This window comes from Microchirus variegatus, assembly GCF_963457635.1.
Source record: "Microchirus variegatus genome assembly, chromosome: 17".
NCBI classification, from domain to species: domain Eukaryota; kingdom Metazoa; phylum Chordata; class Actinopteri; order Pleuronectiformes; family Soleidae; genus Microchirus; species Microchirus variegatus.
This window is the reverse complement of record NC_139818.1, coordinates 9,557,471-9,629,559: the sequence shown is the minus strand read 5'-3', so window position 1 is coordinate 9,629,559 and position 72,089 is coordinate 9,557,471. Positions and strand designations below refer to the sequence as shown.

The window sequence follows — 72,089 nt, the reverse complement described above, 5'->3', positions numbered from 1 at the left end:
ATACATCAGTTTTTTAAAGAAAGTTTAATACATGCTTTTACATTGAAGCCAAGACAATAAAATACCAATTTTATACAGTACTGTACACATGTTTCAGCTCTATTATTTTTCCTGTCTATCAAATTCTGTGATCATTGGAATTTGGAATGAGTTTAACTCATGCAACATGTGTATGTAATACTCAAGCATGTCTTGAATAAACCTGGCATAATAGATGTTTTTTACAGCAGATACAGCAGACAAACACAGGATTTCACAGGATCACGCTAAATACTTGACACCTGTAGAGGATGTTTTTTTGTTGTTTTTTTTCTTTTTTTTAAAGCAACAAAAAACTGCATAGATATTTTCTGGATTTGTTCCGGTAAAGTGAAATAAAAATAATTATCCTCTATTGTGCATTGGTAAAACAACAACTCTTAAGCCCAATTTATACTCCTGCGTAAAGTGCTCTGCGTAGGTTATGGAGAGCCTGAGTCTCTGCGTCATGTCCGACTGCACGAAATATTTTTTAAGTTTCCGTCACTCCGTCGTGGGACAACGGAGACTGCAAGAGCTGCGATTGGTCCTCAGGACAGGCCGAGCGAAGCTGCTCTGTGCCGGCTCACAGTGCGCACCGATCGTCCACAGAGGCTGAGCTGGTCACCGCCGACAACGTCGCTGTCAAACTATAAATATGTCATATCCTAATACACAAACCACATGTTTAGACTCTAAATGGCCAATTTCTCGCCTCAAATTATTTTAAAACTGCGTTCCGTGACACAGAAAAGTGAGAAATGGCCACTATGCATCGACCCCTACTGATCGGGCGGGAAATTGCAGTGCGTATCCGTCCACGACGCAGACGTATGAAGGCTCGAGTGGTCTCCGTGGTGACGCAGTCGGATAACGCATTACGCAGTCAGAGAAGTATAATGTGGCCTTAATGGTGGCCTAAGACTTTCTGCATAGAACTGTACTGAACAATAACGAAGCAGATGCTTCAAAAATGGCAGAGACAATGAAAGGAAGGACAGAAAATGTTTTTATGTGTTATAAAACGTAAGCAGAACTAGAATGAATATTTATCCATATGAGTTTAGTCCATTCTTGTGAATTCAGAAGCATTAGAGGCCTTTTTTATTGTGACTTGTATTATTACTATGCATCTTGTATGTGTATTTAATATAAATATCCTGATATCCGTCTAACTGTGAGCTCTTCTTTCCCCCCAGATTGCCTTCTCCCAACACAACAGCATCATGGACCTTGTCCAGTTCTTTGTGACATTTTTCAGGTAAGTGAGTGAAACCGTTAATGCAGCTGACGAGCAAACAGTCATTTGAGTCATTTGTTTCAGCCGAGCAGCCAAACAATCATTATCCAGAATCTGACCCCCATCACCCCATCACCCCTTCACCCCCCTTGTCTCTCGGGGCTTATTGAGTTACTCGAGCCTGTTGAACTAGTTCTGTTATCTTGTGAACATGCAAATGCTTCTTGTGTCTTCAATGCAGTGTCAAGTGGCAAATTAACTGCCAGTAACCAATTAAATATGTGCATCTTACTCTGCAAGCAGCGTCTTAAGAGAAGGTGTGAGCAATTGAGAATGTGATGGCTCTTAATGATTTTTCATCCTCAGTGAAGAGATGGAAAGCTTTTTCTTCTTCCTTGAAAATGTTAAAATGAGTCAATTGAGCCGTCTAAAAAGCACAGCAAGCTCGAGTAAATTAGGGGGGGATTTGAGTGTAATTGCTAAATGTATGCTTTGACTTTGAAGGAGTCATTGACTCCAACCTCCTGAAAGGAGTCCTCTCACAATACCTGCTGTGCTGTTGTACGTGTCTATTGCCACAAAGTGTCTCAGATTGTTGAAGTTGAATTTTAAGATTGTGTGTCATCTTTCTTTTTATTTTATATAGTATTGAAAGAAAATTGGACTTACAAAATGTGTTCCTGGTTATTTTGCCGATGAAATAACACATCAGTATCGTATGCTGGTTAAAATTTTGATGTTTTAATCAATTATAAAAATGTAGTGATATCAGTATAGTTCACAAACTTGAAAAGGGCTGTCTTATGGGCTAATGAAACACTAACTATATTCTTAAGATAGTGTGAACTTGTTTTTCTCTGTCATAATATGCAGCATTTTGCATGAAGAACTATTTGAAGCAGATCTTTATTTTAGAATACTCGTATCATCATGACTTTAATTGAAGGAAATCATGAATCCAGTGTCAGTTGAGAAGAGAATCATTTTAATATTTAACATTGGAATAAGCCACAGTGCAGTGTTTGCTTTAAATCTGTGTATCTGTGTGGGGGTTCATTTCATTTTAAGGTGAGCTGTGCTCATGGACTAACATATAATCTGTGTAGGTGTCAGGGAAGGAATTGAAGACAGTCTGTGCCTAAGGCACCTGCCCATCATTGCCCAGTCTACAATAACTTTCCCAAAAAGCTGTCAGTTATCATCTGCCTCCATCTGATCGAATTACAATTGAATAGCCAAAATCAGGAATTCTTGCAGGGAAAGGAACTGAGGGCAGTGGAAACTTAATCTAAAATGTGTCTGACAGCTGCTTGCATCTGTTGCACAGCAAGCTATTTTGCATAGGGGCGTAACCCACAAAGGTTTTGTTTTTCCGCTTAGAAATTGTTTTCTACCACTTAAATCATGTTTCTGAGATCTGAGTTTGATTCTTGTATTTTCGAAAAAAAACCAAAGGAAATGAATTCCATCTTCCCTGAACACAGGACATGTTCTTCTTCTCTGTATTTCCCTTGTTTCTGTTAATATTAGTATGCGTTGCATCTTTTTGGTCCCTTTGTATTTTACCTTTGTCGTGCAGGTTATTTTAATTTTCCGTGGTCTTTGTCTGTTGTCCTTGTTGTCCAGTTCTCACTGACCCATAAACTCAGGATAAAGGCAGTGATGCAGTCACAGGCAATGTGTACATGTTTGTGTGCCTGTGTGTGTGAGGGACAAACCTGCAGGAAACATAATCAGCCTGATGACAAAATGTCAAATCACCCCACAGGGTTTCTTGCTTGTATAAGAAATGACGGCATGTCTGAGAGCAAAGCTTTGTTTTCTCTTCTGACTTGATTCAAATACATCCTCACCTTTTTTCTCGCCTGTCAGACACGGAATAGTTTTCTTCATTGCGTCTTTGTCTTAGTGACTTCATCAACATTTTTACTTGTACAGCGCTGCCTTTTAATATTGTAATCTAGTTCGATAAGGATTGTTTCATGCATTCTGATTAGATGCTGCAGAAACAGTCAAACAGGATGCTGTGTTATACAGTCAAGAACCACAGGCTGTAATTTAAACTAATGAACAACATCAGCTTCATCCCACACACATTACAAGCTGTTTAAGCTTGCATGTGTATGTGTTTACACCATGTATGTGCTTTATACTCAAAGACCATACATACAAATTTGGACTTAGTCTTCTAGTTTGTCAGTTGAGGTTAACCAGGAAGTAAGAATACACTGAAAAGCCACCAAGGGGGTAACTCTGCTGGTTGCAAAAAGAACTCTTATCTGCTGCTTTTCCACTACATGGTCCCAGCACGACTTGACTTGCTTCGGCACGGCACATTTTTTTTTTGCTTTTCCATTAGTGATAGTACCTGGTACCTGGTAATTTTTTGAATACTCTGGCGAGTTTCCAAGCAAGATGAGCCAATACTATGCTTAAAAATCCTTAAAACTTGCACTAATCTCCAACATTTAGCATGGAGTTGTCTAAAATCTCAATATTTAACTTAGGAGTATGGTGTATTTCACAACAGCACTGCTGATCGCGAGTGATCCCTGCCGCTGTATTTCAGTGCAATGACTGCTGTGTCAGACAGAGTCTGTGCTCCAGTCATGCAGGAAGTACTGAACAAATCTTTTTTTTATTAACTGATTCTAATGATTCATTACATTGCAAAATAACTCCTTTACAAATCACGAGTCACTAGTTTGTTTGTGTCACGTATAAAACAAAGTCACGGCAGCTTCATGCAGCCATGCTTTGATGCCCCCGCCCATGTTGAGGAGATATTGTAATGGAAAAATCAACCAAACCATATAGAGTCGAGTCGTGCCAGAACCATGTTGTGGAAAAGCGTGACAGTCGTGGTTGCAGGTGACATCTGAGAATTTCTAATTGTAATACCTCAACATGGAGCTGATCAAATCACGAAAATCTGGGAAAAAAAAGTGGATTCCTTCTTGGTGACAACACTACTGACTGCCACTCAATTAAAAGTAGTAACTTTTAAGAATCAAAAATTGTATTCTATAAATTGACAGATAAGGTCAAAAGAGATGCTTCAAAACTAAATGATGTAACATTTCTGCATTAAAATATCTCAAAATGACATGACTAATGCTATGTATTTCATTGAGTAGTGTAATTCAATTAGAGTAAATGTTTCCAAGATTTTACATACATATTTATCTGTATTTCTATTTTAGATTTGTTTCAATTTGTCTGCCGTCTCTGCTACTTCCATGGCAAACCCTTTGTAAAATATAAAATATTGTAATTATTCTGTACTACTAATTAGCCAATGAGCTTTTTCATTTCATTGTGCATGTTTGTTACTAATGGATCATGATGATTCATTGCCGTTTGCTGGGAACGACACTAGATGACGAGACAAAAATTCCCATGATCCCATGCTGCTTCCCGACATCATCCAGCTATGTCTATTTTTTCTTGATTTGATTGAGACCCCTAGCAGTAGAAATAATAAAAATAATAGAGTTCACATTTCTCCTTAATCCAAGAGCTCTTGAAGTCCACTTTGTTCTGTGCTGCCTGAAAAGCATGCAGAAGGCAGATATAGATATTATTGATTGTTTCCCTGGTGGTAACTGAAGCCTTGTGGTTACAGAAATGGCCATGTAATTAAAAGAAACCAACACAGAGTTTGATTTGCTTTCTGTCAAATACCAGGACCACTACAGTGCACAATTGTATCTTATTAAAAATGCAAAACAACAATAATAAAAGGCCATAGTAAGAACTCCAGGATCAGGGAATAAATGTGAGAAATCTGATATTTGTAACCATAATGAGAAACCTTTTGAGTTTCTTTTGGTACATTTATATTTCTCCTTCTTTCATCTTTGAACCATAGTAGACTTAAGCTCCTTTATTTACCATTATACACAAAATGAAAGTACATCTGACTGAGGATTTTTATACCTCACAGAATGAAAGGGTTTCCCACTTCTACTGAGGTAATGCAAAGTTAACTATCATTAAGTGCTTTAATCCCACACCTCTTTTTCAAGCCTTGCCACTTCCTCTTTCTGTCAATCATGCATATAAAAGAATCTTTCTTTCCTTCGTGTTATCACACAAGCCTTATCGTCTTCTTCAAAGATCCAAGCTAAAGGAAGCTAGAAGGTGCGGGGGGCAAACTCAAATATATCACATGAAACAGGCCTGTGGAATCAGAGCTGGTCACGTGTCTCTTCTTAGACCAGAATCCTCATTTTAGAACTCGGCATGTCCCCAAAGACAAGGGCTCGTGGGTCATGTTACTGTGTTGGTTTCACATCCAGTTAGAATTGTTCCTGGGCATCAGGAGTCATATTCTCCATTATCCTCCACTAAAAAGGAGATGACTTCACAGCTAATGATAAAACAAAGCAGAACATTCTACTTTCCTTTTTAAATCCTGTTTCATGATTTCTTTTCATTATGATTTATTTATTCTCTCAAACTGACTGAATTAAAATATACATGACATATTTAGTGTTGAACTTAAGAATCTCCATAAGAATCTTTACATTCTCATCCGTCAATAAGATAACGAAGTGGAAGCTCTCAATAAGTCATCATTTTCTGTCCAGAAGTGTTTGCTCCTTGTTGAATTTTCCTTTGACTAATGATATTACTGTTGGGTTATTAATTGAAGTAATCGGCCAAAATAGTCAGTCAACTGAGAAATGGATGTGTTACATCTTAATGTCTCTTCTCCATGTTCAGTTAAAAGGAACTGGAAGTATTTCATTTTGCAATTATTTCATAATATATAGAGAAATTAAAGGGGAGACTACCCAAAATGTAAAAATTGACTGTAAAGAAATGCCTGATTAAAAATCATATAACTTCCCAAATATGTTTTTATTCTGTTGTTAAATGTTTTCTCTCCTTGCTACATGAATCACCTGTGTTTGTGACGGTCGGCTTTAAAGAATAATTGTTTTCAGTGACAGTTTACCATCTTCTTTTTCAGTTGTTTTCTGTCGCTCCTGCTCGTGGCAGCAGTTGTGTGGAAGATCAAACAGACCTGTTGGGCTTCACGGCGGAGAGAAGTAAGTCCAATATACTGTAAATGTTGTGTTTGCATTTGAGGCTCAAGAAATGTCTCCTTTTTCCTCCACACTGTGGAGGAAAAATTTACGAACTTAAACTTTACACAAGCTATGCAGAAAGGTGATTTCGTAATGTTGCACAGTCCAGTCTAGTCTGTGATGTCATGTTCATTTCTAATTGGTTGGCTTACAGACAAGGGTCGTAGCTGCATGTTAGAGTAGGCTCGTAAATTTCTGACATTGCTGGAATTATGCTGCAGACTGTCTTTGGTCGCCAATCCTCTAAATCATCACTCATGGCCGACATGTCTCTCAGTGTGATCGATGACTTCTGGTTTTGATTGACAACCGAATATTTTTTTCACATAGGGCCTTAAAGGAAACACATACAAAATGTGCCAAATAGATCACATTAGTGAAAAACAAATTGTGTGTAAATATGTACGGGAGCGAGGTTGGGTTGGGTCGGACTGGTTTAGTTGAGTCAATCTCTTGTGCCTCTCTGATTATGATTTGCTGGAAAATATAGAGATAACTGGCGTGTTAACAGACTCCTATCATCCTCACGTCTGTCTGCTATTTTCAAGTCTTTGACTGAACTCGTCAGGTTTCCAAATCATGCAGAGATCCCACAGTGGCACAGAAGCTTTCAATCAAACAGTGTTTTAGTTTTACCCTAAAAGCAGGAACAGGATGTTATTGGAAAACGCTTTTTGCATTTCCATTAGGAATAGTACCAAAATACTCTGCCCCAAACTTTACATTTTTGGCACTCGTACCAGAGTAAAATGGTATGGTACAGTACAGGTGGAGCTAGACCGAGCTAGATCATGCAGGTAAACAGAGTAGGAAAAAAAAAAAAACGAGCTGCTGGATGTCCTCCATTGTTTTCTGCTCTTGCGTGCAATGTAGCCGCTCATTGTTCACTCGTTGCATTTGAACGATGTCATGCTAAATACTATCTCACTAACACAGCCCACACCCTGCCTACCAAGTAAAGGTACTCTTCTCAGGCCAAACAACCCAGGGCTTTACCAATGCAAACTGTTTGTATAGCTTTTCAATCATGTTGTTTCTGTATCCTTAGATTTAGACTTTTATGTGTACTTTAGGAAGGCTACCATCTTGCGCCACCATGATTCTACAGCAGCCCCTGATGAACGATCTTGAACATGTGCTGTGAAGCAGAAGCTCACTTTGTTAATGAAGAAGAAAGGCAGGCATCCCTGCAGGTGACTGTAGTTCCCTGGTGTGATAGGGAAAGAAAGATGTCATTAGATGTCACTTATTCTTCCACACAGGACCTGTGAATGTGTACAGTATGTAGGGAGCAGGTTGTGATACTGAGAATTATTTCAGGAAAAGGGGGATGGAGTGAAACATTAATATTCTGTGATCGTTTGACAGTTGAGAATAAAAGTGGAGAATGATGAGATGATTGGCACTAGAAATTAAAGAAGTGACAAAAAAAAATAAAAAATACAATGCAGGGAACTGAGGAGGAGAGAGAATGTATGCACATTCACATGACTGCACCTTAAACCCAAAGTGATCAGAGTGGGAGCTGATTTCTGTAAGAGCAGCCATCATTTCCATCTCTTCATGATCACTCCTATATTCTAGTGTGATATAAGGCAGGAAGTTTGATTTGGTGCACATCCAGCCTAATGACTTGCAGTTTCCTAATACAGCTCCCAGAATTTATTTCCCCTTTGGGGATGACATTGGTAATCATTGGAAGTGGGTTTTATATCCTCTAATTGATATGTGAAAATAAACAAAAATGATAGGTACCATGAGTTCGACTCGTGCCTATCCAAAGCATTAAAGTCAATAAAAATTAATGCAGACAGATGGGCTTGCATCATTTAAATTCTGCTCACTATTTTGTGTGTGCTCTTGGCACTTCTGTCATCTGTTTGTCTCTGCCCTTCACATGAAAATATATAAACAGTTAAATGAAAAGGTGGGGGGAAAAAAATCACTTTTTCGTTTTATCCTCTTTGAGAATACACTACATCTTTGTTTATGTGAATTACTAGGTTAATATCAGTAACTCACCACTCCTTCCAGCTACTGTATTTATGTATTTAAGGAGTGGTGAGTTACTGATCTTTATCTTTTACTGTAGGGTTTATGTCCATTGTAAAGTTGTTTGAAATTGTAGCTTACTTCCCTTCAAGTGTTATTATGCCACCTGATATCTACGTGTGAAATTGAGATTAAATATTTTTCACTTAACGCAGTTAAATCCTGTTGACACAAAGGATAATTGCCCACCCTGTATCGTTATCATCTTAATATTATTTTACATAAGCTCCATCAATTTAAATGAAAGATTATACCTTAAGGTCCCTGCTGTGGCATTTGCAGGTGCTCTTCTTTATAAGAAGCATCATAAAAAAGAAGCAGTGTGTTGTAACCTTTTGTGGAAAGCTGTTGCAGCCTACAGGCGATTCACTGCTGTGGGTTCTTTCAGCTTTACAAGTAGTCTTTCAGTAGAGTTATTGGTACAAGTGTTACAAAACTAGTAATCGTTTCTAGTTCGCTTGTAACCATATCAGTAACTGTCTTGGTTAACCCTTTTATGACCATCAAGGCAATCAGGCTGCCTGGATTTATATTGATTTTATGGCTGTAGTATTGTCAAAAAATGTTCAGTGAGTGAGAGCTTCTGCCCCTTTCTGCTTCTTTTTCCAAGATAACTTTCACTTTCGATATCTGGCAGATATTCAACCATTTAGGAATAAGCTGATGTCACAATCGTATGACGAGCTGTTGAATCTTGTCTGTGATTGGATGGTCGTTCTGCGGAAGTTCTGAGGGCTACCGTAATGACAAGTATATGGGCGCACATCTCTAATTCTCTGCTTTCCGGTATCCATCCGTCTGTCTTCTACCGTTTTATCCTCCACATGAGGGGTCACGCGGGGTGCTGTGCCATTCTTAGCTGACATAGGGCGAAAGGCGGGGTCACACCCTGGACAGATTGCCAGTCCATAGAAGTCCATTTGCATTTTCTAGATAAAACAAACGGTCTAGAAGTTGCAGTAATGAGAAGTTTGAACTGATGTATTGAGGGAAATCCATTGCATTGCATTGTGTTTCCATTGAATGGAGTGGTTTGGTTTGGAACAGTGCGGTGTGTATTTTTTTGCATTTCCATTAGGAATAGTACCAGAATAAGCAGCCTCTACCGTTCTATTTTTGGCACCTTTTCCCTTGGGGTAGCAGAGTAAAATGGTACAGTAAGGTCAGGGATGAACTTGAATGCCTCCACCCATGACAGTCGGCTGATTGGACGACAGAAAAATGTCACTCCCTTGCGACCGGTGTAAATATCTGGCAATTTTAACAGCACTCTACCATAAAGAAGAAGAAAAAAGAATTTGTTGTTGTCGTCTGTGTCGCTTTGAATGTTAACCTAGGGCTTCATACATTCCAGACCACACTGTGCTGTAACAAACCGAACCGTACCATGATGGAAACCAGCAGCTTAAGAGTGCATTTCCTAATGTGAAAACCTCATCACATGGGCAAACTTTCCAGCCTCTGTGGGTCCACAGAGGTTTGCTATTGCCCACCCATGTCTGCAACCTGTTCTTGCCTTATGCACGCAAACTGTACGATATTGTGGACCGAAACCAACAATATTGTAATAGTTTAATAATAAAAATTATGAATGAAATGTCTAAATGGTAAATTTACATTTAGAGGGTCAGTTGAGTTTGTGATTGCTCCCTTGTGTCGAGGCAGTACCCACATGTTTCCACTAGATGAATGGTCCATGTCTCATTGGTGAATTGATGGGGTCTTTACTGAACATTGTGTCCATTTAGTTTAAAAGCGCTTGTCAATAGCCCTTGCACTTATGAAACTTGTCCAAATAAGTGATGGATGGATGGATTTGGGCTTGGGGCCATTTAATGCTCACAAGCCCCCATCTGACATAAGGACATGAGATGAATGAGTCTTAATGAGGTTTATAATTATGAGACACTTATATGGCCAAGTGGCATATGGATACTGATGATCCTTAGATAATGTTTTTTTTCTATTGGCATTATGATGGGAAATCAGCGCTGGTGCTTTTGAGCTGTCCTAGATTTAGAAACTTCCCTTCCTCCATGATGTAATATTTCTATACTGTAAGTAATCAAGTCGACATTGTATGTCATTGAAAAGCTTAGCTGTAAATGGAGTATGTGAATTTTTGTATTTCTTTACTCCTGATATTGACCCATGCAATGATTGGAGGAGAACTTTGTCTTCTGTTGGAAGGACACAGTTCCAGAGGTGCGGCTGAGGTGGCTGAATAATTTTAGCCGAGGACAGATTGCGATATCTGTATCCTGAGTGGCGGACAAAGTGATGAAAAGACAACAGCTGTAAATGCCACGGAGGAGGACGGGGTCTGACCTCTTTGAAATACCTGTGGGGGACCGCGAGGGAGGGGGCGCTGACATTTCGCGCCACTGCAACGCGGAGATGTCCTACACATAAACACGTGGATGGCTCTCATTCTCCTCTTTATCTCTCTCTTACACCTTCCTACAAACCCGACCAGTCACACCTCATGCACACAGTGCATCTGCTTACCATTGAGCTGCATGGTGATTTTTTTATTGGCACTCTAAAAGCACTTGAAAATATCGTTGAGCAGCCATTACAATAAAAAGCACCATCATTTTTTTACTATGTTTAAATGTATCATTTACAAAGTCACTACCAGCAGCTAATCTCTTGAATCTGTTTATTAACAGCTGTCTTCAGCCTTTATAGGTTGTCCTGACGGTGATGCTGGTTAATAGCTGTGGTCTGTTTGTAACTGATGGCTTAAACCTTGCTGCTGTGTTGGCCGAGGAAGATAGTGATCGATTTAAGGGCTAAAGACACAGGCTCTGGGGTGTTTTCCATCATGGTGTTTTAGTGATTTAGATTAGTTTCTAGTCACATGGAGGTAAATGGCATTCTCTTGGTCCCAGTATCTCAACAACTAGTGGATGAATTGAAATGACATTTTGTAAAGACATTCATGGTCCCACAGGATGAAACATGATGATGTTTATGATCCTTTAACGGCTCAGAAAAGGCTTTTTTACTATGAAATATTTCAAAAAGATATGTTCATTTGTTTCATTTGTCTCGGTGTTTTTGCTGAATATCAGGGCAGATATATTTGGCATTTGCCATGTTTGGCTCTTTTCCTCCATCGGATAAAATTATCATAGTTTAATAAGAAGATGGAACAACAGGTCATCAAAAACCGAAATTGTATTCACTTGGCAGTATTAATCAACTTTCATAGAACAAAAAGGTGTAGACTTGCAGATATGAGAAATAATCAGCAGATTTATTTAAATTACCTGATTAGTTAATTGGTCGAACTCCAATGTAATGGCATTGACCGTGCAGTAAAACCCTTTTCTAGCAAATCTACAAAAAGGGGTGTTCAAGGTGATACAAATCATATATGACTCTTACCCTCAGGCAGTAGATTCTCTGGAAGCCCACTGCTCATGTTGTGTTATTATACCTGTATATCAACAATCTCCAGTCCCTAGAATCATTTGTTCTACATTTAAGACACGGTAAATGTCTGATTTATGATGATGTTTGCACTCTTTCCTGTTAAGAGCTTAATCAGCGTCCATTGATTGCTATAATACGATTATCCTACTCTTAAGCCTCTGGTCACCTTGAGTGGTCCTTGTTCATTTCAAAGTTTAGATTCTTACTGGTTGCCTGGAAAGTTACAGGACATAGGGTAGCTGTGATGAAGAGATTATATCAGGTGATAACATTTTGGAGTTTGGAGGAAAGTAGAAGATATTCACCAGGGGGCGACTCTACCGGTTGGAAAAATAACTGTTGAATTGAAGTCTAAGCGAGAATGTGTGTAATTCCTGCTTGTTTTATAACAGAAGGATACAGAGGTTTCTCAATGAGGACTTAATGATCTCAGTCAGTTTCAGGTCTTTTTCCAATCAAACATGATGTCACCTTTGTAAAGGGAAAAAAACAATAGCTTCCTGGTTACATTTGATGTTTGTCAATGACCAGTTTCAAATGGCTTCAAATGTTAGTTTGTTTTGAAGCTTTGAAACTAATGAGCTTAATTTAGTGAATATTTTCTGCAAAATTTCAGTTCCTGAGTAACTGGTTAAATTAAGTACTAAGATTTGAATCGTGATTAGGTTAAGGTTAGGGTTAGACATGAACTGGTTATGGTTAAGGTTAGGGTCAACACTTTGTTTAGGCAGTGTCCTAAGAAGAAGAGCTACAGAAGAGAGTGTTAAGACTGTGAATGTATTGATCGACACACAAAATGTAATAAAAATTAAATTGTAGCCCCATAAATATACTGCGGTTGTTGAAATATTTCCTCTTTTGCCAATTTCACTTAAATACATTTAATTTTATTATGTTTTCATGTATTTATTGTTGTTCTGCAGGATGGCACTGTTAGGGACACGCCGTGATCTTTGAAAAGGACAAAGTGACCTGCTTAGGTGTAGAATTTGCTCAGAGGCGGGATGACACCAACCCCCTCTTTTAGAGTCCAGTGACGGGAACAAAATGCTGTATTCACTGGACAAATGATTCATGCACTCACTTGCCAAATTAATCAAGTTGCAAAGCATTACACTGCACGCCCATCCTTATCACAACCGTGAATGGCTCCAGCTTGTATTCTTGACAAAATCAGTCTGTCATTGCACAGACGTTAATTGCTTTTACAGAGTTTACACTTCCCTTTTGTCATTAGTTCAGTATTCATTTGTCGATTGTGTCTTTTATAACACTGGCCCTTGGATTAGTGTATTCCCAGCACATTTCAGACGCATGTTCCAGAAACAGAGCAGAGCAAAAGCATGTTCTCTCCTGCCTTTGCTTCACCTGTGAATGCATTCTGCAAAATGATAAATAGCAATACTGCTATCTGACATTTAGGATGTATGTTTTTGGATTTGAAGCTTTTGTGCTGGAAATCTTTAATAAACCCTCAGATTTATCCCCCCCCCCTCCCCCCAGAACCAACCCCTCTATTCTGCTTTTATCTTCTTTAAAAGGGCACAATTCTTCATTTTGACCTACGGTGGCCCGTAGCTCACATCTGTACGTTTGTTGTTGGTTTGATGTTTAACAGCAGAGATGTACAACAATCTGATATTGGCCTTGAAGTCTAAGGTTTAAAAACATCTGAGCTGCAAAAAGAAGAAAATCAATCTGGTGATCAATCTCAATTTCATCTGGCTGTTGTTCTTTCTTTTCCTCCCTCGGGGAACGATTCGAAAAACAGTAACGCTTTCACAGAACTGACGTGAACTTTCCTGACAATTCACCCCCATCACTCTACAAGACCCGGTAACGTTAGAGTTAGTCGTTTCAGGTGCCTCAAATAATACAGAACCTACAAAGTGTAACTGACCATTTATTATTAACCTTTATTTAGTTTTTGTTGTGTTATTTGACACAGTACAGAGGGTGGGACTGGGTGTTTTCAACCCATGCAGATACAGGAGAGCATGCATACAGCTCAACTGAAGCACAATAACACAACCATAAAAGCTGCAGTAGGCTACATTGCTCCATAAATGGTTGATTTTTTAATTGAATCTGTTATTATTAAACAATTATTTTCTTTTTTGTTTCAGTTTTTAACCTAGGAAGTTGTTGCTGGTGCTCGTACGACATACCAGCAAGAATACCTGTGTAGTGTAGTGTAGAGACGCAAGACACTAAACGGTGCCAGCATGTTGGACGCCTTTTAAAGAATGGAAGAAAAAAAATCTCAAAATGTCACCCTTATGTTTTCATGTTTAACAACCAATATGTAACTTTGGGAAACAATGATGTCATAGCTCCATCTGTCTTTTGCTCTTGCACGCGTCGTCATCTTCTTGTGTTTGGAGTTTTTCTCTACTCACTTGATGTTAACTTAACGTCCTCCTTGCGCAGTTCCTTCCGTCTCTGTTACTGTGACTGTATTCATAATAATTATTATGATTATATTGCATTTTACCATTCTCAAGGACACTTTACAAAACCAAACAACAGTAAACAGATAATGGAGTGAAATTACAGTGTGGTGGTTTTTTGAGTTGAATTAGAAGATGGGAAGAGAGTCAGAGTTGTGGATGTCTGGTGGTAGTGAAACCTTTGTTCGTTATGTTTTTTTTTTTTACAAATTCCTGTGTTAAGAATTTTATACAGCACTTTGCCCACACTGAGCAATAAATATGGAACTCCAGAGGAGTGCAGTGGAAGGGCATGTTATTTGGCCGATTATCACGACTGCTTGATGTGCTCCGTAATCTGCGGCACAATTAGATCTTAATGCAGCACACTTAAGCTCATCACAAATCCAATACCTATCAGCGATGTCCTTGGCGTTAAAATGGCAGCCTGTTTAGATATTGATCACATGCAGCGTCGCTGATGAAAGTGCGGCACAAGTTGTGTTAGTATATTGATTAGCAGTAGAACAAGGGGGAGCTATTTTCCTGCAGAAATGGTGTCACTTTTGGGGCTTGAACCTAACCCCAGGGTTTTTGTGCACAGGGAAAATAAAAGTTGGATTACTTTGCTGCCATATGTATGTGAACAGGACAATCAAATAGTTTATATAAATCGCTAATATGAAACATTGTGACACAAGTCCTCAAGGCAAGCACGCTTGAAGATAATCGTTATGTTTCCTCAATGATATCTGCCATTGATTCTTAGCTTAATACTGGAATAGCCCAGGGCCGTATAATACTGGGCATGGAAACATTTCGTCAATTCAATTTTCATGGCATCATATCAAAGACAAATGGCTTAATAAATGCTAATGCTAGTATTTCAGGTGTAGGACTTTGTATAGAAAAACATTTTTCAAAATAAAATTAAAAAAATACCCTACATTGATTACAGCCATATAATATACATAATATTTAATATAAATGTAATATTTAATTCACATTACAGTGGAAGGTGTTCATGTTGTTTTTTTCACAATGGTTGTTGTTTGAGTGTTGACACTGGTGTCAGATGTACACTAATTCTCAAAAATGTGTTTATTTTTCAAGACGAAATGCAACCATTGCTTTTAATTTTGTTTCTGCATTGTCATTACTGTAAATGTCTGTATCATAGTTCATCATATCGGGTTGTAATTTGTGTTTTTGTCTTTTGATACGTGCAAATACTGTAAACTCAAGTACTTAGGTACTGAATTTGTGTTTGGCTGTGTGTATAACTGCATTACACAATATATAGATGTATTTATATAAAAATTGCCTTGACCATATACTATTATTTAATCACATCATGTCCAGAGTATTGCTCATCTGTCATACCTGCGTTTGATCTTCCAGCAACTGATGAGAGAACGTCAGCAGATGGCCAGTCGTCCGTTTGCCTCAGTGGCCGTTGCACTGGATGTCGGAGGAGAACAAACAGAACTGTTGCAGCCTGTGGCTGATGTGAGTACTTTTCATGACTAACCCTAACTTCAACCTCAACACAAATCTTAGTCCTAAATTCCTCAGAAATGAGGTTCTGCCTCATTAGGACCATGTTTTGGTCTCCATTATGTCACACACAGATTAAGTCTAAACAAGGTGTGAAAGAAAGGTAAGTTAGCTGTAAAAGTTTGTCTCTACTCCTATAACATCATACAGGATCAATCCATGCCGACGGCTGACACGTGAACCTTACTCCATTGTGACATTTCTTTTTCAAGTATCGTACAATGTGTTCAGTGCTACATAATTAGACCTTATTGTGCTACCACTCACATGAAGTCAGCCTTTTCTCCACTTCCAACATCAATAAGAAATCTTTCATGGTCCTTTCTTCCCATGTCCATCTTCTTTATATGAATTGTCCTCTGCAATCAGGGCTGCAGACTTAGTGACACTTTTCAATTACGCCTTAGAAAAATTGCTTTTATTTGAAATAAAGTCATGCAATTTAGATTTCTTTTTTGACACTTTTATTGGTGGTCACTATTACGCCAGGAAATATCACCGAACTTTGTCGCACATACGTGTTGCACTACAGGTTTGCAAAACGGGAACATGAATTTGTTTTTAATACCTTGGTTTATTTCTTTGAGCGCCTCCTATGTAAAAAGTATAGGATTCTGGCAATAAACACTGTCTAGGGCTCAATGCCATATGGAATAAAGGCTTAGATTTGAGCAATTTGAGCACCCACATCTTTAGATGCATTTCCTCAGCCAGGGCCAACTCCGTGTCACCTACCACTAAAGAGAAATGAAAGTGCTACAGCAGCCAGCAAAGGAGCCACTACATTAGCTATAAATGTATCGCTGAGTGGTACTCACTGTGCATTATGGTATTTTGAAGGGCAACATCAAGAGGAGAAAAACAATGCTTCTTAGCTCTCTGAGTGCACTTTATTATCACTTTTAAACCGGTGAGTTATAGTGTGAACCTGAATGGTGCTTGAAACTACTGCTTTGCATTGATGTTTAAGTCAATTTATCCTTACATTGTGTGACTTGTGTGTGTGCGCGTGTGTGTCCACATGTTGAATAATTGTCTCCCATTCCCCTCCTCTCCTTTCATATAGACACACAAAATACAAAGGTAGTGTTGTTGTTATGGAGCATTAAAATCCTTCAGAGAGAACTGCTTTGAAAAAAAAAAAACAGTGCCAAGCTGTTTTGGAAATGATAACTAAAAAAAAAAAAATTAAACACATCTTCAGGCTTCTGTTTCTCGACCCGTTCAAGATGCAGAGTGAACTTCTGCACACTTGACTTCCAGTTTCACTTAAATGTCCACTTGTTTTTAAGGAAATGCAAAAGGTATTCCAAAGAACTTTGTTGTTTTGGAAGTAATTTTCAGGCACGTGTGCTAAATTAGTTTTGCACAAATTTGTATGCAGAGCACAGTAAGGTGCAGCAAAATAGAAACTACATTGAGAACTCTGATCACACCAATATATATTCATTTCGGTGTGGTCTGAGCCTTTGAGTACTCTGTTGCAAGACTCATGACTATATTTTACTGTATACATCTTTATATAATGGTGTCTTGTGTGAGTTCATACATGACATGTACTCACACAATAACAGTCACAGCCACTCTTTTTAAGTACATTTAAAGAACAATCCCACCTCACTCATTTCTTGCTACACCAATGATGCCTCACACCGCTGCTGCTGGCCAAGCTTTGCCACCTCCACCTTTCTAAATCAGAAAGTCAGACAATGTCGGCTCACGTTTTTATTTTTTGCATTGGGCTCCCTGTCTCCCATGCTGCTTGGCCAATCCAGGAAGCATCTAAAGAGAGGAGCACTAAGGGTGCATTCACGCCGGCTCTCTCTTAATCGAACCCAAGTTCCATGTTTTGCTCTTATGTGGCAGAAACAGAAGTTGCCCTCCATTAACCAATAGATGAGCAAGTTTTCTTGTTCATTGTATGTCTTATCTTCTCCTTCAGTAATTCTTGATGCAGCACCGCCTCAGACTATTAGGTGTGAAAACGACCTTAGTCTTAGCTTTTCTTGCACTAGATGGTTTAATTATGACCAGAGTTTTCCTCACTGAATGTAAGTGAATTGCCATTTTCTCATCACTATTATTACAGTGTATTTCAGGCTCCTACCTTTTATAAAAAGCAAATCTATATGACTTTCATATAGTGCACATTCATATAGTATGTTTAAGAATACCACACGCTCTGCTACCAGCTGAGGGTGAGCAGTGTGACTGTGATGTGTGATGAATTGATTGGTTAGAATTTGGCATCACTTAGCTATTGAAAGAATTTGTTGACATCACATAGGACAGTGATGCTGCGCTCCTGTTAGTCTCAACCGCTCTGTTTACAGTTATGAGTCAGACCCACTCCTTCACTCATAAGCATATCATCAGGCGTGTCATGTCACCAGATTGATTGAAAAGTTCATCTTCACAGAGAAAAGTGTGAAACAAATTTTTAGTATCATTAACACATTAATAACTGATGAAGCACCAGACCCAGAAGCACTGCCGTGCCAGAATTATCCAACCCATGAAAGACCTTATCCTCTCATTGTTCTGTCAGCACTGATCCCACTGCATTAATAAGTAGCAGCTCTCTGTCACTAGATCTTTACTGAGCCTCCAGCTGGTCTGAGAGAAAAATTATCTCAGCCTTTGTGCCCATTTCCTACTTTCCTTTTTTGTTCTTCGGTCGGTGTCCCCAAGTGATGGGCACGACCGTCGCTGGTTTTAGTGACCAAGGTGGCAGCAGCTGTTGGACATCGAGCCAGTCGGGCCCCAGAACTGCATGCCCGGTCTCGATGTCACAGCTGTCTCCATTCAGTGTGGTTGGCATTCAACATATGGAACTACTAACGGACAGGGAGTATGATGGATGACACCTGTCAGCAGGAGGACAGGACAGGAGATGTGTGTGTGTGTGTGTTTATGCATATTTATGTGCTTGGATGATTTTGAATAACCATAATACAGCTCTTTAGTTTGTTTAATGCACACTAGACATGCAGGCCATGTAAACCTCCTCTTAAAGATATACATATATATATATATATATATATATATATATATATATATATATATATATATATATATATATATATATATATATATATATAAATAACAAGCCTCATCATCAGAAAATGTATAAAATTGTACTTGAAGTTCAATTAAATGAGTTATTATTAACATTTGTATTTTTTATATTCCTGTTATCAGGACATACATCAATGTGTAAAGCACTGAAAGAGAAATAATGTCATATACCCAATCGGGCAATTCTATTTGATATTTTAATGATGTTGTCATGACGCCATGTATAAAAGCTCTAGTTTGAAAATGTAGCTCTATTATATGAGATTATATATTGTAAAAATGACTGTTTTTCTTTTCTTCTTTTGGACACCATCCATATATCCATGGTCCAAATCCTTTGTTGGGCATATTATACACAAAAAAAATTGCACACAGTCACATGTTTTCCCCAACATTAGAGGACGAATACTGAGACATTACCATGTCAAAGACTGTTGTATACAGCTGTGCTTTATTCTCTCTGACAAACCCCAGTTACCAGTTTGTTTAGAGCAGCTGTAATGATTTTTCCTCGTTTTTATAGCTTACAGTGGAATCGGCTTTAATCAAATTTCAGTGCAGGTGAAATGAGTTGCGTTGTACTGGATGTACGTACGCTCGTATTCATCAGGCGAATCACTTGAACAGCCATGCATGCTGTCAGTTTAATTGCCTCTGTACATTACTGCATGTTTGTTGTTGTGGTCGTGTGCTGCTCCATCATTACAGGCATGGGAATCCTGTTTTCTTATAGTGAGGCATAATTGGATTGAGAGAGAACATATACAATGCCACGTGAGTGTTTGAAGGCTGACTTTTAGCCACCTTGAGTGGCAGCCAGACCTTAGGATTCTTTAGCCGCCAGTGAATTAATAAATATGCCCTTGTTGTCCTTACAGTTGATCAAGGGTTGAATATAAATTGCTTTTAAAGCTTGGTACACAATATATTTCAATTATAAACATAGCGAGAAAGAATAGATGAACAGCTGATAAACAATTATTTAGCATCTGTCCCATTTAGTGTGTTCTTTATTTGTTCTTTCGTCATTTCTGAACCACTTTACTTTTACCATTCTCTTTATTTTTCAATTTAGTTGAATAGACAAATGTAATACAATTTTCATCATGTTTATGCTGTTTAACGGTGAACCTATAACTTTTTACTTGTTTGAATAACGTTCAATCCGTACAACCCATAAAATGCTCATTTGCACTTGCCTTAAAGTGACTGTAGCTCCTATCTTATAACCTATTTTCCTGCCCTAAAATCACTTGATTTCAATCATGAGGCTAATATTTGACAGATTATACCTCACCCATTCCATTTTATTTGTTTGAATAACTTTAAATGTGTCGGTACAACCCATACAATGCTCATTTGCACTTGTCATTAAGTGATTGCAGCTCCTACCTTGTCACCTAAACATTTTGTCTGCCCTAAAATCACTTGATTTCAATCCTGAGGCTAATATGTGGCCGATTATACCACACCCATTCCTTTTTATTTGTTTGAATAACTTTAAATTACCATTACAACCCATAAAATGCTTATTTGCACTTGAAATAAAGTGATTGCAGCTCCCACCTTGTTATGTTAAAGGGACATATTGTCCAAAATCAACTTTTTAATCATTTTAATCCTTATATTTGGGACTGGAGGTCCTACCAGTCAAAAGTGATGACTCACTCATGTTTTTGTGGTCCTACTCAGTCTAAGTACAAGAGATAAAACATGCAGTGTTGACTTCCGTGCTCATTTGGACGTCACAATGCGTAAAATTCCTGGAATTATTGTCTCGCAGAGCTCTGCTTTGTCCGTAAAACACGCAAGAGTGCTGGCGAGGGCAACAGTATTCGAAAACCGTAAGTCTGCGAAAAGTTCTATTCTTGGCTCCACAGTGCAGCACAGAGTTCTACACAAACTTCCAGCCTCAGAGGATTTATCTGTCCAGTGGATACATGTTATATATGACGGCAATGTGCCTGCTAGAGCCTGCAAATGATAATTTTTCTAAATGCCAACTGCTGTTAGCTCTCAGTAGCCCCTGTGGCTGATGTCATTTCCTGTCCCTTAAGTTTCGTTTTTTTGTATGTGACATACGCTAAAATAGATCTGGCATCTCAAGGCTTTTATATTCTTTGCTTGGCATCAGTGTTTTCACCATTGGTTTGGACAGGGTGTCCCACTCCTCGCTCTCTCATGTTTTAATTCATGTGCTCACACATCCCTTTTTTTCCCCTCCCATTTTACTCCCTATTTCAACTCCATTTTAGATTCAGGCAGAAACAAAGGAAAGAAGGGAAATCGCCTCTAATCAGACATGTTTTTTCCCCAATCTCAATTCCCCTAATCCAGCCCCACTGTGAAGCCCTCAGCATTCATTATCAGGATGACATGTTTTTCACACCTGAGACGAGCAGTTTTTTTGGCCATTAAATGCGAGCGCAGGTCATCGCCTCAACACATGGACTCGTCTGACGGGGACACACTCAAGTGTTTTTGTTGTGTGACCGATCGAGTCATTTGTCGTAGGAGGAGGAGGACGTCTCGTCTTAAAGGCTGCAGTTAATATCAATGACCATTGGTCTGCTGAACGCAAAACAAAACAAAGGATGCTTTTTAAATGTGACTATCACATCACTTTGTTTTAACCTCTGTTGGTAAAGTAAAGGAATGAAAACTATTATTTTCGATTAATCGTTTGGTCCATAAAATGTCAGAAAATGTAAAAAAAAACACATTTAAGAAGCTAAAACGATCAGAAATCTTGTTTTAGTCATGAAAAAAAAGCTTCAAACCAATTCATCAATTATCAAAATAGTTGACAATTAATTATGTAATCTATTAAAGCTCACATAGAGTGGTCCTGTTGTACATATATGTTAGGACGATCTGCTGTTCCGGAGAACCGGTGTTTACATAACCGGACCGGGTTTTTTCAGAGATCTCACTGAGCCCGAGATTACAATAAAACACAGTTTGTTTAGAACCTTCAGGGCTTCTTAAACAAGGTAATGATGCAGATACACACTAAAAAACAGTGTTAATTGGAACTCCCGGTCTAGGTCCGCTTTAATAATAGATTCATCGATTAATTGTTTCAGCTCTACTTCCTGCCACAGCAGTGGTAAAACGTGTTTTCTTTTCTGTCCGTCTCTCTTTACAGGGCGTCCCGAAACCTGTAGCAATGGAGCCATGTTCAGGAGGCAAAGCTGGCGTGTTGACCGTCCTCATGCGTCTGCCCTCTGGGCCTTTAGGCTTACCTCCACCTGGACAGTCAGGTACAGCAGTGTGTCCCAAATAGAAATCATGACATAGAAAATGTGTGCAAAATATATATATATAAAAAAAAGACAGCTGTATGGTGATGATGTTTCTCATCTAATCTGTCTTCTTTTGTTTCTTTTCCTCCCCCCTCTCCAGGACTCATCGTTGCCAGTGCGCTGATAGACATTTCACAGCAGAAACCGTCAGACTTTAAAGACAAGTCCCTGGCTTCAAAGAACCGAAAAGCCCTTCCTCCTGCGCACCAAGGCACCTGTGTTTGAGGCTCATTCCATTGGCTCACATTGCACCAACTAATCAAATGTTCTGGTTGGAAATCTTTGCAGAGCCAAGAGGATGGCTTCATTTGGAAGATGTCCGTCGGCTGCTACCACTGAGGGTTTTTTAATGTCCCACGAGCACAACCCTTGTCCCCGTCCCTGCCCTGTTGGTCCATTCTGCATATGTCAGCCTCGTAAATCCCCATCACCCTTTCCAGCCTCTGCAGCAGCATCCTCCACCACCGACTGGGCTCTAACTTGTGTCCTCAACGTGGCATCATGAGCGAACCTGCCTGACCAATGACATTAGAGACGCATTAATTAGGACGGGGTCTGCACCGATTGAAGCTTCAGCCGTAAATATCTGGAGACACCTTGTTGTCTGTTCGCTCAGCATGAAGGAAAAAAAAAAACAAAGGTGTCGGAAATGATATGTCACTCACTCAGAAAATGGCCAACACGAACACGGAACATGCTGCCTGTTTTTGTTTTGTTTTTGCTTGTCAAGACGTGGTATTCTCTGGTGCTAAAGCATTTAGTTTCTATTTCTATTTGCTGTATGGCCTGAAATACATTCAGCCTTCATATGGAGGGAAAAGAAGCTATGCTCTAGGGACAGAATTCTTTTTTTTTTTTTGTATGACCACATGATAGTGTTTGGACAACTTGAGTATTTTCTCGCACCACGCTGCCAATTCCCATTGATGCTCTCTTTTAGCATTTCGCTGTACATACAGTATGTTATCCATCCAACCAGCTGACGCTAAAGTCTGTATTTTCTGTGGAATATTATGTGAACAAACGCTGCAGAGACGTGGGACTGTCTGCGGTGGCGGCGGCGGCATGTGGGTGAAGACTGTAGCGCACGAACAAACCGTTGGCTGTCACAGTAAAAGCATGGAACAACCTAAGACGAGTTAGACGCAACTTTTATCTGGGACAGAAATCTCCTCTTTTCAGTATGTTTCACTGCTGAAGAAGTTCTACATCGCAGAGAAACGCTGAATCCCTCAGCTCAGTTGGTTACTGTAGTTTGTAATTGTGTCATTTTGCTGTGCAACTTGGACATTATAAGCTTTTTTTGTGTGCTCGCCCTCTGATGGAAGTGGCAAGCTGGGAGAAAAGACTGAAGCTTGATAAAATAAGACCAGGGACATCATGTTACTCTGGCTGTTTACTAGTATGTTTGTTTTTAACAGTACTCTGAAGCTATTGATTTCCACCCGCCGAGTACAAGGAACTACGATACCTTTTCTAACGCCTTGGCTTTCCATGAACTCTGACGGAGGGCAGGAGGCATGTTGATGTGCAGAATTTTTTCAAAGCTGTCAACCATTTTTAGCCCCGCCTCCACCCTGAACTGTACAGTGTCTTGTTGGAACAAATGTGAGTCTTTGTCACTCCTCTCTTGAGATTTCACGTGTTTGTCAGGTTTTTATGACAGAATGGCAAGAGGTTATCATTTATTTTAGGCCTTGTCACCTGTTCCTATTATATTGACGATAAACTGTAAGTCTTTTGCTACATTTGTGAAAAAAAAGCATTTCTGTTCATATTGTTTTTTGTTTTGATATTTAACAGATTCCCTGTGTAAAAGGCACATTTAACTTGAGTTTATTCTTGTCTGTTGTTTTAATGTCAACTGGTTTTTTTGTTGTTTTTTTTGAATTGTGCATCTTTAAAGGACATTTAATGGGCATTGTCTTGCTTTTATGTTGTGGTCATTATGATGCCTTTCATAAGAACTGTATGCCAGCTCATGTGTTTTCATTTTGTGTTTGTAGAGTAATCCTATAACAGTGTCATTACACAGGAGTCAGGTTTCACTGTACCGTGAAAAAAAAAAAAAAAAGAAAAAGATGAGAAACTGCTTATCGGTAATCTTCAGTGTATTTTAAAGATGGACATCATGCTGGGAAATAAAAAAAAACACAGAAAACAGACATGAAAATGATTTATTCAATGAAGTCTCCTCAGAAAACATATCTCTCTGTGTCCGTCTTTGTCTCTGCGACTTGCTGCCTCTGAAGCATCACATTTGTATTTGGAGTGAGGCAACAAATGTTGAGCACCGGCTGATTGCATCAACTTAAAATAACAAATCCCCCTGAAAGTGAAGAGGGAGAACAAACCCCCCGCAGACTGGAATTTGGTGGATTGTGAGCACAAAAAACAGAATTACATTTTCCTATTCTTATAGGAACAAGTAGTCTAATTCATAAGAGACTCCAAGTCAAAGGCTGAATAAATGAATTATAAACATGAAAGCATTTTACCTCAAGTTGTATTTGACAAGTCAAACTGTCGCATTAGCTTTTTTTTTATGGATTTGCATGTTTAATATTAACCTTATTTTTTCCCAAAATATACACTGTTTTCTGTCCAAAAATACAGCTCAGATTTATTTTATTTTTTTTTTCCACGATGCTTCCATGGCAGCAACAGCTGGAGCCAGACATAATTTGTTTTTGGGTCGGTTGCTTGAGGGAATGCTTTCACATTCACAGACTTTTTTTTTTTTTACTTTGTGAATATGTTAAAGCAGAGCTTCCCTAATTTCAGAGGTTTGATGCACCCAATAATTCAACAGCACTTCAGAGGCCCAGATTAGCAAGAATGTTATCAATTTATAACTATAAACTTTACCCATTTTTTAAAAGTTTCTTTTAATATTTGTATAAAATAACCAACCACTACCATTCCATTTTTTGGCACCTTGAGGTAACAGAGTAAAATGATATGGTAAGGGTCAGGGTGGAGCTAGACTGGCTCCACCCACGACAGTCAGCTGATTGGCAGACTTTTCTGTCTTTTTCTTCAAGGTCCTCTTTGTTGTTGTTGAGACAAACAGCCACAAACCGAACAGATGTCCTTCATTTTTGTTGTGTTGCGCCTGATGTCGTCACATATGTCGTCATGCTACACAGCCCCGCACCCTACTTTACCAAGTAAATGTACTGTTCTCAGTCCAAACGCAAGTCTGACTCAGATGGAATCAGATTTTTACACTTTTCACGATTCAAACAAAACTTTTCACGAAGCAACACTTTTTCAGAAGCAAAAAAAAATATTGATTTAATCATTCAAAAATATATTATTTAATTTTTTGAAAATACATTTGTTCTTTGAGCTCCCTGATATGTTCTTTGCCCTCCATGATTTGCTCTTTGCTCTGTGGTTTTTGGTTTTCGGACAGGCCTTAGGAAGCTGTCTCCAGATTAGCTACTGAGTTTTATAATAGCGACAGTCCACTGAGTGACACCTTAATGGACCGGAAGTCGTCACAGGCTCTGAATCATGTTTAAAACACATAAACAGTGGGAGAAATCTTGGGTGTGAGTCGATATATTTAATAAAATGGAAATGTACTTTTAATCTCACAAATCTACGACTTTGTTTTCTTGTATATTTGACACCTTTAATCTCGTAAATCTGCGACTCCGAGCCTGTTACGACTTCCGGTCCATTGAGCTGTCACTCAAAACTCAGTAGCCGATCAGCAGACTGAGGCCTGCCCAGAAACAAAAAACAATTTAGCAAAGAACACTTCAGGGAGCACACAGAAAAAGTAAGGGAGGGCAAAGTACAAATGTACGGAGCCCTGGTAGGGTCAGGTGTGGAAAAAATAAAAATTGTCTGTAAACCGTTCCCTCAGTTTAGTAATCCGTTCCCTCAGTTTAGTAATCCGTGCCCTCGGTTTTGGAAATCCGTGCCCTCGGTTTAGTAAAGAAGATCCTCTCCGGCCTGATACACCTGTTGCTCCAGGTCTGAAGATTTGCCACATTTCCTCATCGACGGGACATTGTCCTTGAGATCTGGCTGGAGAGACATCCTGATAAGCCAATTAGAAACTGGAAATTCAAGTTGACTTCCGTTTCAATCAAACTCTCTCACACATACTAGTATACTCGCATACACTGCACATCATTGTCTCATACATTCACTATCATGTTGTTGCATCCATAATAGCGTGAAAGAGAGTATGATAGTAAATGTACATGACATAGTACTGTTTGTGAGAGAGTATGATAGTAAATGTACATGACTATAGTACTGTTTGTGAAAGAGTATGATAGTAAATGTACGTGACTATAGTACTTTTTGTGAGAGAGTATGATAGTAAATGTACATGACTATAGTACTGTTTGTACTATAGTACTGTTTGTGAGAGAGTATGATAGTAAATGAACATGACTATAGTACTGTTTGTGAGAGAGTATGATAGTAAATGTACATGACTATAGTACTGTTTGTGAAAGAGTATGATAGTAAATGTACGTGACTATAGTACTTTTTGTGAGAGAGTATGATAGTAAATGTACGTGACTATAGTACTGTTTGTACTATAGTACTGTTTGTGAGAGAGTATGATAGTAAATGAACATGACTATAGTACTGTTTGTGAGAGAGTACGATAGTAAATGTACACGTATATAGTACTGTTTGTGAGAGAGTATGATAGTAAATGTACATGACTATAGTACTGTTTGTGAAAGAGTATGATAGTAAATGTGCGTGACTATAGTATTGTTTGTGAGAGAGCATGATAGTGAATGTATGTGACTATAGTACCGTTTGTGAGAGAGTATGATAGTACATGTGCGTGACTATAGTACTGTTTGTGAGAGAGTATGATAGTAAATGTGCCTGACTATAGTACTGTTTGTGAGAGAGTATGATAGTAAATGTATGTGACTATAGTACCGTTTGTGAGAGAGTATGATAGTAAATGTGCATGACTATAGTACTGTTTGTGAGAGAGTATGATAGTAAATGTGCGTGACTATAGTACCGTTTGTCAGAGAGTATGATAGTAAATGTACGTGACTATAGTACTGTTTGTGAGAGAGTATGATAGTAAGTGTGTGCGACTATACTAGTGTTTGTGTGACTATGATGTAACATGCGCAAGACTTTTTATATTATTTCTCAAATGGCCTCTCATAGTTGATGGTTCTTGTATCTGATATTTGGGGGGACATGACTGTTGTCTAAAATGCACTTACAACAGCTGAGTTGATGTTGTGGTTGGTCATTGTTCTTTTCTGTCAGAGTCCTAAGATTTCAAGCTAAAGTGTGTAACATTTCAATATAAATCAGCTCCACTATCAGCTCCACATGACTCTCTCTGTGTTTCTCAGTAGAGCAGCGTTTCCATCATTTTGTCCAGTGACATTCTCGTGCTGCACACAGGAAGTGATCCATTTCATATCAAACTGGGCAGTGGGAACAGGAACCTTGTGCTAGTAAAAGGAAGACGGTCACAAACAGGTTGGAGTTTGACTGGAAACACAAAGTTTTAGAAGTAAATTGTGCTGCTCTGAAAGCCCTTGTTTCACACTGCTGTTGAAGTGCATCTTCAGAGCTGTGGACATTTTAAACAAGGTCATAAGGGGAAAAAGGAATGCTGGCTGCTAAGTGCTGTAGTCCACATAACCCTCACTTATCCTCTACAGCAGTGGTTCTCAAAGTTTTTATATCAAGTACCACCTGAGAAAATATTGAGCTCTTGAAGTAACACCATAATCACCAAAGTTAAAATACAGTGGTGCAAATTGACCGAGCTAAAATCAGCTACCTGGAGGCAGATTTCTTCTCTCATCCTCCTCCTCCTCTTCCTCACATATATTTCACACACTGGTATTTACCAGGTACTTTTCCACTCACCCCTCCTCTGCTCCACCTTGCCTGCTAGCCACGCCCACCTCATCAGATAAGCTTCTGCAGTTCATGCCACATTGCTCTTCTGATTTCTGTGTGGTTTTTATTATTATTAATATATTCATTTTGCATTAAAAACATTTTATTTTTAAGTTCTGTAACATTTCAATTATTGCCTTCTCATAATCAAATATCGTGATATAATATTATGCTCACAGCTTTTTTTTCAGGACCAGATACTCAGTGGCCCCCAGGTCATATGAGTTTGAGACCCCTGCTCTAGGGGCCACCCCTGGTGGTCATGGGGCCCTTAATTTGCTTATGCCCAGAGGTGGAAACATTCCCTCTATGTGTCAGTATATCTGTGTATAAAGAACTTGATCGATTGCAGCAATATCATCTTTTCTTCATTTGGTGTAGAAATAGTTGAATTCTTTATCACGTTTAATAATTTATTACACCCCCTGAATGGTTTATATGTGGAAAAATGTCTTGAGCTCATTCAAAGTTAAAGTCTTAACTCCCTCTTCTTTTAACTTTGGAGCTAAATTAGTTTCCTGGTGACAATATAAAACACTTTTGAAGTTCATTTGTTTAAGTTAAGTTCTTCTGTGCGACTGGATCTCACGTCACCAGTGTGACAAGTCTGATTATAGTGCGTTAAACAGATTCACAAAGACAGAAACAGAGCAGAAACAAAGGCTCCTGATCCCCCTGATTCACAGGTGAGGTGAGTATGGATTTGTCTTCACTATTCCCAAAAGATGGAGAGAACCCCATCACTCTCACTGCTATAAATAAAGGATATATGTCAGAAGACAAATGTGCCAAACCATACCATAAAGTGTAATCTGTTTTTGTTCTTTCTCTCTGTCTGCGACTGAATGTCAGTGCACATTGTAGATCAAACTGACCAGGACTTATATATGTGTGTCAGTAGATATCAATCTCAGTGGAGTTTACATACTTTACATATAATGGCATGTAGGGCTGAACATCGATATATATCACAGTATAAACCAAAAAAATATTTCTCTCAACGCTAAGGTAATATGGTTTTGAACTTCTCAATATTTGTAACGTACATCCCGATATATAAGATATATTGGAATATAAACGAGGGTGAAAATACACAAAATACATACATACATAACATGTAACTTTCATTTACCTGGCTTAAAAAGCCAAAGGTTTTGGCTTTTCAATATTAAATCAATGATATGTATATGTGTTAGAAACAATGACATTTCCCATAAATATGGTAACATTTTACTGTAACCCAGTAACTTTTCAAATATTTTTGTCGATTCCACGTATTTTTTTAATTAGAACAGCCTGTCAAACCAGGAAGAGTCGTCATAGATACCTTATCACAGCACGACGATCTAAGACCATATATCGTCTCACGTCATGATATAGATATAATATTGATATATTGCTCAGCTCTAATGGCAAGAATACAAGAAATTAGCTCACAGGTAAGTATAGTCATAATTACAATTCCAGTCATCATTTTGAGATACTAGTAGACATTACAGCAAGAGACTGCGATAAAAATTCATCTTCGCCCTCATAGTCGACCACCTCAGGGTGGCTCTCACAAAATATCAGGCTATTCTGATGTGGAATTTCAAAATAAAAGTCCTCTGAAATAGCAGAGTTGACTTATGTTGTCAAAAATAATGACAATATGGTTTAGTATCTCATATGGTTAGTTTTCCAAGTTTTCCATAAATAAGGTAACATAATACCTCAATATGTATTAATTTTTTTTGTTTATTTATTTATTTTAAAGCGTGAAAAGACACACTGCCAGCCGCATAGTTTGTATTAATGTAGCTAAATCGATTCTAATTCGCCTGTACTCAGCATGGATGTATTATATGAACTGGATAGAGCACCACCCTCTTGCTTCCGTTCATTCCTATGAAGCTGCTCCCCCAGCTCATATGCCAAAAAAGTGTTTGACTTCCGCGTTTATTTCCGGGTTATGGGTCCCATAGAGCATGCGCAGTAGTATCACTACCATATAAAGATCTATAAAAGCCCGTGTCCATGTCTCGAGGTGTCCTGTGGACACTTTTACAGGCGTCTCTTTTACTATTGCGGATAATGGGAAAATTGCTTTTGGGCTCCATGGGGTTTCCTGTTGCAGTACCCACAGTGGCCACCATGTAAAAATTGTCTTCAAGGCAGAGGGGGCGGAGCTCTATCCAGTTCATATTATACATCCATGGTACTCAGTGCTCCGACAATGACGTTAAAGTGATTGCTGACACCTGAGCACCCGGATTTACTACGTCACGTGACCGGCACACCTGCATACGCCAGACGCCAAATTAGACAACACACACGCGCACATGGACACACCGGCCTGTCGTGTTGTTTAAACCAACGCCGTTTTTTTTTTTAGAATTTGTCTATCTAGTTTCACCTTTTCCGCCAACATGGTTACTATTTCACATCAGTCCGTCATAACAGACGCTTTCAACCACAACAACAACAACACGGACAGGAAGAAGGCTGTGAGGAAGAGGAGGAAACAGTATGTATCACTTGGACCAAACTTTCTGCTGCTGCTGGGACCTGAAGTCGCTGCTCGTCCGTCTTCTCTCAAGGTAAGACTGCGCACTTTATGTTTTGTTAATGTCAATTCATTAATTTATTTCGAACTTGAAATAAGAAGGGGGGAAAGAAAGCAGCAGATAAAGTAAAATAAACTTTCTTGCATCTCTACTAACCCATCTAAGGACTTATCCTATTTTGAAATTGGTATATCTCTGCAACAACAAGGTCTATTTGAATACTTTAGGTGTCATTGTAAATGGAACACTTGTAAATATCAGTGCATGTGTTTAGAGTACATGAAGATGGCAAACACAAAAAAATGAAAATAATTCACGCTCGCCTGGAAAGAAAAAAATAATTTTAGGCTGAATATCTCTTTGGTTCTGGCATAATTCTATGTATTTTCCATTCCAAAAACAAACACCGGGGGCCTGTTTCAGAAAGCAGGTTCAACAAACTCTGAGTTAACACTTTAATTCTAGATGGACCAACTCTGAGCTGTCAAACTCTGAGTTTTCAGTTTCAGAACAGGTGATAACACTTAGTTCAATCAACTCTGAGTCAAAGTAAACCTGAGTGAAGCCCATGCACGATGATATAAAAAGCCCTCATCAATGGAACACCGATAACATGATTCACTATGGCAAAAAGTCATAAGAAGATCCTCCTACTTCTCCCCAGTGGAGTTGTGGATATTAATGAATGCATATGAAGAAAGTGAGCATATATTTTAAAAAATTAAATTAAATTTGATTATTCCACTTATTCACCAATTCTATAACATATGTGTGTTTGTACGCACAGGTGCAACCCAACACCTAACGGACTTGGCAGCAACTAAAGATGAAATGTAGTTCAAAGAGAACTACTAAAACAACATATACACAGAATAGTCTCTCCAAGACCAAGTCTTCCTTTGTCAAAATGGTAACGGAAAAGTGTACGCTTGCTTGTAAAAATGTGAACAAAATGGTGTCTCCAACTTGAGAACTAAAGTGTGGAAAAAAGGTATAAGAAAAGTGCAAATTTTTGGAACCAAAAATAAATAACTCAATAGAAACAAAAACCCTACTTGTATGACTATCTTGAACTTGTAAGTTTGTAGCATCTCATTTTATAAACATTCAAGTTTATAAAACCTCAAGCAAATGTGTGTAGTGAAAAACATTTTTATTCTGCTAAATTAAATGTAAGCACGAGTCAATGTCTTGTACTTGGATTCTGTACTTGGATCAAGATATACTAAGTAGAAAGAAGTATAAGCTTTAGTAATAAAGTATAAGTGTAACTCTTAGTATTAATGTATTTAGACCTTTGTTTGTACTTTTCATTATAAGGATACTTCACTATACTATTCTTAACTGTATATAGTATATAAAAAGTAAACTTCAAGTATACTGCCTCAGTTTTAGTTGGGGGGGGGGGCGGTGAATTGACCCAAGTCATTAAAGCAGGAGCAGATTGTCATTTGAGAGTCATTTATGTGATTTAGAACAGCTGGTGTCAGGCTCTGTTTCACCCTGGTTGACCTTTGGAAATGGTGCTCTCCATGGTGCTGGACTTAAGGATAAGTGGCGCTACAGTTTGGAGTTTAGTATAATCAAAAGCCCAACGGCCTTAAAGTTCAGAAACCTCTTTCCCGTCAAGCACAGTGAAACACCGTGTTCCCTGAACTAAAGTTAAGTACAATAGTAGAACATTTCATTTAACTTTTATGCAAAATGCAGGTGCACGCTCTGACACTCATATTGATTGATTGATGTGCAGCCACAATTTGAAATCTGCACTTGATAGAAAAAAGATTGACATTGAAGGTATGGAGTGTGTGAACCCTTAACTTTATGTAATGTACATGTAACTTCTTGTATATTAGCATCATCAACTAGGAAGCATAGCCATTACAGCTCATTAGCAGTTGGTTGTGTGTATTAATCTCAGCTGATATTATCATTCATGTAGTTTGATTGAATAGAAAGCTGCCACCAAGCTATAGGAGCCAAAGCAGGGAACACCTCCAGCCTCTCTCACCCAGGTTAGTAAGACCTGTTTATTTTCTCATTGGCTAATATTAGGCTATATGCTCCGTGTACAGGCTGAAGAATGAAGAGTTAAAGGATGTCAAAGTATAAAGCACATAGGAAATACATACAAATATAGTTTTCACAGGAAATCAGTTCGTTTTTATTGTCTTTTGTCCTCTATGGTTTATTATGTTGGAGGAGAACATTATTGTCAAATAGATTTTTTTTTAAAGAGAGTGGATTTGTTATTTTAAGTTGATTATTTATATAAGTTAAACATACATTAATGTGCAAAGAGTTGACAGAGTTATGAACTAAAACCATTCAGTCTAATTCTTACTTCACCAGTAATATGTTTATCATGTACCAAATAACAGTCAGTACAATTTATAAAAATAATAATAATAAAAAAAGGCTGCAGTATCCCGGTATGGAACTGTGATACTTTGTCTGGTATCGTACCGTGGTTACTAATTTTCGCCATTTTAAAATGCCCAGGAACACATGCATGCACAAAGGATTGTGGGTATTTCCCTGTACCCGGGTTACACAAGTTGAAAAAATGTGATGGACAGTTTTTTGTAGCTTTGGAACATTCCTTTTTGAAGGGTTTGCTATCATAACCATAACTTAAAATTATAAGTCTCACCACTCGGCAGCTGTCTCAGCAATACCTTCATTTACATCAGGCCAAGTCTGAACCCAGAACGGACGGTGTTAATTTCCACATTAGCTGTAGAAGTTCAGACAGTTGCCGTTTCAGTAGATGATTTAGCCACTTGTCATACAACCACCATTTTTCTATATGGACCTTTCTATATGAACTCAAATGGATTTCCTCTTGTTACACCAGTCTACAGCAGTCTTTTAAAAATGGGCTCAGTAATGATTATTGTAACTAGCTTAATTAGGAAATTTTTATTTTCATCTTTATAAGTTATGACCTGAACATTTAGGTTTTTTTTTTTTCGTTCTCCCTCAAGATCTGATGCAAAGGAAATAAGTTAAAACTGTACACAGAATACAGTGCAGTCAGTTAATTTTAGTTGATTTCAAAGAGCAAATATCTAATGATGATCATATTATTAATGATGATAATTTTATCAGGCTGGTAAGGTTTTTTATAGTTCCTCTATAATAGCCCACTTGTCCGAGTCTTGTAATTTGTAGTAGTATTAGTTGTAGTAAGCTGAACAAACACCATCAATATCAAAGCACCTCATTATAAATATGTGCATAAAGCCTTGGGCTCACTGCACCAGCAGCCATTAGTCTGATTAAAGTCCTTCACTTCTAATTCCAAATGTTTATGCATGTTAACTATGTAGCCATTATCAAATGATTTATCAATACATTTCATGATTTGTGTTTGAGTTGCTCTACAGTGTGGTCCATAATATTTTGACCACTTCAAGAGCCAGCACATTGTCCTTGTCTGACCACTGAAAGGTCATCATCCTCTTCAGCTTTGTCATGTTTACTCTCTTGTCTCTCCAGGAATTAAAAACGTTTGTGAGTTGTGTAGAGCTTACGGTTAAGTCTTCAGCGTGCAATCACACAATCTAAATTATTATGTTATCTTTTTTTAGGCTGCTGGAGAAGATGTGAGGGGAAGAATCTCAAAGTAACTGATGCCATGGAGTGTTTACTGACATTTGGGCACAACAACAACAACAAAAGGTATGTAATAAATTGAAATTGCTGCTGCACTCCTGGTTAATGGAAAAGGTGAAATCCAAATGGTGCTTTTCGAGGTGGTGAAATAATGTTCCTGGAGAGGTCAAAGTTGCAGTAATTAGCTGTGATCCCTGCCAGGCAGTGCTGCCATGGCTGAACCATTTTATCAGTGTTGGCTTTTATCTGTGCCAAGGGTGAACATTTGGACTGAGTAGAGCTGCTATAGTTTTATAGTTGTGGAAAGCAGAGTCTAAAAACTCTATCTCCTGGTCCTCAGGGCTTTATGGCAGGGGAACAGTAAACCTGCAGAGCGATAATATTTATCAGAGGTTTAATGACTAACTATTCTCATCTCCAGGCCTCAGTCATCCAATTATGTGTCTGGAATTCTAAAAAGAGAGAGAGGAAAAAAAACTAAACTAAAAAAAGCAAAACAGTAAAATGTGTTCACATCAGCGCAACAGCCAGCTGACATGAAAAGGATTTGACATTGATTTAAACAAACCAACTATTGACCAAAGACACAAGCAAAAATATTAAATATTATTTTTGTAATCTTTAGATTACTGCATGAGGGAGGCTGCCTGTGATATGGCATGTGCTTTATGCATGCACATATTAAGGTTCAAAACAACTGAGGGATGGATGTCAAGCAGAAGGCTACATTGTCTCTACCTAAATGTGAAACTCCCATGGAAATGTGTGGCATAGAGTGAATCTAAAATATATTGTCAGCATCATCACAACATTTTGGTTCAAGACCAAAGAGATACGATATTCTTTATTACTTTGGCTAACCTTCCATTTCAGCTCCTGATCTATTTTGTGTGCATGGGGAGCACACATTTGACCAGAAAATGTACCAACTCCATTAACTAAATATTTAAAATTTGTCATTATGATTATAAATGGTCAGACTCTGATTCATGATGTACATACCGTGTCCTGTCTATTCTCCTACTCTCCATCATAACCACCCATCTTATCCTCCATCCATTATATGAAATGTTTCTGTAAGGCTGAGATTTCAGCTTTCTCATAAGATTACTATAAATCACACTGTGCGACATGACTTGAACAAATTTGGCAAACCCAATGAATTGAAGGCTATGACGCAAGTCATCAGTTTTTGTCATTAGCTGCAACACAAGTTAGCAACGACAGTAAAAACAGTAAAAGATGATGAATTGCACTCTGGAAATTGTGTGAAGACTGTTTGTATGCTGTTAGTGTGGAGAGAAAAATCTAAAGAAGTGGCGATCCCACATACACACATGCTGTGTCCCACATTCTACTATTTATTTTATAATTTGCCTCCTTTGTGTTTGTGTCTTGCTGATTTAATAAGTTGTCTTTGGTAGGACTTTGGTAGAACAGTAGGACCAGGGCCACCATCAAAGATATTGCCACTGTGGTTTCACATGGAGCATTCTTTCCTGTGGCACAATCCAGAATCGTACAAAGTATTCCTGGGCTTTTAAGAGTCTGTGGGATCCAGTGAGAGATGCTCTCCCCCATACCTCCAACATTGTCACATTAACTTTTTATTTCCATGGTAAGACCTGCGCCTAATTAGTGTAACAATTGAGAGTACTGATTTAAGGCTGTTGTATAGCAATTTATTTTAAACGTCTCTTTTACTACGTTCCTAGTCCCATCTGCAGCTTTCAGCCCCAAGCATGTTGTTCCAACATGTAAAAATAACTTACTTTAATAATAAAGAAGCAGTTTAATTCCATACACAGCTGGTCACTGTAGTATTAACATTACTCAAGCAGGGTTAAATTAGTTTGTGATGGACTGTTTGCAGCTGGCACTTGATTCCCATTTGATGTTTGAGTGGCTATTTATGTTAGCTGAAGGAACATGTCAGTCATGGCAACAGTGAAGCTTAGGTAGTAATATCCTAAAAATAAAAACGCAGACATTGGGATTGTTTTTTTTGTTGTGATGTGAATCATACAAACGCATGTTTTCTGCCAGTAAACCCTCCTTAATGTACACACTGGACCTGGGTTTGCTGGAGTTGAAATATTTGCATATGAGCGAACAATTCGCTTTACTCGATGTTGTGAAATTCAACCGCGACATGTTGAATAAGAATTGGAGGACAGCTTTATGTCTGCACACCCAGAGCAAGTGAGAGACTGAACGAGACCAGGGTTAAGGGCTTGGTCGAACTGATCCTTCTTTACAATGAATGTAGTTAGCTCTACCATTAGCCACAGGCAAGTAGTCGGCAGTTTTTTTTTTTTTATCAGCCGCCCATCGACCTCGGTTCAGCATTACTCTTGAACTTGCTGGCCCATGTTCTGACGGTTAGTCTTTGACTAACATTAGCAAACACACTGCTCACAGTGTTCCTTCCCTCACACCAAACTTTCATTTTATGTGAACAGAGGTTCAGGTACTTGTTAATTAAAGTGGCTCCAGTGTTCCTATTACAAGTGGCTGAGCCATCAGTAGGATTTTGAGACTGTTATTTTAAAGCTTCTTTCAGAATTGTTGCTTTTTGGCTGAGTTATGCATCCATTGCAGCCATTAGCATTCCCCTTCCTCCCCCTTACGTCACCATGAGCACATTTGGTAATTGGGGGTTATATTCTCACTGACAAACCGTAACCTCATGTGCAGAGAGGACTGCTTCTTTGTGGAGTTCTGGTCCCTGATTTGATTAAATGTTTTGGGATACTCGAAGATTAACTTGCAAATGACTTGGAGACATACAGTATATCACTGAGCAAACAGTCTGGATTAGTGATAGCCGTTGTAATATGGAAGCATTTGGCAGTTGGCAAATTTAGTTCTCAATGTCTTCCTGTTTTGGATTTTACTTCGCTAACCTGCTTGTGGCACTAGTCTTAAATGTAACATAACATACTCTGTTACATTCAAGAACTATGTTCTTTTAAAAAAAAAGCATCTTTTAGAACAGGATATGTATCACTCCAAAAATGACTTGTTACAGAAAATGAAAATCTGCAATACCTACAGTATCCTTCCCTCTGATCGTTTAGAATGAACAGTTGTCATTTCCATCTCATGTATAACATGAGGAAGATATTGAGGCTCTTTTTGGTTTTGTGACACATCTAATAAATCTTCCGCTCTCAGTCGAGGTCAAGTATTCCATCACTGTGCCAAAGCAGTCTGTCCTTTGTAGGCAGCGTCCTTGTCTGCCTGTGTCTCTCTGCTCTGAGTCTGATGTGACCTGACTGACAATGGTGCGCTGTCTGCCAGGTGCTATCTCCTAATCCTATAGTTGTTAAACGAGCATTTAAATATTTGCCGCTGTTAATAGAAACCAACACGACTCACTGTTGATCATTTTTATTTCAGCTGCTTGACAAACACTGAACAAATAAACCAATATTTTTTTCCAGGGCTACTTGTACATGAAGGTGATCTCCTGTGACAGTCTTAATGAGTCTTTAATTTGACTGATAATATGCACAGGTCAAATAAGATAACGCTAGGTTTCCTTTTTTTTTTACTATCTCTATAAACACATCTGGAAACATTCAACAAAGAAGTGCATCATGACAGTTTAGTTGAGATGTGAACGGGGATAATTTAACAGATGCATTGTAGACATTTTTAGAAATGTATGGACATTTTAAAAACAAGTTGTTGCTGTTCAGTGTCATTATGCTGTACATTCTTTGAATGCCTTTTGATAATTGTGGTGTCATTAAGTCTATAATAACTATGGGAGTGTTTTCATCTTTTCCTCCATTTGCATCAGCAGTAATTGCTTGCAGTTAATGTGTGCTGGCTTTTGTCTTTCGGCATAGCTCGACTTGTGTGTGCACACAAGCTCCTGTCTTTCCGCTCATTACAAGATATAATTTAGTGAAAAAATAAAATAGTGGCAGTTTTGGAGATTGTGGATCAAAGCAACAAAACAAATGTCACTTTTTAGCCATTAAATATCCTTTTGTAAACTCTTTCTATTGCTGTTACAGATATAGAGTTTGATAATCCTCTTGAGAAATACTGTTTTAACATAACATCTACTTTGCCATCAAAATATAGTTGCACAATAAAGTCGTATCTGTAACCACACGAGTAACGAACTGTGCCCTGTCACATTTTTGTAAATCGCAATACTCTAGATGAAGGTGAGAGGCCTCGGCCCCGAGAAGCTAACACACTCTCAAAAACATTACAGACAATATGTTACAACCTAACAGCAGTTCACATTTCGTGTATCATATGTACAAAATGCCTAGTTCTGAGGCAACATGATAAAACCACAGACCATTATAACAATCAAATCAAACTACAAAACTGATCTCTATTAAGTACTGAGCAAGAGAAATGTGAGCATTCTGACGCAATGTGAGAGGTCAGAGTTTAAATATTTTACAATTTCTGTTCCGTACAGTTTCACATAACATGAATCGTTTGTCCATATTGACATCATGGAGCAACACTTTTCTTTCTGTTCAACCAAAGCAAGTTGAGGGATATTTTGGGTTATTTAAGGGGTTGCTTGAAATGGCTGCCAGTGGGGAACAAGGAAGAATACATTTTAGCGACTTAACAAAAGGCTCAACTATCTTTTCTGAAGTTTGGAAGTCACTCACGTTCCTGGACAAAAGTATAGTGAAAGTCAGCACTTTTATTTCGTGGAGACTAGTTGCTGGATCACTCCTTGGAAAGTGAGCCATCTAGGTCAAATGTGATCAAATTATTTCAAATGCCAAAGTCTCAAAATAACACTCTTGAACTCGCTGATGGAGGCAGCAGTGGATTACTAACTGCTGTGTACCACGATGTGAAACTATTGATTTTCTGTTTGGTGCTTGGAGTGTACACTTTTCAAAATGACAACTAAATGACATAAAGCAGTGGACATATACAATTATCATAGACTCAAACAGGTGTAGATTGAATTAAGTGAGCCATTGAGTGTCTACAATATTTTTTCCTTGTGTCCTTTCTGGCAGCCATGTTTTTATCATTTTTAAATGTGTTTTTGTACCTTATACAACCACATCTAAAATAACCTGAACTATCATGACTTAAAGCTCAGTTAGGCCTGTACATCTACTTTATCGTAGATGGACTACGTACGCAGTCCATTCAGTCAAATGTTGTACCGATTACACACTCCAAAGAAGTACGCAGATCCGTTTAACTCCAGAAAATAAGTGTTTCAGTGTGAATCAGATCTTTTTTTTTTTTTTTTTAAGTCACCAGATTGCCCCCACGAGGCGGAGAGGGCAAATGAGCCGATCACTCAAATGGCTTCAGCAGATCTATTTTCAACACACAGACGCCTCGGATTTAATCCACTTTTATAATTCCAGTGCTCTTCAACGTCCCATGTTGCTCCTCCACTTTGAATATAGGTGTCGCACTCGGGCAAAAGTCTGAATTAAGTTTATGATTTAAGTCACTTGTTGAAATGAAAACATTAATCCAGAAGCCTTGCTTCCTATAAAAGGTTGAAACCTTATTGTGTTAATACTATTGGCATCAAACCAAAGGCCAGGGTGAAGAACATACTGGAGAGGTGTAATTGGAGTTTAGCTGGTGAGCTTCTGGCAACAGCATTTGAGTCACCGGAATCTTCCAGTTGATTATTCTGGGGGGGAAAAAGCATAGATAATTATTACAAAAGCTGTGACCGTATCAAGTAGTAATACAAATGTGGGGGGAAAATTCAATAAGGAAACAATAGGACAATTCTGTAAAACATCTGTGATATTAAAATAAGTGGAACAAAATAATTTCTAAAGCCAAAGATGGTTAAGTATAAACGGTCTGTTAGTTGCAGTGTATGTTTGTCCTAAATTGTAGCCTTTTTGATCTGATAATTGCCATGTTTAAAACTGCATTTTTGATTTGTAAATGATTAAATATGCAGCTCTACGTCTAATCCAAAGAGGAAATTGAGCTATTGCAAATAAATATTAAAGATAAGTGGATCTCAGTTAGGTTTGTTCCTGACTTAAGTTCCTGTATTAGTGAAATTATTTGAGTTGCTGTAAAGAACAACCTACAGGGGTGTCACAATCTTGAACAGTCTCCCGTGAATCAAATATCGACCACAATTATGTTACGATCTTGACCTTCGAAAGCAAAGGTATAATTGAGGATTTAACCAGCCACAAAGTGTGACATCTTGCAGGCATTCCAGCGTGGAAAAGAGTATTTGTAGCCATTGTTGCACGGCTGCATATAACCTCCTCCCGCTAACCTAAAGCTGCTGCCAACTAACGGCAACACATTGGCTGAACTTGAAACCCATCGTCTGCCTCCTCCACAGCCAGATACCACGGTGGTACCAGTGGTATGGACACAGGAAGGAGCCTGTGCCTGTGCAAAACCAGCGGGTGCTGGCTTGCAGTTTACCCCCCGCGCCATGGCTCATGAGATCCAGCCCGCATAAGGTCACCCAGAGCTGGAATTCCCTCATGTGGAGGCCACCAAAACGGACTACGAGAATGGCAGAAGCCATCAGTCCGAGTCACCAAAGACACAATCTGAAGTGAACAGATTTGCCTGGATGAAAGAGCACGAGACATCCTCTGAAAGTTTTCACTCGCTCCATCGAGAGGCGCACAAGTCCAGGGACTATCCCAGAAAGATTATGTCCTGAGCCGGAGACGACATGCGCTTCTCTGCGTTTATCACGAAACCCACATATAACAAGTGTTGCATGATAATATGCGTGCGCCCTGGCCTCCTGCTCCGATTGTGCCAAAAGCAGCCAATAGTCCAGATATATAGTCCCACAACCCCGCTCGGGGAAGGAAACGACCCCCCTCTGAGGGAGGACAGCGGGCGTCGGCACTTTTTTTTTTATTAGCTGCGCCCTCGGCACTTGGCTTATTTGCTCGCACGCTCAAAAGCCAAACGGGTGAAGCTGGAGAACGGGGAAACTTCCAACTGCATCACCAGAGGAGAGAGGGGCTATCGGGCCACTCTCTTCTTCTTCGTGCTCGATATCTTATTCCCGCAGCGACTGAGCCAGGCTCCGGAGTCTCCATGCCCTCTGGTGTGAGGGGTTTTAGCCTCCATTCCATACAACTGGTGTGCAGACAGGGCGTCGAGGCAGTTAGCTGGTGTGCTAATACTCAGTGCCTGTAGCGCCGTGGTGGGATGCTGAGCTAGGCACTTAGCTGGTGTGCTCACCGCAATGACCGAGGTTTAGCTGGGAGAACCCTGAGTTCAAGCGTTTACTGATTATTATTACATTCATATTGTTAATGAATGATTTACATTTGACAATAAGGCCTTAGTGTGGTAAATTGCAAACACATGATGGACATTAAATCAGTCATGACACCATGTAGACAATTGAAATGGGAATTCAAAAATGAAATGAGTTGTTATGACAAAACCAATGATCCTAGACTGAACTAGATGAGGCTAAAAATGTCAGACCCATTTGTGCTAAAATAGAATAAAGATTGGCAATCGAATAGTGACCTTAACATTTTTAATTTGAAAATCGAATCAAGGATTTGGAGATTTGTGACACCCCTAGTAAATACATCATGTGATATTAAAAAGTATAGAACATTGAGCTCTGTGCATATTTTATCCTTTATAAACAAAATACATATATTTGAATATTTTTTTCAATACATTAACATGCATAATCTCTGTATGGATATACTTCTGTCGATCTCAAATGACACTGTCATCTGTTTATTATTGAGTTCTAACAGGAGCCTTGAAATTGATGTAAAGAATCAAAACTCTTACCTTACACACACCAGTGTCCACTGTTTGATTTGACACCAGCTTTTGGGCCTAGAGAGAACACGGTGTAAAAAAAAAAACAGAGAAATGGAAACTCTTTTTATAAATTAGCTATGTGACCACACTGGTTGATGGTGGGCAAAAAGTTATCAAATGTATACTAGGTGGCTGCTGCTTTAATATTATCCATCATATAGCCGCAGTGTAGCAGAAGGGTACAGTGTGTCTGTTTAATCTGTAGTGGTGTTTAACGGCATCCATAAAGTTGCATTACTGCCTTCTTCTCGATTATTCTACCTGCTGGATTCTTTTATCCGGTTCTTGGTCTCAATATAGTTCCTTTTATAGTCTTTGAGTTATGACAAGGATAATTATTGCATTAACCTAAACTACTCCTGTCACAGATGTGAAGAATGAATGTCAAAGCAATTGAAGTCTTAGTCATATTTCTAGTTCCCACTAAGTCTGATACAGGTTAGTCCCCAGTGTTGGGATGTAATGGAATTGATGTACCAGTGTTACATATTTACAATACAAATGTATGAGTAGCTGTATTCTGTAACAGTTAGAATTTAAATAGATGGTATTTAGAATAGAGTTACATTGTTGAAATCAATGGATTTCATGATGGTATTTTTCTGTTTCACGTGCAGGGATGTTGATAGCTACGCAACATGCGTCTCTAATGAATTAAAATCTTAAAGGACACAGTAAACTCATTGTCCGTGTGTACCTCATATTTTCATGAATGAACACAACGATATTATTAAAAATGTGTTTGGGATAGTCGTGAGTGGACCCATGCAATACAATGTGGAAGTCATTTAAGGGCATGTATTCTGTAGTGGACTACATTCAAAAGGTATCTTTCCCCACATGAAACGGGTTTGCATGGGTTAGCATCAACCCCTCGTCAGATGTGAACATGTAGTGTATGTGTAGAAGTTGGCTGATGTGCGCCGTCTCAAGGTTACGACCGTATAAAACTTTCCTCCGACTGCTGCAAACCTTTCCACCTGCACATACATTTACACACACACAGATGCTGAGATGGACTCCAGAAAATGATAAAGTGACTCCACAGTGGTTTGGGAACATAATAAACACTAAAGTGTTGGTTCTTTAGTGGAAAGAATTGTAGAGCAGGATTGTAGAGAAGAATGATTAATAACTCTATAGGAGGTCTTTTCCTCCTGGAGGATGTTTTTAGAGGCGATAAATCAGATTATCACTTTTATAATCCAATATGATATATTTTCTCGCTGAAAGTATGTGATATCATCTCATTTAAAAAATATAGCCTCATAGTATTTATCACAGGAGAATAACAAAGGTCTGAAGTGTTGCTGAGTCCAAAAAGTATCAAAGCAGTACTGAGGTTTCTAAGCCCATTTAAGCAAATCATGTGAATATTTGATGTGCAAAGTAAAATTACAGCACATTGGAAAGGGTGAATGCTCTCATTGTCTAAACCCTGATCCATTAAAGTGATGGAGCCGGATGTTTGACAGTCAGGCAGCAGCTTTAATAGATCTTTTCCTGCTTCGGATTCAGGCACTTGTTTGAAAACTTGATAACATTTAAATTTGTATTAACATTTATTGTCGTCTTTGATTCCATATTATTCTTCTCTCCTTAATATCTTGTACATGTTGTTTTATTTAAATTTGGGATGAAAAGGCATGACCAAACAAGTATGCATTGGAAGCAATAGAGCTAAAGCACCTTTTTGTCATCCGATATCTCAGATTATTTTTAGTGCCACATTTTTAAATAAATAATATATATATTTTTTACAGGTTGGTAGGGCAGTTATGATAGTGTGACAGTGTAGGGAGTCGGATATGAGTTTACACTCGACTTTTAAAACGTCACCTGTAAGGTCCCACAGATGCGATACGAGTCGTCATCCAGGTGGAGTTTGATCATGTCTGTCAGTGCGTCCAGAGCACTGCTGGTCCGCTCTTTGAACCTGTGTGTGATGCTTGGCTCTGCTGCTGTGGGCTGAATTGGGGGTTGTGGCTGCCAAACCCCAACATCAGTGCCATTGCCAAATGCCTGGATGGCGTTACCTACAAGAAAAAAAGTGTGTATTCTCGAGTTATATTCTTGAGTTGCATGTAGTGCTTTACATTGAATATATTAAATTGGCGTCAGGGGAATGGATATCATCATCTTGACGTATTTTAAATACATGAAAGCTGATATTTTTGGAAAACTAAGAAGCTTTTTCAAGCGTTGTTTTCCTTAATCAGCTATAAATTATCAAAATGTAAAAAAAAAATCTGAGTTATATAATCACAAAGACTCCTTCTCAATCAAGTCTACGTCATATTCAAAGCAGCTTTGAATGGGTTGCTCTTGGGGCATCTACATATTATGTTAAGTTTTATATATATATTTTTAAATTTAAGGCATTATCTCTGGCTTATTCTGAAAAACTGTGCAAGCTGGAAGTCAAATGCATTCAAGCAGAACGTCGAATATGGGAACTCACGTAGGCATCTGTTGTTGGTGAAAAACTCTGCAAATTTCTCACAGTCGGGCTTGCTGTTCCCACTGTTGCTGCAGTCGCACCATGGTGACAGGCTAATACCAAGAGATCGCACATAATTGGGTGTCATGACGGTACCTGCAGCACAAAAGGGAAGAAACCTGCTTTTAACTGTAATCCCATGTTTATTATCAGAGGTTTCTAATACTCTTATTGTAGTCACCCATTTAAAGAATTTACACAGTGAAAAGCCAACACAGACGTCTGCCAGTCAGAATATCCCTTTACCATATCAATGTGTTTAATTGAAGAGCTGTTATTGTACACATTTAGCCTTTAGTTATACTTGCGTCAACATTTAGATCCATTCGTTAGACAAATAGTTAACTGAGTTTCATCTCATTTTGGGATCATGGTTCTCTGTCCTGAGCATGGACGCAAACTCATGCTTTATGCAGTAGATGAAAAGGCCCACTAATCTCTTCAGCTCTCAAACACTTCCCCCGACATTGACAGGTATTTATTATCTGATGTTCTCTTTGTTTTGTAGGTTGCTTTGCAATGTAGGCATGTGTAATCCAATGCTGGAAAAGCAGGATAATTGTGAAATCAAATTTTATTCCTGTGTCTAATCCTAATTATGCTAATTTAGTTGGACTATTCTGGTGTAAGGTGTCAACTCGAGCACTATAGTCTAGACTGTGCCTGACAATGCTTCTCACTGCAGCAGGATTATAAACACCTCTGTAAACATTTATAGCATGGCCAGTGGTCCTGTCTGTTCCATAACATGCACATTATTCAAAGATGTGCTGCTGAGGCACAATGCAGCTCTGGAGAGCGTGTTCAAGTGTCTTCAGGGCTGCTGTTTTGTTGGTTACAAGACACATTGTTGTGCCTGAGTACTATAGTCGTACTGTGGGGTCCAATGAGATCTGGCTGTTTTCTCTCCCTGATGTAAAACAAATAAAACTTTTGTAATGTTTTAGCAGCAGGTTTTTGTGTGAGAGTTTGTAAATGGTTAAATTAGGGGGAACCATTGCAGAGTGTGTGTATGAAGGGGTGTGTATTAAATGTCTGCCTGTTGGGTTTGTAATTGGTGACTGTTGCTCTGCATTCACATCTCATCAGGGAACCTCGGTAGGACACGGACTGTGGAGGAACTTGTACTGCTGTGCCCTGTTTGGTGTATGGACTGTGATGGCATGTACTCCCTGCAGATTTGCAATTTATTGACTGTAATCGGACTGTCTGGCTGCCTAGTGGTCTGGTGGTTCTAACCTCTGCTGTGGAGAACCCATTAAGATAAATATATATTAATATATATATTAACTTTTTTTTATGATCAAAAACCTCCTAGTTGCTGTAAACGAGCCGATTGAAATCCTCTTTTCTGACGCTGTTTATCAGCCGTGATGTTTCAGAGTGAACTTTCACCCCAGAAGTCTTCTGGGGATGAAAGAGTCTTGTGATTGGCCAGTACTATTCAGCACATCTGCTTTCAGAAGCGCAGCTCCCCCCTCTGGAACGGTGGATGCACTGCTCCTCATTATCAAAACATTGTTTTAACAGTGTTTAAAAATAGCTTCTTCACGACTCCCCGCCGCAGTCCCTTTTATGACTTTGACCCGGAGTCAGACCCAGAGTCAGAAGACACTGTCGCTCGTGAAACACCTACACAACGGACGTTATTCTTGTTCTGAGGTTCAATGTACGCAACCGGATGTGCCCGGACTAGTGCCTGGAGCAGGACGATCGGCTGTTCAGGAGAACAACTGTTCACGTAACTATTACGGGATTTTCAGAGATCTCGCTGAGCCCCGAGATTACAATAAACACAGCGTTCTCAGCAGCAGCAGATACACACCCAAAAAACAGCGTGACTAAAACTAGGGCTGCTCACTCTCTGAAGAGTTTATCAAACAGTAGGTTGGGTAAGAAGTCCAAAGTTTGGGAACATTTTGAGAGAGTGAAAGCTCTGCAGGCAGCAGAAAAAAATGAATACCTTTTTTTTTTATATAATTGTTAGTTGTTAATTTCCTCATGACACTTTCAGAATTAGAGTAAGTTACTACTTGATGATGCCATTTACTGATTGTTCCAATCCATTCATAGTGCTCCACTAGAGCAAGCTGCATAATGTATTCATTAATTTAGGGTGGATTTGAAAGATTTGTAGAAAATGTGTTACAAATTTTACTTAAAGGGACACTGTAGTATTTATGGGTTTATATAACCCAAAATCCACTCTTTTATACATATTATGTGCTCCTGCATTGTCTAGTCGCTGTATAATAGTTTTTGTATAATTTTCGTAGTGTTTCAAAAAGTCATGTAAAATAACATGGTCGTGGGCCGCGGTTGCATAGCCACTGTTAGCAGCGAGACGCCATGTTTCTACCGGAGCCTGTATAGACAAACGCGAGAGAACAAATCAAGCGTCGCTTTACTTGTAGCGGAAGTCCCGCCTCCACTCTCTCCAATTCGTCTGCTACGGCCGCGGTAGCTCGCCCTCTCCCTCACCTCACGAACCTCATCTGCTGACATGGAGAAAGACGACGAGGACGACATTTGACCGGCTGAGGATACCGTAGCGCTCAGGGAAGGGAGGGGGTGAGCAGAGGAGCAGTTCTTTGTTGTACATTTCAGCCTCTCCTCTAGATGGCACTATAAACTACTTACTTCACCTTTAACATCCTTTCTCAGAACTGGAACTCAAACTTTTTTGTTGCCTCGCAAACAACAAATATTTTAATATTTACATTAAAATCTTCAACATGCAGACAATTAGCTAAACTATGACCAAGCACATCCTAAGTCAGGGTACAATTTTATATCAGCAAATGCCCAATGCTGATTAAGCTCTGTGTTTCTCACTATAGTGGAGTTTAGATGTCATGTTGCTTGGCAACATTCCCAAGCTGCACACAGGAAGTGATTAATTTTGTCAAGATGGACAGAGACAACCGCAACATTGAGCTAATGAAGTGATACGGCTGCAAACAGTTTGGAATCGTAATGAAAACACAAAGTGCTCACAACAAAAAATGCTAGTGATCAACTGTAGGCAGGCATACGTTTAATTAAGGTGCCACAGTGTTTAAATCTTAAATTTCCATGGTTAATGATGCTACTGCTAAAGCAAAAAGCACAACATTTGCAATACTAGTTTGTTCACTGTATTCTCTCTTGTGACATTAAAGCGGAACTCGACCGGAAGTTCCTATTAACGCTGTTTTTTTGGTGTGTATCGGCATCATTACCTTGATTATGAAGCCCTGAAGGTTCGAAACAGTTCAGCCATTGCTGAGAACGCTGTGTTTATTGTAATCTCGGGGCTCAACGAAATCTCTGAAAATCCCGTAATAGTTATAGTTGATAATGAGGAGCATTGCATCCACCGTTCCATAGCTGGTATGCTGAATAGTACTGGCCAATCACAAGACTCTGTCTTCTGGGGGTGAAAGTTCACTTTGAAACATCGCGGCTGATGATCACCGTCAGAAAAGAGGATTTCAATCGGCTCGTTTACAGCAACTAGGAGGTTTTTGACCATAAAAAAAAGTTAATATTTGTAAGTAGACCTCCATAACTAACATTTATGTGCATCAGGACCACTCTATGTGACCTTTAAAAGAATATGGCTATTAGGTGACCAAATCATCACTGTATTTGCAGTTTCAAGGAACAGATTCATATTCTGTCCAATTTTAGGACTTCTTGGCTTATTGTTTTGATAACCCTTCCACCCTAAAAATAACAAGCAATTTTCTTGTTGCTGGCTCTTCTAAATAGTTGGTATTTGTGCAGAGCAAATCAAAAGAAGTAGCATCAGCACCAAGAGAAAAATGATAAAATGACTCACCGATAAGACCTGAATAAGACAGCAGGCAGTCTGCGTAGTTTTCCCTCAGACAGCCAGAGATGGAACGAGCTTCTGGCTGACAGTTGCTGATAAAGTCTGCCAGCCTCGACCTGCAAACAACATAGACAAATTAGAGGTGCAAATTCTGAGATGCTAATAAATGTAATGTCAAGTTTGTTGTAAAAGCTCAGTGCTTGGTCACATTTAAATGCAAAGCCAAAGACTGAGCACAAAAACAAATAACTGTTTTCCTTTGTAATAATGCTATAGATAATATAAATGCAGAAGGGAGGTTTGAAAGTGTAATTTGCAAAACATTATTCTTTAACTACTATAAAATAACCCGGTATTCTGGTGCAACCGCCAGGCAATTGACATAATTGTTCGGTTTTCACTTGTTACATTTGAATCCCGAATGTCTAAAATCTGAATTACTTCTGAGGTTCTCTCTGCAGTTGATAATGCCTCTAAGAAATGAGAACTGTTTTAGCATTGAGATATAAACAAGATGTTGAAAAGTTAATCTGTTAATTTAATTTATTCCATAATATTGTAGGAACCATATATGATAGAAGTTTTCCTCTAAAGACTGCTAAAAGCCCTAAACAAAACTACAAAAAACCATGGCTAACCAACGGGTTACTCGAATCAATAAAATGGAAACCACAACTATATAAAAGATACCTAAAAACTCCAACGCCTTTGAACCAAAACCAATACAAAAGATATCGAAATAAACTCAATCATATTCTGAGAATTGCAAAAAAGGAATATTTTCACAAGAGGTTTATGGAAGCAAGTCTTGATATAAAGCAAACATGGGGAGTTATCAATGAAGTTCTAAATCGTAAAAAAAAGACAACTGCAGGCCCACAAGAAATACAATTTGGCGATAAGATCATTACTGAAAGTTTTGAAATGTGTAATGAAATTAACAAGTTCTTTGTTGAAATTGGTACTACTCTAGCAAATAAAATCACAAGAAAGCAAAAAGATCCCATAAGCTATATTAAGCCCTCTACAAATAGTTTGCTGTCACTTTTTGAGCCACCTTCGAACACAGAAGTAGAGGACATAGTTTTGAACTTAAAAGATTCTGCAGCTGGATATGATGAAATTAAATCTAAAGCCCTAAAATTGTCCCTTCCCCATATCCTTACTCCTCTCACCCATATTCTTACATTGTCGTTATAAAGTGGAGAGGTTCCCACCAGAACAATTGCTAAAGTAATCCCTATCTTCAAAGGTGGAGACTCAACTTCATTTAATAATTACCGACCAATCTCGGTCCTGCCCAGTAAGTCAAAACTCTACGAAAAGCTTGTCTATAATCGACTGATTAAATATCTCAATACTAATATTCTATATAAACAACAGTATGGTTTCCGCAAGGGTGTATCCACTTCTCCTGCCCTAATACAATTAGTAGACAGAATACCCACGGCCATTGATAAAAACGAATATACAGTAGGAATATTTCTAGATTTATCAAAAGCTTTCGATTCAGTAAACCATAACATACTCCTCTGGAAATTAGCTGCTTATGGTGTTACTGGCATTGCATTTAACTGGTTTCGAAATTATCTGAATAATAGAAAACAATACGTGACTCTGAATGGAACCAAATCTATATACAACGAAATTCAGTGTGGAATACCACAGGGATCAATTTTAGGACCTCTACTATTCTTGATCTACATCAATGATCTAGCGGAAGCCTCCTCACTACTTTATTTTATACTGTTTGCCGATGACACCAATATATTCCTTTCTCATAAAAACTTTGATTCTCTGATACAACTGGTTAATCAAGAATTATGTAAATTAGCTACATGGTTTGAAGTAAATAAAATACTAAAAAGACAAATTTCCGTATTTTCTGAAGTAAAAATATGATATCAGTAAGGCCAAAATTATTTTCCTACAGAATGTTCCTATTATGCAAGAGAGACAGAGTAAATTTTGAGGGATAATAATAGATGAAAAATTAAATTGGAAGGCCCATGTCAGTGCCGAGTTATTGGGAAAATTAAATACATCATCCCTCAAAAGACTCTTATAAATATATACAATAGCCTTATATACCCATATTTTGACTTACTGTAACATTGTTTGGGGATGCGCTTGTTGTACAACTTTACACCCTCTTATAATTCTCCAAAAGAAATTCACAAGGATAGCAACTGCTTCTGACCTACGCTCACACACGGCTCCTTTATTTCAAAAATTGAAAATGCTCAATATCCACGATATCAATAAATTACAAATTAGTATCTTCACTTTCTTTCCAACAATCTCCCCAATATATTTGATAATTTCCTAAACCCTAATTCACTTGTACATAACTATTATACTAGGCAAAGAAATCAACTCCATATTCCTCTCTTCCGCACATCATTAGCACAGTCCTCCGTAAAATATAAATGTGTCACAATATGGAACAGTCTTCAGATAAATATACAAACAATTTCCTATTTTCTGACTTTTAAAAAAGCCTTAAAAACCCATCTCATAAGTCATCCTAGCCTCTTGTAGTAATCTTATATATATAGTTTTTATTCTATCTTAATTTAGTCCATTAATTAATTGATTATCCTTATTGATTATTACATTTTATGTATTATTTTGCTATATTACTATCGATTATAGCTATAAATGCTTTATCCCTCTTCCTGCACCTGTTTTTATCTATTGTGTATCGCATTATATTTTATGTATTTTTTTGTTGTGCAAATAAATAAACAAACAAAACAAAAATCTTTCAAACACTGTTCAGGATCCCTCTTCTCTCCCTTACCTGCATATGTAGTTGGTCTTGCATGTGTTCTGCAGAGACAGACAGTTTGGTGTGTCTTTGTCCTCATAGGAGCAGACGGGTACAATAGTTTGTCGTCTCCGTTCTGCACATGCCGTCTGATCCCCCGCTGGACAGGAGCAGAACAGCATCCCATAGCTGTATTTAGTTGGTACCTTCATTTGAAAACAAAGAAATAAGAAAGACGTGTTGAAATTAGTGGTGTTGTAGCCTAATTTCCTGGAGGAAAATCATTTTAAACTTTCAATGCAGCCTGTCAATTCAGCACATGAGACTTTTGTCATGAAACTAGAGAGAAAGTCAACTGAATTGAAACTGCACTTAAAATATAATTTTTCCTTCAACATTTGACACTTGGTGCCAGTGTTGTTTTGATGGCTATTATATGAAATCAAACAGAGAGAAAGCATTAAAAAAAAGCTCTTAAAATGAACTGGGTTGATTACCTTGTCAAAGAACTGTCGTAGTGCTTTGTGACATTTGCGCTTGTTGCAAGCCTCAGAAGCAGACACCCTGCTAGTGCAGGGGTTGATGTAAGCTGAGCGGTATTTCTTACACGTGTCATTCAGGTTACAGGCTTTGGCAGCATTTAGACAGTTGTTCTCCCTTGTGGATGCAGGTTCAACTAAAACAGAGGAGAAACACACATTAATATTTCTTTGTGCAGGGTTCATGGTTGTTTGAAGTTGTTTCATCACAAAGGAGAATTAGCTGACTGTCATTTCAGATGAAAAAGACAGAGATGCAATGCATGAAGAAACATTTTCATGTATGGTCATTTCTTAAAGGGATGCTATACCTTTCAGCATCGTTTTCACCATGAAATATAGTTTTAGTGCTTCAGGCTGTAATTGACTGCAAAGGATTTGCAAGGAATAAAAGTTTGATTTATGATGTCCCATAACTTTTGATAAATAAAAAGAGGCACATATAGAAAGTGTTGTAATTCCTACACCGTTCACCTGATTTGGATGTAAATGCCCTCAAATTAAAGCTAAAAGTGTGAGTGTCATTTCTTTTCATTCGTTTCATTTCAAATCCATTGTAGTGTTGTATAGAGCCAAAAAGAAGAGGATAGTCAATAGTCAGTACCCAATATTTATATTTACCTGACTCTATGTACTTTAGGGCGCTTTCACACCACTAGTTCGATTATTTGATCCACACCAGGCAATATAATTGTTATTATGTAACATATGACTCCAGTGTGGTCCAAAATTGGCCCAATTGACGTTTCATCAATGTGTATATATCTTCCGGTAGAAAAGCGCCAATTTTGACTCACTATGGAGCAACACGTTCGCACATTGCTACTTGCTCTGATTTTCGTTTATTACCTCTGTATTGGCAATTTTTGGCAAAATATCCAATTTGAGAATGAGTCCCGGCTGCGTCTGGAGAACAATCAGCTGATGCACTGGAGTCGGCGAAGACGTATAACGCGTCATTTCAGGCAGAGGAGACACGCTATTTTCATGAATGTGGTCGTGCTAACTATGAGACGAAGATTGCTCCAAAGACCTACAAGGTAGGCTATGTCCATGGCATTTACTGCAGAATATGGTTTGGACCAGAGTTCGCGTTCTCACCAGAGGGACCGCACCAGAGTCTGACATTTGGTGCGGAGTCGAGGGGCCCGCTTGATTTGGTGCGGACCCGAGTGCGATTGATGCTTTCACACCAACGAAAACGAAACGAACTAGAGTTTTTGGTTCGAATGGATCGTTTGGTGCGCACCAACTGCTGTTGGTGTGAAAGCGCCCTTAGGCAAGGGTATAGGCTTATACAGACCACCATCTTTTTCCTAACGGGACAAACGGTGTGCATTTATGGTTGTGAGGGAGAAACAAACAGAAGATTGACATTATTTCTGGTATGTTAAGGTCACTATAGTTCCCTGACACAATTAGGGTAAGGAAAAGGTGAGCGGAGTAGTCCTTTGTTTGTTACAATATTGAGTCTTACCATTAGATGTAACCAATTAATACACACTCTGTACCTGTTTAACTGTACATTTGTAAAATAGTGTTACATGACTAAAGAAAGCAACATGAAATCTCATGAGTTGACAAAAATAATGGAATGTAGGTATTCATCTCTGTAATATGGTCTCACTTAATAACTGATTTAACTGACTGTAAGTAAATGCTAATGACAGTGCAGTCCTTTATTAAAATCTTTGTCAAGTAGTTCTGTATATTCTGACAGCCATCACATTGTCTAGAATTTTTGCTCAGTGATACGAGTCTGTCAGGCTCGGACATTAGGTGAAACTTTTCGAGTATCTCACAACACTTTATCCAATCAGGAGCAGGAACCCCCCCTCCGTGTGAGGTCAGGCTGCTTGACAATGAATAAATAGTCATTCTCAATTTAGGTGTTAAGGAGGTGAAGTAATGAGGAGGGAAGGGAGGAGCGCTAATAGCAGCAACAGATGGGAAGTGAGCCAAAAGATGACATCAATGACAGGAGCTTTTAAAAACAAAGTCTCATGTGTTAAGCTTTGCAAATATAATGATACAAATTGTGTAAGAAAAATCTGTTGGAGCCTTATTCTAATTTGCTGTACAGATTTGTTGCTGCACTTCCTCTGTTTTGTTACAGTTGCTTGATCAGATCAGTTCTTTATAGTATAGATTTCTCTCTGACCTCATTAGGTCTGCATGGTCTTTATGGTAATCAATCTACTCTATAAATTCAACACAATATCGAGGAAGTGCAAAACTCTTCAAAGTGGACAAAAGCTCCTTGAACTTGAACAAAAATGACAGCACGGTTTGCTTGACCTCAGTCTTGGTTTCTAATTTCTACAGAAACCACAGAAATGTCCCTCTTCAAATTAAAACACAGACACCTGCTTTGACAATGTATTTTGCTTGTCTGTGGTTAAATGAACCAAACCACCCGTTTTCACTTTAATATCCCAGTCTGTCTTTCTTTTCCTTCCATCACAGCCAAAGCTCCGAGTGGCCCACCATAATGACTCTCACATCTCATTTTCTCATGTTTTTGTTGTTAAACTCGCTCCACTGACTTCTGCACAGAAACACAAACTGTGTCCTCGGCCTCGGCATGGAAGAATGAATTCTGCATTTCTGCCTTTTGAGGTGGAATTGGAAGTTCACTGCCTCTTTCAGGCACAGCAGAATCAACCCCGATTAAGTCTGAATACATTCTTGAACTTGGGTTAATCACATATTATAGAACTCATTATTTTCATTTTACAGGTGCCTAGACATGTGGGGTGTGATCCTGTGGTCGCTGTTTGTAGCACTTGGGTCACATATGTGACAGTATTGCCTTGAAATACTTGGCTTATTAAAACACTAATTTAAAAATAGTTCGAGCTAAAGACACCGCTTTATTTAGTGTATGTGTGTGTCCATGTGTCTGAATCGTTGAAATTGTAGACACATCACCCTATGGCAGGAAAAAAACTTTTCAAGAGTTCTTTTGCATTTATCAAGCTAATTCGGGGGTTTTATTTATGTTTTATGCTTTAAAGATCAAGTTATGAATGGAAGAATCAACTCCCCTACACAAACAGTATAAACTGTGACACATTATACTTGTGATTATTCTTCTGAGAACTTCATGCTCATACATAAGTGCCATTGGATGAAAAGAGTGCCGCTATTTTATTCTTGATTTTCAACCTTGTCTCCTAAAAATGACGTCCTCGCACAACTCAACTGTATTCTCAATTACATCTAGTAAGAAGTGTGTTGAAGAAATGCATTTTAGTAAGTTATTTGCATGTCTCTACATATGTGGTAATGCATTTTGCTTAAATTAGATGATAATAACTTATTTAGTCAGTCACAACTCATGAATATGGTTAGGTTTAGGCACAAAAAGCATGTTTTGATCATGGGAAACATCAGTTTTTCACATCAGAATGTTCTCAACACAGTAACAATCTGCTGCCTGACAGACATCTCTTTAAACACCTGGGTTATGTTTTTGTTGCACCATGACAATTGGCAACAAATCTTCCAGAGTTTTGTGGTGGTTATTTTAGATGCTGGCACAAACCCCTCCTCTTCCCAGAATGAAATAAATAATTCTTCAACAAACAGAAGGCAATATGTTAACTAAAATAATTGAGAATGTGATTTACATGTGAGGAAGTATTTTATTTTTGAATGACGGGGTGCTGTTCAATTAGACTACTGACCATGTCACAGTATACAAGCACAAGTGGGGAATCAATTTCTTGACTGAAGTGTTTCCCCTGTCGAGGTGGTAGGACACAGACTTTCATTTTGTAAATTTTGGGCATTTCTGGTTTTCTGACTAGTTGTCAGCATGTCGTGTGCCATTCCAAGGCTTCCTGCCATCCATTAACTTAAAAATAAAAAATAAAAATGTTTTAAGCTTACGGTGAGTAAAATCGGTCTCCAGCCTGTTTTTCAGCTCAGAGTGGTAACTGTGGCACATCTGCAGCTTCCAGGCCAGCTGGAGTCCGACAGAATGTTTGATGATGGTTATCATTACAAAAACCTTTTTTGTAAATCTCTAAATGATGCTGTCGTCCTGTGAAATGTGCTATTTTATTTAGTTTACAGGAAAGGGCCACAACATACAATAAGGTGAGTTGTGGGTGACCTCATGCACCGTAGCATCATAGGCCCACTGGCTGAAAGAAAGCAAATCTTATTTGGTCTTCTTAGGTTGCACCCCCTGAGCACGGCCACCCTGCTGCCATTGATGCAGACCAAATAACAAGACACTCCAGTCAACACAGGAATCTGGCCTTTTGGCCTCTAACAGGTTGCTTCAATAGAGTTTTTGAAGAATCTGTAGGCAGGTAGGGTTTAAGAGTAATCTCATACATGAGGTCAATTATGGTGCCCTTGAGGGGAAGGGCAAGCTTTCACTGAAGAGAAACACAAATGTCAAGCAGTTTAAAACGTTGACTTGTTAAAATTAATTAAATGACTTGTTGATTTAAACAAAGCTGCAAAGGTGTGTGTAATAATATGTAATATGCAAAGTTTGACTCTGTCATTTCCTGTGAGGAACATTTTGAATCTGAATTACAGAATCTGATACACATTCTTGTGTATCAGATTCTGTAATTCCCTTACTTCTCTGGGATATTTTTATGGATGCAGCAGGTTCAGGCGAATATATCATCTGTCTGCACAGGATATGGAATAAATAAGACCAATAAAACTCCCCAGACTGGTGTCACCATTTACTCTGGGGCAGTGAGGTCGGACACAGTTGCCGTTAGCAAAAACTTTAGGGTTTATTTTCAGTATAGTTCTGAATAAAAAATATTCTGCATACATGCATATGTTTTTAAAAGTAGGAATAGTTCCATATAATCTTGGAATTGCCCCTTTATGCCTATCACATAAAATTGCCCCATGTCCAAGAAACAGTTGACCAAAACATTTGTTCCTGACTGTTAAAGCTACCATGCCTATGTAGGAGTTCACAGGTCATGAATATGTAGGAAGTGTTCAAAAGGGTTTGTTTCATGTGCACGCTTGTAGGATTTTTGTTTCCTTACATCTTGTGAGTCAAATTGTTGCGTATTGGACCTTAAACCTATTCCAAACTTGCATGTTCTCTAAAAACAAATTAAGCCATTGACTTTAGATGATGCTTAACTCAGTCTTCCTAGAAAGAGGTCTCTCAAGTCTAGTTACCCACAGTGTGTGTTTGTTTGGCTGCACCCAATACCACAAACCATTATGTATCTTCTATTACCTCATAGTCTACCTTTTGTAATAGAAATAAAACAGTAGTGGTCAGTACCCTCCTTCACGGCACCATGTGGTCTATTAGGCTTCCTGCCAGCATCACGATATCCCTGCTGATGTTCTCAGCATTTATGACCAGACCAAGACACATTTATTAAATGCACCAGTGTAATTAGAAAAATCTCACTTGGCGTCGACTGCTCCAGCTATTCCTCTCCTCCATTTAATCCTTTGGTAGTCATTCATTCTGCATTGACACACAAAGTAGCAGAGCAGTGCTGCTCACCATATTCAGCGTGGCTGTGTGAGGATGCTGCTATAGGACTGTGTGGACTATAAACCCCCAGGTCACGTTACCTGAGAAGCTCAAATGTTTTAATCTTCAAACTTGAGGCATTCATCCACACAATGACAAGCAAACAACACGCACAGAAGGCCAAACTACTCTTTGAAGTTTCATATTTGAGAGCACCGAATGCGCTGTGATCTCGTATCTGACTCATTGGTTATGAAGATGATGCACAGCAATATTACTGGACAAATGGTGCTACTGTGACTGCAGACATAGGAGAGTGATTATGAAACGTGCACAGTGCCATGATTGCAATTATTGGTGCAGTACAGTCGTGGACCTGTATGCTAATGCTGCTTGGCAGGTGTGAGAAAAGCCTGAGTTTCTGAATATTGCAAATGTGTATGTCATTGCTAATAGATTGCAATGCATGCTGGGTGATTTGCATGTAGATGAGTGTCTCGATTCAGCACTAATGCATGTGTCACATTATTTGACTGATAACTTGTTTGTGTAGATCTGTTTCTTTGTGCATGTGGGAGCCTGAGTGTTCAGGTCATATGAAATAATTTGATTCCTGACCGTAGAAGTCCTGTGTCACCTGCAGACTACGGTGTTTCATTTTCTTATCTCAGAGCTGTGATTAGCCATTGGCTGCATCATCACTCATGGTTACGTATCCTCTTGGCTCCCTGCACACAACTTGTCATGGCTAAGCCAAAGGGTACACTCATCTTTGTGAGGAATTGACACTCTCTAAGCCACTTTACTGAGCCTTCATCTTCCAATAATATTTATATATGTGTGTGTGTGCATGACTGATTATTGTCTGGGTATTTTTTTTTTCCAAAGAAACATACTGGTATGCCAGATTCATGTTGGCAAATATTGTATTTATATGATGGATGATTCAAATAAAAACACTGTGTAGGGCTTAGAGTTCAAACCGATATGGGTTTTTTTTTAATGGCCAATGCTGTTTCCAGTTTTTTTTTTTTTACATCAGCCATTCACTAGTGAAGTGACATGGGTTAGGGTGAGTTTCCAAAAAATGAACAAAAAATTTTTTTTCAAAGTCGAGATTTTGAGTTTCAAACTACCGGGAATTACAACTATCATAGCAGTCATTTTGACTGCTCATAATTAATTTGGATATAATTTAAAAAATCAAAGTACAAACTGAAAATAAATAGATATGTAATGTGAATAAAGGTGATAGTAAATATGAGGAAACAAAATGGGAACTCTAACACGTGAGAAAATATATTAATTGACAAATGGTAATTGAAGCCGCTGTTGAAATTACAATGACAATTACTCTTTTTCTCTTTCAATTATATCTCGATCAATTGTTTCCTTAACCTTAACAATGCTGTCTAGTTATTAATTATAATAGCATTAATACATTAACACATATATCACATAACATTTCATAAACATTTATGGAAGTTGTCCATATACTTGAACGACCAAAACGGTCTGCCTGGCGGTACCTCTACTTGACACTGGCGCATGTGCAACACAGACAACACATGTGACTTCTACCTTCCCTGTGCAACTTCCACACACTACCCTGTCACATTTATTACTAGGGTCCTTTGTTGTATTTTTTTTTGCAGTCTTGGCACTGCCTTCTCTTCCCCATCTCTAGCTGCTCCTGTCGGGGCTCGCGCACCATGACACGTAGGCCTTTTTTTAGTTTTTTTTTCATAACTTTTTGGAAACTCAAGATCTCGCCTTTGAAAGATTGAATTTTTTTTTATTTGTTTTATTATATTGCCTTTTCTCCCTCCATTTACATGATCGAAATGACACAATGATAACAAATGTTACAGGTCTCAATTTAACCAAAAACCAAACATTCATTATAGAACAAACAATGAAGAACATTTAAATATATAACAAGAGAAACAATGAATTGCAGATGTTGCATCGATCCTTGCCTGGGGTTGGTTCAGTAAAGTGCTGCCACACAGGGTTGCCCTTCTTTTCAGCCATTTCTTTAAAAAGGAGAAACACAAACACATTCAGTATATTTTTATCTAGTGCTTACATCTTCAGTTTAATTTATAAATTAAACAGTTTGTCATTTTTTTCTACATGAAATAAATGTAGAAAAAATAAATAAATCTATTGAGAATCTCTGAAAATATTTAGAAAAATATTGAGGATCTCATCGAACATATCAGACGATGAGCTTGGATGCCGCTCATCTGGTGCAGACAGAAGGGCATTTTTTTTTCTGCCCACCGCCATACACTGTGCTCTTCTCCGTCTCCAAGCAAGCTCTCCGTATCCAACACAGACTGGATCATTTTGCTACATGTAGCTTTATCTTTACACCCAAATAATGATCATTATGACGAGGAATGAGTGCAGTCGCAATGAAGGGAATAACGGATGCATCAGATGAGCTGATCTCTTTACTTAACTGCTCAAAGGGGGCGAGAAGAGAGAGAATGTTCTCTGGTGTGAAGTGAATGTCGTAGAGAGTTCATAATCTGCGCTGTATGCAGCCAAGTTGGGGAAGAGATGAGGACAAAAAACACTGACCACAGCTGCAGTGACTATATTTTATGTAAAGTTGGATGCTCTATATACACGGAGTGATAGCTAATTGTTTTCATGAGCATACTGATACATGTGCCACACAGATGCGCAGCGGTGCCATCTCGCCAGCTGGAGATCAGAAGTGTCTTTTTAACCAGTGGGAAACTATGATGGTGATGATGATTGAAAACTGCTCGACCAGAGTTTTATAAATCCGTGTCAAAGTGCTAATGGCAGAGGCAGTGGCAGAGCGAAAGAGATCGAAATGCCCACCTGATGGCGCCCACTCTCAGTGAGCGTGACACAGACACACACACCTGTGGTGGCTGCTCTCTTCTGTCCAGAGTGACACAGAGACAGACAGACTCTCAAAGTGTGAGACAATAATACAGCTAAGTTACAGATACATCGAAAGTTGAAAACTTACCGTTTTCTCATGGAGAGTAGTTGTTGGTAGACTTCCAAAATTCCCAGCTGCTCTCTGCCAGGGAGGGAGGGGCAACATATGTACTTCACATGCTCTCCAGCGGAAAAATAAATACACAAAAGATCGGTGAATGCACTCGCAAATCGGCTGATGCCGATACACGTAAAAAACGCAAATATCGACCCTTAATAGGGCTGCAGTCTAGGGCTGTAACGGCTTAGTACGTATTTATTATTGATATATCTATTTTTTTATCGATTAGTTGTTTGGTCATTAAAAATGGTGAAAAATGTTTCCCAGACAATTTCCACACGTCTTTTTTTCCACAAACCAAAATAATGCAGTTGATTGTACTTTACTCGAATCATTGATTCAATGAACCAACATTCGTGAAGCTGAAGTTACAGAACTTCGAGTTCTTTTATGGATGAGCAGCTCCCATACTTGGTATCAGACAAAGAAAGTCATGACATTTAATCCGTCCAAGTCTGGCGCATGATGTATCACATTTATCAGCAAAGTACCTTCTTTCTATTGTTTTTGTTACCCTGTGACCTGTGAAATAAATGTTACTGTTGTGTTCTGCACCAGCTCACTGCACATACAGTAATACTGTAATGTGCCATGTTGGAGGTGTCGAGGTGTATTTTTTACAACAAATTCTTAGTGTCCACCCCCTGCAGTTCATCCCATCCACTTTTATAAAACAAATATATTTTGCTTTCTACCTCAAAGAAGGCAAAAATGATGAGTAAAAAGTTTGCCAATGAATAAGAACATTTTGGTTTAAATTATTAGATTATGGAGTATATAAATGAAGTTGCTAACTGCTAATTCACAACTTAAATAAACAACTAAATTCATGAGGTTACAGTGGGGCAAAAACAACAGTTTCCCGATTACTCTCTGATATGACTGAGAGCAGTCTCCTGTGGAAAGGACTGACAGACTTCAAATGTCTCTTTCACTGATGACATCTCTAATGTTCAGCTGGGGACATTTGCTCATACATGTGCATTACACAGAGGCAGGCCTTGCCGCAGGAACAGCACAAAGACGATTCAAGTTTAAGTCTGTTGCTTCAGGCAGCTATAGGCCCACTGAATTATTCTTGAGATCGTTTCAATTGAAAATCATCATGCCAAACTTCCCATCTCTTGTTCACAGACATGGTCTTCTGTTAGACTACAGATTAGCAGTGAGGATAGACTGGGAGGAGAGAGAGAGGGGGAAAGTACTGGGCTCAGACCATGGACTTCCACTGTGAGCGGCTGCTTACATGTAAATTGAGTAACTGGCTCTAGGGGATTTTGAAAACATGAAAGAAAACATTTATGGAGGTGAGAAAATTGACTCCAATATGCAGAGGTTATAAGATGGAAACATGAGGGACAGGAGTTAACTGATTTAGCAGAATTGTAGCTACTTCTGTAGTGTAGTATAAGAAGCATTGTCTGCACATTGCAAACCTTAAAACAATTAGATACACACATACTGTATAGAACTGATTCAAACTATTTTTTTCAAGGGTGAACAATGAGAACATATAGCAACATGAATTATTTACTGCTCAAAAAATCAGTCTGGAATCTAATCAGTACTCATACCAGTAGTGCTACAGATAAGAAGTACTGGTACATGTCGTCCCTTAAAGTAGTTTATTTGTAATAAGTTAGGAATGTGATGTACAAACAGATATACTCTGCAACAATCTTTGTTATCTCAACTTTGGCAAGCAAAGGATATAAGCAAGAAGCTGCTGATACATTTATAATAATCCCACTTTGTCCACAGAGCAGTGTATTGTATTAATGACTTGTTTTATTTGTTGATGCCCTTTGGTAATGCAGGAAATAGTTTTAACATACATAAACATGGGATATTTTTGTTTAGTTTTATCTGAAGAGCAGCACTGCTATGTTGAGAAATCTCTCTACAACACTGCAATACTTCATGATTTGTCCCACATCTTGATTAGATAATGGCAGTGTCCTTAGTTGGATATTGGATATTTTCAACGAATTGAGAAATCCTGATTATAAGTCATTTTGTTGGAGGAATTACTTAAAGGATGTGTTGAAGCTGCAGCAAATGAATGAGTAAAGCACTGGTTTGTGCTCACTGCTTTGAACGTTTTTATAATTTGATATTGTGTCATGCACCAAAAGTGCCCAAACTTCATGGGTTTACAAGACATCACAAAAGGTATCCACTATTGTAATTCCATCACAAAAGCTTCCGAATAGTTTGCATCTTGTTTTTAAACAAAGCATTCTTTGCAAATACGATCCACAGAGTTTCTGCTGCAGAGAAGCATCGATAGATTCTCATTTCCCCCCCAATTATATAAGTCAGTGAGCCATTCAAAATGATTTTGAAGCTGTTTATTTTAATGTAAAAACAATGTTGCTTTAATAACAATAGTACTTAAGACAACGAATATTGGGAATCCAATTAACAATGCTGTGTAAGTGACATTCATGCTTCCCTTAGGACAAATTCAAATCACTTTGGTAATATCCCTCCACTGACCTTCTGCTCAACTTAAGCAATCTCCAAGTGAAAAAACATTCAATTTAATTTATACAATACTGGTTTAATTAAGATTGTGAACGTGGTTAAATATTGAACTGGATTTATCAGCCTGTTCAACATTGTCTGTGTTAGCTCGTTAGCATTTTGGGTTTACTGTGGGTACAGTCTTGCAGCGCTGCTAAAAAATTAAATCTGAATTCTATATTCTATTTAAAAGCAGAATTATGGTATTTTTTGAACTGGACCCTATGTTTATAAATGTGGGTGTGTACGTGAATAGTACTTAGTACTTCATAATTGGTCCAGCAGTGTACTCACAAATTGGGGGAGCCATTGAATTCAGACTTTTCAGGACACTAATGCTTTGGTAAAAAAAACACTTTTTTTGCCCCATAAGATTACGCCGCAGCCATTGGCGTCTGTCATGGCTGCCACCCTCTACTGGACCAATGCTGACAATTTGTGTTAGTACTATTCACATACACACCCACATTTATAAATCCAGGGCCCAGGTTGAAAAATATAGACTTCCCCTTCAAAGAAGCTTATTGTAAAAACATTTTAGGATAGACGCATTTTATACTGAAAACCATTCACACATGCACCTAGATGTGTAACATTTTTCCCAGTTTTGCTATTTACCTACCATGAGTGGCAGAGTATCACACACACACTCTGCACACAAAGACCCACAAATGTATATTTGCCCTGTAATGGACTGGTGAGCTGTCCACGGTGTACCCCGCCTTTCACCCTGTTAGCTAGGATTGGCTCCAGTGCCCCACGACCCTCATATGGAGGATAAAAACATGCTTTTTTTCCCAGACAATCAGAAGAGTGAGCATTATGTATTACAGTAGTAACTGCCCCTTAGGATACAGTGTACATCCTTCAATAGTGGTTCACATGTCCATTATTTTACACTGTGGACTGCCTGAGGCCTGGCTTAGTTGCAGATAGGAATGAGGTCATTTACGCCAGAGAGAGTCTAATACGGTGAGATATATAAATACAATAACATTCAGCTCTTGACACACTGCTGTGATAGAAGAGCATATTGGAAGCTGATCAGATTTTAAATTAGATTTTTTAAAAATGACCTGACCATTTACACCAACTTCTTGTTGGCTGACATTTTTATGTTTTATCTGAAAGCCAGAATTTCACTGTTCCAGAAATGCTGGACCGGTCTCCAAATTGTTATTGCACTATTCCAGTACAGAGGACAAATCCACATTCCAAATGAAGTTTTCCATACACGGTTTGAGCTACTGTCAACCATTATGTCATTGCACGTGGAGTAGAGTCACTGTGGTACGCTAAGTGGATGCAATCAGAGAGAGAGACCAGGGGGAGAGGGGAGAGGGGAGTGAGAGGGGGTGGGGTAGAATCAAATAACCCATCCTTTCTGTTGTTTTTTTTTAACACTGAAATTGTAGCTGGCCAGTGTAGACGTCCTCCAGCCAGAAAGCTCAATGCACACACAGGTTTGGCAGCTATCCTTTAAAGGACACTGCTTTGACTTCCATTCATTTGAACAGCCTTAATAAAGCCTTATCCCTTCCCTTAACCATAACCATTTAATGCCTAAACTTAACCTTAACCACAATTCAAATCTTAGCCCTAAACATAACCGGTTTGTTAGGTATTGGACTGATATGAGGACTCCAGGTCCTGACAAGGTCAGTGTTGATGCAAGAAAATGGTTCCTAGATGGTAACAACTGAGTACACACATGCGTACAGTACACATACTAGTACACACACATGCAGACCTTAACGCTTTGAAAGCTGAAAGTGAAATATATTAAATGACTCTGCTTTGTGTTTGGTGGGTCACAGTATCAGATAAAAGCTTTTGTGATGGATAATGGCCGTTGAAAGCTGCAGCCTGAAACCAGACTGCAACAGAAAAGAGCTGTTGTCAAGCGGTGACAGATTTGAACGGCGTTTCTTTTACTGGACTCAAAGCAACATGGATGGTAGCACATACTGTGACTAAACTGCACAATGGCCAAACTTAAATCTGAGGAATGTTGGCAATGGTAAACGGCTTCTTACCGGCTATGATGGGTGCCAGGCGGAAGATATCTGAGAGCCGGCTGTTGACTGGTTCATAAGGAGAGTATTCCAGTAAATCATTACCTGCATGGAGGAAACAAAGATTTCTAATGATGTGCTTAGTCTGCAGATCTGTGGGGAAGAAGTGGATGTTATGTGATCCTCCTTAACATAATGAAATCACTTATACTAATTGAGTAGCCGAGGAAATCCATTTTAATTACAGTTGATAATATATGACCTCGTATTTTGTTAATCTTATAAAGACGGATGCATTAAAATTAGGTTGCATGAGGTTTTTTTTTTCTTTTAGATAAGGTGAGGTTGCAATCAATCATTCAATTATTCACCAACTATTTTAATCCAACAATGGCTTTGAGTGATTTAATAATTTTAAAACATATTCTGCCATTTCAACTCATTAAAGGTGACTATTTTTCCATAACATCACACTTGAATATATTGTGAGATTAATAAGTTATTAAAACTAACAATCAGCCCTACTTGATACACCATAATCACAATAATCTTTTGTATAAGAGCGTGCGTAACTATGGCTTTACAACCTGTCTGTACTTTTTTCTAAAGATGTGATTGCGTACCCTGTAAACTCTGATATATGCTCCAGAAGATCCGGAGACAGTTCTTCTCCTTCTTCATGCCTCTCCTGCACCTGCAGTTGTACAGTGGGCTCTGCTTCACGGCATCTATCGCGCTGCGGCACTCGCCCTGCGCCTCCGGTCCCGTGACCGCGCTGAAGTTGCTCTCCCTGCCCGCCACGCACTGCCTCATGGTCCGGTACTTGGTGCTGCAGGAGTACTCCTTCAGACACTGCTCACTGGCCTTCACGCAGTCCAGGCGCGCGGGCCGGGACGCTGCGCTGCCCTCACCCTTCAAGGTGACCACTGAGTCTGGGGGTTACAAGAAGGCAGTTGGAAAATACTTGTAACCGCCACTTTAATTCGTGCAAACGCTAAACTTCTTGTCATTCGGTTATTTCTTTGCAAATGTTAAACAAAGACGCAGGGAACTTTCCAAAGCCCAAAATCATTGCAGAACATTCACATGCAAACAATAAACTTGCAATAACAATCAATATTTTTTACCCCACACATTTCCTCACTCCTGCACGCATTAAAGAGGAATGCAGTTGTATATACAGTTATAAAATGTTACAGAAATCCAACAGATGAATTGGTAACTTACCCAGGAAGGACAGTGCAATGACAAAAGTTAAAATCATCGCGCTATATATAGTAAATGTGGCGTCCCGCGGATGAAATGAAGCTATTTAGAAGACGTATTTGTCACAGAGATCCGGTTTTCTTGCACATGATGTGACCTGAAGTGATGATACATCCTGTAGATCCAAAAGAACCAAAACTCCAACTCCACAGCGGAGTCCAGCTGCTGAAACCACAGCGCGCAAAGCCACAGCCGGAGTTTGGATGAGAGCTGAAGACGCGCGCTGATGGAGCATTGCCTCACTTTCTTCACCCTGCTCCCATCCAACACCCTTTGTGTTCGTTCTAACTTTACACGTTAGAAAAACCCCAAATCACTTCAACTTAAAAGAGGAAATGATTCAGCTGTCACTGTCCATCACAGTCTCTGCGCGGATTGCACGCGCCTTTCACGTATACATCCACTGGAGCGGCAACAATCCACTGCGTTCAGCAGGCGAGGAGCCAAAAAACCCACAGCAGCACCGTTTGATCCGCTCTGTTCTCCACCACTGTGGAACAACTTGGGCTAGGGATGAGACTCGCGAGGGCGTGACGTCACGCGAACACGCAAACAGCAACCCCCAATATAAGCCAATTAACCAGCCTCAATTTACAGCAAACTGTTTAGACGGTGCAAACAAATTGATCGCCACCGGGGAGCACAGTACATATGGAACAGCGTTCCAGCTCAGGATAGATTTAACTCATTTAACTATGTGCAAGATGAACATCTGGCCTCATTTTATAATAATATAACCTGCAGGCCTGCACGTGTGTGAGGGATTTAAAGTATGTGGCTGCACATTTAAGTCCCAACTAGTAAATAAATAATAATACAATAATACATATTCTATATAGAACAGCTAAACTGCAGTAGTTTTAACAGGTTTGGTGGAATGTTTAAAAAAGTTCCAAGGTATTTATATTCCTGACATTTACAATAGGTAATTGGAATCGGAAGGGAAAAAAAATAATCATGACCATCTAAAATTGCAGTTACTAAAGTGTTGACTGAAACTTTTCTATTAAAGCTTGTTCAACACTGGATGTATACTAAGTAAAATCAAATCATGTTACAGTCATGGTAGCATAGTATGCTCCAAATCAGCAATAACACGTCATGGGATGTAATAATTGTATAATAGGAGGTAATACTATGGTTGGAGGTTGACTGATAAATCAGTGGAGTTAATTAACTTGTGCCTGTAGGGGGTGTGGCTTTAATAGCCCTCCAGTAAGTAGTACACTATGTATCTATGATTGAGGAATAGCATTGATATTCAATTGTAATTAGATCCAATCTAATTGTTTTAGCCAAGATTATGCTACAATAATATATTATTAATATTAATATGTCCCAACTATATTTAAGTTGGCAACCTTCAGTTTTGAAAATGTCCAATTTATTCCCACAAACTCCAATGGAAATGAGGACAATGTCTTGATTTATATGGTAAATATAAGAATTTTAAACTCACAGTAACTTCAAGGCCCAAACGCACATTGCTGCCCACACTTTGGGAAAGAACAATCTACTCTATTATCAGTGGACCCCATTTTTGGGCACAAAATAGTGCTACACCTACTACCAACTGAAGCAACCTCAGATTCTAACACTGCCCCCACTGGCTTGTACAGTAAGCACAATTACACATGTAAGAGCAGTTACTTTTTTGGCTTGGCAATGTGTTCCATGGTCCAACCTGTGGTACATGTACCACCAGTGATATGCAAGCTTCCTCTGGTGGTACTTGGAAGAAAATCCGAAATACTGTTGTGCTGGTTTTTCCAGAGTACGGTTTGGTAGAAAATTAAACTAATAACAAATATAATAATTAGTCACCTTATCTCTCAGTCATCTTAATTTCGCTATACCAGTGTGTGTGACTGCGGCGGGGAGTCGTGACAAATCTATTTTTAAACACTGTTAAAACAATCTTTTGATAATGAGTAGCCGTGCATCCACCGTTCCAGAGGGGGGAGCTGCGCTTCTGAGAGCGGGTGTGCTGAATATGTCACTTTCGGGTGTTGGCCAATCACAAAACAGTTGGGAAGACTATGCTGGCTGGCCAATCACAACACACTCTGTCTTCTGGGTGTGAGATTTATGTCTGAAATATCGCGGCTCAACACAGTGTCAGAAAAGTCAGATTTCTATCGGCTCGTTTACAGCAACTAGGAGGTTTTTGACCATAAAAACAAGATGATATATGTAAGTAGACCTCCATAACTAACATGTGCAACAGGACCACTCTGTGAGTTTTAATGTTGGTGATAATGGTGTTACTTCAAGTGCTCAATATTTTCTCAGGTGGTACTTGTTGTAAGAAGTTTGAAAAAAATTGCAATATTGTAGCTTTAATGTTTTTTTTTTTCACTACATCTGTTAAGGGACATGAAATAATACACATAATGCTGAGTAGCCTGTTCATAGGAAGAGTCTGATGGAGGGTTTGCCAGCAAATACAATCGATTGGAGCATGACTGATTTATCAATTGTGAGTGCGTAGTGGATAACTAGTATCATAATAAAATCTCTTCCCATGAGATGTATCCATGTCACTTTTCCAACACTAAGTAAAAGTCGGGCATCAAAAGCATTGATTAGTCTATTTGTAAGCAAGTAGATAAGGAAAGTTTATTTATGTAGCACAAATCGTAAATAAAATGCTACCACTAGGAAAAAGTAACAGCACATACTACACAGAGTTATCATATACAAATTAAAATCAACCCTCTGAAGATGAAAAAATTGGTCCCTATATGTCCTATATACTGTACTATATCCTATGAGATTCTTGTACAGTTTCTATTCAGTTGTTAATTTGTCACCTCTAATGAAGTGTTTGGAGATTATTGGATGGCCCTTGTAAATACACGAGGTTACAACACCAATAAGTCGATATCTCTGTGTAGAATCTCATCTGTGTTTGTGCTTCAGCACATGGATGCTGCTAATTATAAGATATACATTTACTTCATTCATTAGTTTATTATGGTGGCTATTGGGAATAATGTCAGTGATGTCTTTGTCCATATATGTATTTATTTATGGAGTTATCAAAGCAAATCTAAGGATTCTATGATTAGACATGATCAGTATTTATTAAAGATTAACTTTGCGGCATAAGTGGAAGCATACCTATTTCTCAACAGGTCTTAATTACTCGACCATCAAATACGATTACAGCTTCAGGATGCGATGGATTCTTGTTGATTAAAACCCCTGTGGAGGTGAGGAAGCCGTCAGTTCAGTTTCCAGTGATGGTAGCTATAATGTTGTATTTCCTGCATATGATACGTGCTATTTAAACAAATGGAAAATCTATACTGATTCAGCAACAGGAAGAGACTTGAGCGTCGAGGCCCCTCGCTCACATCCACACCAGGGTTCTTTATTACCTCGCAAAAGCTCTCCGTCAGCATTATCCATCTCTGACCCGTTATGGTGATCATTCATTTGTGTGTCCCCCATGAATGCTGAAGCCTTCGGAGCACAGGAACACTTGCAGGATGAGATTTACAGTGGTGTAATCAATATCATTCTTCTGTGCATATCACAGGATCAACATTAACCGATTACCAGGTCTCTAGGCCAGTTCCTGCACCTCTGACAGGATGCTATAATTCACTGCATGTCGAAAGTATTAATTTCTTGTTAAAAGCCCAGTCAGGCTGATCATCCGCTTCACTGGCATATTGATATTCAGTGTGTCCGCATACTCTTACAGTCGATGGTATATATCTCAGATGAGTGAATTTGAAAGAAAAATGTATATAAATGATGAGAAAGGCTCAGTGTGGAAGAATTAGTGACATCTAATGGTGAGACTGCAGATTATAACTCCCTTTCCTATGCGCTTCAGGTAACTGCAGTAGGGTGGCATTTGTGTACCAGACATGATGTTTGTCTTTGCATGGTGAGTTTCTGCAAAGTAGGCCCTTTGCCTAATGAAAGGCTTATTCCAAGGCTACTGATAATCAGACTATTATTATTATTACATACTATTTAGTATGTATGCAAGTCTTTAAGCCCTCCGAAAATGTCTTGACTGTACCTTTTTTGAAGATTTGACTCCACTCTATAGCTGTTTTTCATACTCCAACAATGGACTGTGCCTGAAGTTATTTGTGGGAGTGGGAGTGGGAGATAGGTTGAGATTTTTGTTTTGCAACAGCACGATAAGCGTCCAGGCGAGGAGCTGGGGCCTGGCCTGAACACAGAGGAAAAAAAGGATCCGTTTATCCGTTCATTTCCTGTAGATTATCAAATGTTTCTCGCGTGTAGGCTCATGTGCTCACTTACATGAGCTGGAGATACTTGGGAGCTGGCAGCATCTGAGGAGAATGTCCTAATGTCCAGAGAACCTCGGGAGTTCAGTGTAGCTCATGTATGCTAACCTGCATTTGCAAATTCTGAGGGTGTTGCACATTTCTGGCATTGCATTTGGAGAACTTAGTAGAAAACTCCTGCAGCATAATCCACTTCTCCAGTGTCCATCTGTATGCTCTCAATGTTCCAAACCTCCACTGTTGTGCCAATAAATATAAAAATATGCATTTTATACCCTTGCCAGCAATATGAGTGGTGCGGATGTTTATACGGAACAATAACAGTTTGCTCTGTTTTTGTATCAGAATGGTCCAAACAGTCACATTTTGCCAAATCCTTCAAAAGGGCTTGTTCACAACATACTGGACTAGATAAATGTGTGTTCAGTGTGTATACTTTAATTTTGGCAAAAATGAATGGAGATGTATTTTAAAATGTGTTAGAATGCTGTGTGGACATTTCCTCAACATGAAATTTGGTCACCATTTGAAATGTTACCTGAACACATATAATAAGGTGACCACAGCTGCACAAGGTTGCAAATGTTAATGCTCCAGTTTGAGTTTGCATTACACTCATTACACATTGTAAGGTGCTGTATTTCACAATATGGAAGCAAACAACCTTTTGCAATACTGCAGTATTGATTTTTACACCTAGTCCTCAGCCCACTGTATTGTCTTTTTTACCTTAAAACCTTTCGCTAGTCCTATAAATGTTTTGACTTTTTTAAAGCAAAGCCATGTCTGTACTCGCCATAACTCGGTTAATAACTGGTTGTTCATGTCTGTTCAACCAAAGAGCAACAGCCTTTTCTCAAATTGTTTCATTCATATGGGTTTGAGATGCCTAGACAAGGTAAATTATCACGGAATAAATACACATGTTTGTAGCATTTTTGAAATTGGTTATCCCTCTGGCCTATAAACCCAATGCTCATATTGTTTAGTATTAATCAACATTTACTTTTCTTTTTTTAAAAACATTTTTGATTGATTTTTTTCCCCCTCAAGTGCAAATTTTATTTGATAAAGCAGTTCTTCCTGATCACATTGGAGGAAAGAGGCAAATGTAGATCTTGCAGCTACCTGGTGAAACAGACAGAGAACTACACTACCATCTAGTGGAAAATATTACCACCTACAAGCTTTTTTTTTTTGAGCTGCTAAAGCTGCTATATATGACATTAGCGATGTATCAGAAGAGACAATCAAAAGACCTAATAAATGTTGCATAAGTTAACGTGAAAGCTCTCATGAATATTACATCATGGTCACATCCTGATTTAACTGGAAGGTGCTTTAGGTCTGTCAAAACACACTAGACTTCCTTTACCAATGCTTTCTCTTCAGTGAATTCAAAGCTCTGAAAACCTTCATACTGAATAATATGCACTACATTTCTCTTTTACACAGCCCATTCCCATATGCAATTTCCATATACTGCTGTGTACTTAGTTTTTAATTTAGAGTTATGCTAATTACATTGTGAAGTAGATCATTCTGTTGGTTTTCTTTTTAAAATGTCAATAAGTCCCTCTGATTTTGTCTGACAATTGACTTAGTTTTCCTAAATGCACGTCATCACAGGAACATTATGTACTGTGCCTTTAGTTTGTCTCCTTGCAGGCTCATCATAAAAATACACCTCAAAGGTCATGAAACAAACCTCTTTTCACGCCCTCACAGTTGCCT

General features: G+C 38.7%; 2 protein-coding genes across 2 annotated transcripts in view; one reads left to right on the top strand and one right to left on the bottom strand.

Moving 5' to 3' along the window:
- atrnl1b (attractin-like 1b) overlaps nt 1–24,348 on the top strand; it is a gene marked incomplete at its 5' end in the record, with an annotated part of 77,491 nt that extends 53,143 nt beyond the window's left edge. The window contains 5 exons of the mRNA XM_083904156.1: nt 1,218–1,279; nt 6,237–6,315; nt 15,678–15,785; nt 22,060–22,174; nt 22,317–24,348. Coding sequence (XP_083760282.1) covers nt 1,218–1,279; nt 6,237–6,315; nt 15,678–15,785; nt 22,060–22,174; nt 22,317–22,441 — 489 coding nt within the window. The 3' untranslated portion in view covers nt 22,442–24,348. The remainder of the gene's footprint in view (nt 1–1,217; nt 1,280–6,236; nt 6,316–15,677; nt 15,786–22,059; nt 22,175–22,316) is intronic.
- Nucleotides 24,349–39,826: 15,478 nt separating this feature from the next.
- On the bottom strand, nt 39,827–66,079 carry gfra1b (gdnf family receptor alpha 1b; the record flags this gene model as incomplete). The annotated part of the gene is made up of 10 exons (XM_083903516.1): nt 39,827–39,958; nt 42,088–42,135; nt 43,960–44,156; nt 44,582–44,716; nt 48,444–48,553; nt 51,241–51,413; nt 51,705–51,883; nt 64,837–64,920; nt 65,439–65,747; nt 66,043–66,079. The coding sequence occupies 10 exons, from the start codon at nt 66,077–66,079 to the stop codon at nt 39,827–39,829; spliced, it is 1,404 nt and encodes a 467-aa protein (XP_083759642.1).
- Between the last annotated feature and the right edge of the window lie 6,010 nt (nt 66,080–72,089).